Source organism: Oncorhynchus nerka, linkage group LG20, assembly GCF_034236695.1.
Source record: "Oncorhynchus nerka isolate Pitt River linkage group LG20, Oner_Uvic_2.0, whole genome shotgun sequence".
Lineage (NCBI taxonomy): Eukaryota > Metazoa > Chordata > Actinopteri > Salmoniformes > Salmonidae > Oncorhynchus > Oncorhynchus nerka.
In genome coordinates, this window is record NC_088415.1 from 65,713,372 (window position 1) to 65,785,460 (window position 72,089).

Here is a 72,089-nt window from a genome sequence, read left to right on the forward strand (position 1 = left end):
TTCCCTAAGAATGCATGTCCTGAAATAAATGTAGTAAGGTTGGTCAAATTCATGTCAGTACTGCTGGGTCAGTGCTTATATTCAGATATGGAGCAATACAAGCCAGAAAATCTAAGACGTTGATACAAAAAAAAGCCTATACAGTGCATTCGGAAAGTATTCAGATCCCTTCACTTTTCCACAATTTGTTACGTTACAAGCCTTTTTCTAAAATTGTTTTTTTATTTTTATGAATCATCAATCTACACACAATACCCCAAGATGACAAAGTGAAAACAGGTTTTGTAGATAAAAAAATAAAAACAGAAATACCTTACATAAGTATTCAGACCTTTGCTATGAGACTAGAAATTAAATTGAGTGCAGGTGCATCCTGTTTCCATTGATCATCCTTGAGATGTTTCTACAACTTGATTGGAGTCCACCTGTGGTAAATTCAATTGATTGGACATGACTTGGAAAGGCACACAGCTGTCAATATAAGGTCCCACAGTTGACAGAGCATCTCAGAGCAAAAACCAAGCCATGTTTGTCAGGATTTGGCCCGGTTTTGGTCACTAGATGCCCCCATTGTGCTTTTTGACCCTTTTGTTTTCCCTTGTTCCCAGTTATTATTTGCACCTGTGCCTCATTTCCCTTGATTGTATTTAAACCCTTAGTTTTCCTCAGTTCTTTGCTCTGTGTTTCTGTCAGGACCGGGTTACGAACCCGGGTCTCCGGTGTCAGAAACAGTCCCTTAGCAAACTGAGCCACGAATAGTTGGCAGAACCCAGAAGATGAGGCAGACACAGCAGTACTGGAGACGGTGTTTTAATAAAGTAAAAGGAAAGTTGTTCAGGCAAAAATATAAATCCACAACATCAAAAGTAATTCCAAGAGAACAAAGGTAATCCTCCTAGACAAAAATGTAAATCTACAAGGTGGTAGGTACAGCAGAAAAAAGCCTCAAAAGATAATCAAAAATAAATAAACAAGAACAAAGTACCACAAGAGAGTCCAACTGGAGCAACAAATGTTCACAGCATCACTGGGGCTGGGTGCCAACATTCAAACACAGAGCAAAGAACTGAGGAAAACTAAGGGTTTAAATACAATCAAGGGAAACGAGGCACAGGTGCAAATAATAACTGGGAACAAGGGTGCCTTTGCGTGGGCTCAAAACGAAAGAGAAAATCATACCTGCTTGCTCTAATTTTGCAGTACCCAGTAGAGGTACGTGGGTAAATACACAGGGGAAGCCAAGCCAGAAGAAAAGCCATATTCCAACCTGTGTTGTGATACTTGTGTTGTTTGCTCTATAACCTGTTAGTTCATATGTCTTGGCACTGTGATACATGGGCCTAACACCGAGACAATAAGACATAGTGGCAGAATAAGTTCAACCACACTTTGTTTCATCACAAAACCGGAGAGCAACATCTGTCCGGTGAAGTTCACAAAGCATATTGCATGTAACAAACCATGTGGCTGCATGGTCAAGCAAGTTAATGTTTCCAACATTTTCGGACTACTAAATAACTATTGATTTAGAACCACGGAGAGTTACCGCAAGTTGCAAAGATAACAGGAGCTGCCTCCACTATTCCAGCACCATTTCAAATTGAACATTTTATCACCTATAATTAGTGTAATACAACGACAACTAAAAGATACCAAAAACTATTGAGTCCAATCAGAGTAAGCTAAATATGATGTGAACGTCCATGGTTCTGATGTGTGTGTGTGTGTGTGTGTGTGTGTGTGTGTGTGTGTGTGTGTGTGTGTGTGTGTGTGTGTGTGTGTGTGTGTGTGTGTGTGTGTGTGTGTGTGTGTGTGTGTGTGTGCTGCTGACTCACCCTACTTGTAGAGAAACGCCGATGCCATTGTCCTTTCTTTCATGTTGACGAAACAGTCTATGACTCTGCCATACAGTACTCGCTTTTAGTTTGTTGTCCTAGGCTACCTGGTTAAAATGCTTGCTAACTAGCCTAACTTCCTTTCATGGGCAACATTACCCTTCTGCATCTATCTACATATTGAACATCCATCCTCTCAGGCTAGGGGCAAAATGTGTGAATTTACAATTGAAGTCGAAGTTTACATACACTTAGGTTGGAGTCATTAATGTAGCTGTATCTAGGTGTTGATTGCAACTGGCTGACTCATGTACTGCTAACTTAATGTTAGCAGGGTGGTAGGGTTAACGTTAGCAGGCTAGTAGGGCTAACGTTAGCAGGCTAGTAGGGCTAACGTTAGCAGGGTGGTAGGGTTAACGTTAGCAGGCTAGTAGGGTTAACGTTAGCAAGCTAGTAGGGCTAACGTTAGCAGGCTAGTTGGCTATCAACCTTGCAAGTTGATATGTAGCAATAAATTCATAATGTATTTGCTTGTACGTTGGCTGACTATGAAATTGAAACCAGTTGTCACGAGTACAAACTATTTGGTTTAATTTGAAGTTATACATTTGAAGGTATTTCTGTTGGAGTTTACATTATAGGGAATAGACTGGCTTGCCGGGTCCTCCATGTTACATCACCCACCCCAGATTTTTTTTTTTTTTTTAACTTTGGCATTCTTCGAATTCTGATCGGTTATATGTAATGACTTGAACAAAAGGAAAGTGAGTTGTAACTTTGCATTAGGACTTTTGCTGTGTATACTAATGCAAATTCATATGTTACATTTATGCTACCCTTTCAGAGGTTCAGCTTGTCTCTAACCTTGAGTGGAGCCTTTCCCATGAACCAGAGGGCAAGGGAGGGAGGGAGGGGGAAGAAAATATGTTGATTGAACTGCATTAGTTTGTTTCTTGTTACGTTACCTGGCAACAGGCAGACAAACAGTCACGGCAGAGCGTCAGTCAGTGTCATCAAGGCCAATAGTCAATAGTCTTTGTCAAACTGCGACCATGTTGTTGATTCTAGTTTAACTTACCTGACTCAGAAATATATGGTTCTCCTTTCTCCTGGCCTTTAGGTCATTTCAGGTGAAGCTGGTTGAGAGAATGCCAAGAGTGTGCAAAGCTGTCATCAAGGCAAAGGGTGGCTATTTATTTCACAGTTTTGATGTCTTCACTATTATTCTACAATGTAGAAAATAGTAAAAATAAAGAAAAAACGTTGAATGAGTAGGTCTTCTAAAACTTTTGACCGGCAGTCTATTACGTGCACTTTGCTAAATATTTGTATAATTGAATTATGTCACCCTTTTACTTTTATTCCAGGCTTCATAAAAAAATTCTGCTCACTGAAATACACAATGGCCCCACCAAAAATACAGTTTCTCCTCATCGTTAAGCCACATAATGTCACGACTTCCGCCGAGGTCGGTCCCTTTCCTTGTTCGGGCGGCAATCGGTGGTCGACGTCACCAGTCTTCTTAGCCATTGCCGATCCACCTTTCATTTTCCATTTGTTTTGTCTTGTTTTCCCGCACACCTGGTTTGCATTCCCTCATCACTCGTCTTGCATATAACCCTCTGTCCCCCCCCCCCCCCCATGTCTGTGTGTGGAATTGTTATGTGTAAATGTATGTGTAATCCAGGCTGGTTTGCGCCGGGTTTATTGTAACCCGTGTGTGTTTAGTTTTCTGCGTGTTTAGTTTTCTGAGTGGCGTGTTTTGTTCGCCTCAATAAAGGGCTCCGTTTGCTACGCATTTCTGCTCTCCTGTGCCTGACTTCCCTGCAGCCAGTTACTCACTCCTTTATACATAATGCCAGGGTCTACTTGATCTGGTGGGCTTTCTGGAATAAGGACAAGCCTATATCGTGAATCCAATGAAACCTTATGGAACCAAAGGGTTTACTTTAACATCTATTGTTTTCCCCTTATGGAATTCTTACCTAACACAATGTGGATGTTTATTTTTCATTTAAAATAAATATCTGGTACCATGATAATGCCCACTGTGTCATGCACAGAACAGACAGAAAAACATTTAGAATGTTGCACCGTGATGCATTGATGTATCACTGCTTTTGTGCAGGATATTGGTCAAGTCATATTTCCGTGGCAACTACCTGCCATGAGAAAAAAAAATGAGGGAAGAAAAAACTGGAGGCAGGGAACAGCAGGGGAGGTGTAGATACGTGCTATTTTCTTTAAGAGGAGAGTCAGTGTGAACTCCAGTAATCTGTTTATCTTGTGTTAGAAAAGAGGGAAGAAAAACACCCCGCAAAACAGTTAGCACTTGCTCTATTATACCCACTGTACAAACATTCCTCAACTTTCCCCAACTTATATCTCCTTATAACCAAGCAAACTTCTATACTGTGCTTTGAAAAAACTGTTGACAGCCCCTCACTTTGTGTATATAAATGTTATTAGTGCATTTGTGGGAACCTTTTCCATAATACAGTCACCTTCATTTTACAGAATCAGACGTGGCTTTTAATGTTACATTATTTTCCCCACAAAGCTTTTTTCTAAGTGTTCTTTTTGTTAGTCAGTGTCTCCTACAGGGCTGAAATGTATTGATTCAAGGCTGTGCGTGGTATTAACATTGCAATATGTATTGAAAAACAGGCCTGAATAGCCCTTTATGATGTTCATTCTCATCTTAAAATGAAAAGTTGTTCTTTGAGTGCATCATTCCAAGCTGTAGCCTACTTTCAATAGGTAGTCGGGGTTCTTCATCCATATAAGAGGGAGCTGTGTTATTGTGGCCGCGATGGTGTAAAGGTAGACTGTCCGTGTTTCAGTGCTCTCAGAGCAATACGCTTTATCGTTCCAGTAGCTGTCATAGGCTACCAACCACAATATGACCAGATGTAAGATCTAGCACTAAAACCACGGCTGCTTGCTCATCCTTATCCGTCTAGTACACAGTGGTCCTGTAGCAGATAATCTGTCTGGGGCAGGGGAAATTACAGCACATATGTTTAGTATAATACTGTACACTCATTATATAATACAATATCGCATAGAGTTACAATGACTTATCTTCATGATGACTCTCATCATCTAATAGCAGAAAACAAACATGTTTGAAACATTTTTGGCTTCCTATTTATTTAATTGAAGTGTCCAAATCGAATCAAATCAAATGCATTTATAAAGCCCTTCGTACATCAGCTGATATCTCAAAGTGCTGTACAGAAACCGAGCCTAAAACCCCAAACAGCAAGCAATGCAGGTGTAGAAGCACAGTGGCTAGGAAAAACTCCCTAGAAAGGCAAGAACCTAGGAAGAAACCTAGAGAGGAACCAGGCTATGAGGGGTGGCCAGTCCTCTTCTGGCTGTGCCATATCCAATATTTCTAGGTTGTAACTATTTTGCACAAGTGAATAAAATACATTATTTTGTATTTGTATGTGATATATGACTATTTGTGATCTATTAGTGTCGATCTATGTACACCTAAAAAAATACACATATGAAAAAGAGAGAATTGAGTAGCAGGATTGTCCTTGACCCCACTTGATGCTCAAAGAGCATTCCATGTTTTCCCGGGTGACTTTTAGGGTTTACTGGAGTTTATTGTGCCATTTAAGAATGGCAGCTGGTAAAGTGAACAGGAACATGTTTAACAACCTCAAAAGAGCCCCTTAAGCTGGGTCTGTCTCTGAGTCTCTGACCACCTCATGCAAACACATAAACACACACACACACACTTCTTCTTAACCCCCTACCCAGTGCTTGCCGTAGACTATTCGATTATTGATCATTTGTCGTACATTGCGTCTCGTTAATTATTGATCGAGGCAACGTTTAAAAAAACGTAAATGATATCATAATAGAAGGGCTTGAGTCAGGGGATTACTCAGTGAAAAGTTGAGGACAGCAATGGGTAAGATGTGGCCCCTTTCTACAGTATTGTAGCATCAATGATGACAATACAGTACATCAATTGTCCTACATGTTTTGGACATAGGCCTATATATTTTGCACAGGAAGAACAAATCTTAAAGGAGTAGTCATAATGTATTCCGAGAAGATTCATTTTGTCGTAAAGAGGACATACAGCTCTCCTCTACGAGTCTGCTCTCCGCAGATGTGTGCATGTCTGTAAAATGTGTCTGTTGAGAAGGTTGTCCTAGTTGTCCTTGAGATACACACAGAAATATTCACGTGCACACACACACATAGGCTTCTGCACACTCACATACTGTACATACTATACACTATAGATCCTCTCGCCTAGACACACTCAGTAAACAGCACACTCAGACACACACAGACACACGCAATGACCCACACACACACAAACAAACATAGACAAACACACACACCCAAACACAAACACTTTTGGGACTCTGTGTTTGTGTGTGTTTGTGTGTGTGTGTGTGTGTGTGTGTGTCTGTGTTTTCGCGTGCGTGCGTCTGTGTTATTGCGTCTGTGTTCATATGTGTGTGAGTCATCAAAGCTGACAGCTGGGTAAGTGACACAACCTGGGGCCCTACCATCCAGATTAGACTGCGGCCCAAGGGGCCCGCATATTGTCTAATAAGTTTAGCATTAATTGCTTCCCTTGGGGATGTTTAATCTTGAATTAATGAGTTAGCAGGGAACCTGAACACTGAATTAGCTGGGAGGAGCAGAGGAACATTTTCTGTGACACATAACTCCTGCTCATAGCATGATAGGACTTGTCTCTGACTGTCAGCACTGCAGATGTAAACTTAAAGTGTCAATGTGTCAAAGTGTCAAACTTGCCATGAATGTGACAGTAACTTACAGGCAGCAAATTGGCAAGTAAGTTACTGTATTTCCTATTGCAGTACACCTATTGTAATCGTATTACAGAATCAAAGCAAGTACTGTGTAATGACACAGTACAATACTATCAAATTTCCAGAAATAACGTTGCATGGAATTTTTTAAGCTCTATCAACTTTTCATTTCAAGCTATCGTAACTTACACCAAATTCACTTTGACTAATCAAAGAAAGTCAACTTTGCAGTTTGTCAGTCAAATATACTATTTATAGTTTAATCAATTTAGGTTTCAGTAGAGATAACTAGCCTCCATTTACAAATTACTCCTTATTTTCAATTAATATAATTTACTATCAAGTTAAGTAGACTATATACCCAACAAGTGTACAAAACATTAGGAACACCTGCTCTTTCCATGACATAGACTGACCAGGTGAATCCAGGTGAAAGATATGATCCCTTATTGATGTCACTTGTTAAATCCACTAAATCAGTTTAGGATTAAGTGAGGAGACAAGTTAAAGAAGGATTTTTAAGCCTTGAGACAATTGAGACATGGATTGTGTATGTGTGTCATTCAGAGGGTGAATAGGCAAGACAAAAGATTTTAGTGCCTTTGATCGGGGTATTGTAGTAGGTGCCAGGCTCATCGGCTTGAGTGTGTCAAGAACTGCAACGCTGCTGGGTTTTTCCACATTCAACAGTTTCCCATGTGTATCAAGAATGTTCCACCACCCAGTTGACACAACTGTGGAAGGCATTGAAGTCGACATGGGCCAGCATCCCTGTGGAACGCTTTTGACACCTTGTAGAGTCCATGCCCCAACGAATTGAGGCTGTTCTGAGGGCAAAAGGGAATGCAACTAAATATTAGGAAGAAGTTGCTGATGTTTTGTACACTAAACAAACAGTAACTTACTGGCAGCTAGTTACCTGTAAATTACTGTAAAACATTTTTTTTTAAATGATAGTGTAACAATGATATAATGAAGATTTCAGTAGGGACCTTTATGCTCCCATCTGTCTCTTGCTCGTGTAAACTTTTTCACCAGTTTCAAAACTGGCAGTGCACTCAACCAACCAACCAACATAACACTTGAACTATAATGACATTCTCAGTGCTGTTACAGAAACGTTTTACTTGTAACTTTTTATGCACTGACTAATTGAAGTCGCTCTGGATAAAAGCGTCAGCTAAATTACCAATATGTGAATGTAACAATTAACGATTGCAAACCATTCTGGGTATTATTCAAATAAGCTCTGCCCCCCCCCCCAAAAAAAAATAAGTCATCTGAACTTGACATTTTTAGTCAATACAGCTGTTATGTTGTTTCAGTTGATTTGCCTTGTTGGTTGTGAATTTCTAAATTGTAAACACATTGATCTTTGTTGATTCAACTTAATTATAAAAATAGACAATTAGACAAGTTGAAGTCATCTTAACTTGACATGTTAACTCAACACAGCTGTTATGTTGCTTCAGTAGATTGTTGTTGTGAATGTATAAGTTGAGTAAACACGTAGTTCTTAGGTGATTCAACTTGATTTCATAAGTTAAGCCAATTTGATAAGTTCTGGTTATAAAAACTTGATGTTTTTTTGTCAACGTAAAACTTTATGGTTGTGAATTTCTAATTTGATAAACACATTGATTTCTGGTGACTTGATTTAATACATTTGGACATTTTGAGTGAGTTGAAGGCAACTCAACTTAAAAATCATTGTCAACTCAACAAATTTTGCAAATGTAGTTTACTTCGCTACATAAAATGAGTAATTTTGACTGAATGTCAATACATATATTTGTTACAGTGCAGTATGATTCTTTCACAGTATGTTACTGTTGATAATACCCCAAATTACCATATACATTCATTTTCCATTGCAGTGTAGTATTCAGCCACCAGGTTAACAATGTTTGGTCACTAAATCATCAGAGTTACATAGGCTAATGGCATCTTGAATGTCTTGTATGGACATTTGTGGTAAAAATCCAACAGAATCAATAACTCAAGTGTTCCTCCTCTTTAACGTGTATTGTTCTGCTTGTCCGTTTGCCATTACACGCACACACACACACACACACACACACACACACACACACACACACACACACACACACACACACACACACACACACACACACACACACACACACACACACACACACACACACACACACACACACTAGACAAAACGCCCTGCTGACTTTGAAGCCCTGCGACCGTCTTGTCCATCCTTTCAAAGAACTGTCCAGAGCGGCGAAAAAGCCCGGCCATCAGCTCTCCTCTCAGAACCTGTCCATCACTGTCAACGTGGATCAGTGATGCAGAACTCTGCCTGTCTCTCCTACAGTGCTAGTCCCTGCCTGCCCGACTGGACTTGTGCAGTCCAGCCCTCATATCGCCGTCAGGAGGCAATGCCTGACACCCCGCTGCTGCAGCTGATTCCAGTTTGTATCCATGGATCGATGCCAATGATCTGCCGTTGTCTGTGGTAGTGTGCTGGGAGTGCAGTACTAGGAAGAAAAAGTGGAAGACAGTGGAGAATGGAGTGGTGCAGCACTCGAGGTATGTGTCATAATGTGTGTACGATGGCAAGCTATCATAATTGTGATATCAAATGCAGGCTATCATGGCTTTTCATAACCGACAATGACAGATGACGTGTCAGTATACACGAATACCATTCCCCCTGAGAGAGACGGGGGGACGTGAGTCACACACACAACAAGCAGTGAGGCTCTTGACTTCTCCCAGTTGAATGGGCAGGACAGAGAACCATACATGATTCTATTCTATGATTCCATGATTCCGCCTGTACTGACTGAGCATAGAGGGGCCCACCGCTGTTGCACCACATGTGTGAATTCCATCGTTATAGCAGGGGTTTCCAGAGAACTCTTCCAGAGAGCTTTCAAACAAACCACAACAGGCGGCAATCCCAACTTCTCAACCTCCCACTGAGAGAGCCGGGGACGGCCAGTGGAGAACTGAGAGCTGGGATTGGAATTTAATTATAGCCTGAAAGCCCTCTCTCTACTTCGCTCCGAGTCCAATATGGGAGAGAAGGATGAGGGATAGACTAGACCTGGGGGCTGCCTCTGTTTGTGTGACGGATACGAAGGCCAGGGGAAACCACTCAAAACAGACCACTGAGACGCTCAGCCTGCTAAATGGTGTTTGAAAATCTTGACAGACTGATAACCTGCTTGACAGGCAGACAGACTGACTCATTCAATTCAGTCCAGATTTATTTCATTAACTCGTTCAATCATATTCCAAACGAGTGCAAAATCCACTCTCTGGATTTCTTAGTTATAACAGTCTGTTCAGTAGCTTGAGTAGTAACATGAGTTTGATTCTGGAATATGTTTGGCACTATAGAAATAGCCTGCCTACATGTATGGCATTATTCCGATCATTATGTTAGATTCATTGCTTTTTTACTGATAAGAAAATGCACATGGACTCTCTTGATTCCCTAGATCTGTCTGGGAAGTAGCGTGAGTAGTAGCATGAGTTTGACGGTGCATTCTGGAAGATGTACAGAAGACACTTGACTGTATTGTATAGCAAAAAAATATTCAATCACCATTTTAGATTTAGTGCATTTTAACTAGAAAATGCACAAAATGGACCCTCTTCTTTCCTATGAGTTTTTACCATGAGTTTGAGTGTTTGACTGAAATATATATACTCGGCAGGAACTGTGTGGGAATAGATGATGGTGGCTTCATTCCATCACCATATTAGATTCAGTGCTTTTTATCTGATAAGAACAATTCACAAAGATCATGATAAACGACTGTCAGCCATAGTGTGCGAGCCGAAGGAGTAAATTGTTATCTCCTCAGATTAACTACCGTATAGATTTACCAGACTATTTATCAGTTTTTCTCTGCTGAAATACATCACTGAGGGACCTGAGATTTGTGGCGAAAAATCAATCTGTCTTTTTCCACATTGCTGACCATAAACGCAATTCCCTAGTGTCCCCTCTCCAGGAACAGGGATGGACTATTACAGGGGGAACCTATGGCCTTATGATTGGATTCAAAGCTGCTCTGGCTGACACATCAAGGGAGGTTCTGCGCAGCATATTGGGCCAGACTGGCGGCAGAGCATGGAATCTGCAAAGTGAGTTAAAAGTCAAAGTCATGGGCCTGCTCCCAATCCATTGTGTACAGAGCTAGGGCAGGGCAGCTGACTGACTTGACTGAGGATGAAAACCAGACTGGGCTCTCTGTGGTCCCATATGGCTGCTGAAGAGAGAACCCAATCTGTTGGACTGCTGGCTGTTCGCCGTTGCATCACTCTTCTCTTCGGGGATACAGGAAGCGTCTGCAGAGTTCCCCCTCCAAAGATAGGCACGATAGAAACATATCGAAGGGCATACATTTAGAATGTTGAGGTTTGGGGGGTGTTGGTGTTACTGACAGAGGAAGAGAGCTGCTTCTGAATGAGTTTCAGGCTTTGGTTCTGTATGGGGCTCCTTTCAAGGAGGATGGTGGGCTTTCAAGGAGGGGGGGGGGGGGGGGCACCCGCTAGCACACAAATCTAGATGGAGGTCACTGCCAAAAAATTCCCAAATCCCGATCTGCTGGCCGACAGGAAGGCTGCAAAACTTTCCCCATGTAAATAATGTCAGCAAATCACCCCCTGTACAACGCTTTTATAAAAATCTGGATGTGTTTAGACTAAGACAGGCATGAGAATATGGTCTGCATGTCTTTTTCTGTTATGGTTCCTTAAATCACCTCAGCACCGTTAAAACAAAATACCAGAGTCTGTTCTGTCAGGTACAAGGCAAACAATGGGCATGGAGGATGACGTCCACTGGAGGGTGGGGACTAACCTGTCAAGCCTTGATTGGATCGGCATCAAGCGTCATGCTAATATAACTTTCCAAGCCGTTTTCCTAACAAATTGTTAACATAATTTCTAAATTCTCAGACCTCCATCTATGGATTTGGACAGTGCTGTGGTGTTGAACTTTCCACCTCGATTCTTCACTGTCAAACATACTGGAGCCTAGCCAGTAGACTTGATGAATAGGTTTTAATGCTTCGCAGCATGGGTTCTATGGTCGGACTTGCATGGGCCAGTGGCCCATTGCCACGGACCACAACTAGCTGGGAACCCAGTATAGAAGGCTGTTGGCTGAGAAGGTCAATGTAAATTCCAACTAAGGTGGATTCTCTTCTTTGCCAATCCCAAAATGAAACTCTCTTCGCTGTACTGAAAGATGGCTGCGAAAAATACCTGTAAGGGACTAATGTTGCTGACATGTATAGTCTCCCAGTGTTAAAGACGACTTCACCTGTTTTCTATTCATTTGTGTAATCACACTCCTCCAAGTGTCACATTCCACCCCGTTTTCAGTTCCGGCTCAATTCCACCATTCCTCATATCCGATTTTATGACACATGCAATCTCTTTCTTTTGAGCATGATTACTCCCCCCCCCCCAGGAAAAGTGTTATCCACCAGATGTTTAATCTTCACTCCTTTCACATCGCCGTTTTGGTTTGGAGATTTTGAGATGTAGCTTCTAAAGATGTTGTCAGAGTGTAGCAATGTAAAGTGATGTTGGGGGAAATGCGGAGGTGTTCAGAACCCGGAGAACGTTCCACATAAGACTGGCTACCAGTGCGGCCACTGTCTTTGCTTTTTAGTCCTACTACAAAATGGCTGCTCCTACATCTGCAACTATATAGAACTGGAACTGTTTTGTACTATAGCCAGATTACAAGCCAATGTAATAGACCAACATGGGTGGCCCTTTTTCCACCTCCTGGGTCTTGATTTAGTGTTCAAAAGAAGCATGAGTTATTGTGTGTATTGTGTATCCAAACTCCTCCTCTTCCCCCACTTCTGCCTTCTCCGTCTCTACAAATCTCTGTGTCCAAACAACTGAACTGATACCCCCTATAAATAACTTACAGCATAAAAGACAACACTAGTAAAACCTTGGAATATAAAACAATGAGATTAGTGTTTAAGAGTGAATACATGGCACTACATTGTAGCTCTTTCAAATAGATTAAATCATTTCATGTCACCAAGACATTTTTGGCATATCATGAACATCCTGCTCAAATATGGTTGAGGAATCTTGAGTCATACAATACAGTCTTGTTTGGCCTAATTATACAAATGGCTTTTAGTATGTTTGCAAAACATTATGGCAACTCACCAAGTTCACGTACATAGTTCTCTTTTTTTTTTTCTTGATGAAAATACCCTGTGAGTTCAGCTCTAAACAAAGTGTAAACAAAGGGGGCCAGTACACAGATGACATGTAGGGGCTGTGACATGTCATCATGAATGCTAGTATTTATCCCGGCACTCATTGCGACTGACTGGGCCGGCCTGGACTGCCATGGCAGTCGCTAAGTTTAATTAACTATCTGGAAACTATTTCAACCCTGCCAAGTTTCTGTCACTTCAGGTATGTCTCCATTTAACTCTGTCTTCCATTCTATGTATAGTGGGCTGGCATGGAGTCAGAATGCATTTCCGCGGTGAGTAATTATAATGACAGACAGTGCCAGGGGATGTAATAACAAGGCAAGGTGAAAAAATAAGGATATTTCTCTGAGCTAGTTCTTGGAAACATTGTATGTTTTTGGCTCATAAACGGTGCCATGACAAGCACTGTCAACAAGGGCATCCATGTGCTGAAGGCTACAACTGGGTCACGCCTTCTTATCCTGTAGCCTGTGAGGATAGGCTATACAATTCTCCCACTTCTTCAACCTACATAAGTTCCAGTTAAAATGTTATCAGTATTTGTCAGACCTATTGGTTCAAATATTATAATTTTCCCAAACACTTTGGGCATTAGATTGAGCCTGCATTCAGTGCCAGATGGGCTCGGGTTTGAACATTTGGGACTATTCCATTGGTTCAATTGCACACATCAAGTATTCCAAAAGAGAAAAAATACTATTTGAACCCAGGTTTTATATTTGTTGTCATTATCACCAGGCTTTGTAAGCACAGCTTTCCAATTTCATCACCTTCTTCAAGAGTGTAAATTATATTTCTGTTGCCATGTTTTCATTGTTACCAATCCTTTGTCTCCAGAAAAACCGTGCCACATCACAAAGACATTGACTGTGCTTTACTGTGGCTTCCTGCCTTCCTTTACAGACCTTCTTCTTCGTTTGTCTTATTAGCATAATCAAACATTTATGTTTGAAATACAACTGTCATATCGCTGTTATGTATTGTTCATGCGCTCCATGTGTAGATGTTACCACATCTGTTGAGGCACTGTCATTTTGCCGCATAATTCATTGGGGACATCAAAAGCTTTTGTTCTCTATGTTAAACAGGGCAATGTTCCTCTCCACAGCCATTTCATATCCAACTCTGTTAATTGGCACTTCAGGATGGATACAAGGAAATATGCCACCAGCCGACACAATGCATGGAGATGTCATATTGTCCAATTCATCAACAAATATACATGTATGTAAATATTACATTTTTTTTCTTTTCTAACTTCATCTTGATAAAGTGCAATGCAAAAACATGTTTCATAGTGGGATTAAATAGTGATGTCATGTTTATTTCATTCTATTTACATATTGTGTATAAGTTAGGTGTCAATTATTATTTCATCTTTAATTTGTGGTTAATAACATTTGAGTAGATGAGAGATACAAAGTATATTGAAAGCAGGTGCTTCCACACAGGTGTGGTTCCTGAGCTAATTAAGCAATTAACATCCCATCGTGCTTAGGGTCATCTATAAAAATGTTGGGCAGGCCTAGTTGCCTATTATATTGGCTACCATGACTATGCTCCCAACCACAGGGCATGAGTGGTCACTGAATGGTTTGAAAAGCATGAAAATGATATAAACCATATGCTTTCTCAGTCACCAGATCTCAACCCAAATGAAAACTTATGGGAGATTCTGGAGCGGAGCCTGAGACTGCGTTTTCCACCACCATCAACGAAACACCAAACTATTGAATTACTTGTGGAAGAATGGTGTCGCATCCCTCCAATAGATTTCTGAAAACTTATCAACAGCGACCCTAGAGGAATTCTGAGGTTGGCAACGTTACATAAACCTATTTGTCTGTTGTGCAGCAAGTCTTGGCATGGATGGTTTTTATTAGACAATAATATTATTATCACTACATTCGAAATTAAAATAATTAGCACAATGCATATTTTAATACACATCGCTGGCCTCCCAGATACAAAACATGAGTTCAACAAGATGGGGCCTAGGGCCATAAGTCTGTACATGCAGAACGTGGGGTGGGGGCTTGTGGTACGGTGTTAGTTTGGTATATGGGGTGGAATTGATTACTGCCATTAAATTCCAAAATCAAAAATAATTTTTCAAAGTGAGTGAGTACAGTACTGCGTGTGAAGCATTAGTCATGTTGACTGCGGAGTCATAAATAATATTTTATAGCTGTGAGGAGACGTGTGTCCGTTAGCATGACATCTGGGTTTTAATTCTGAGAGGAAAAAGCCTCAAATCTGCATGATCCTACTAACACAAACCATCTGAGGAGAATACAGATGTGTGTCTTTCTCGTTAAACCTCCTCGAACAGCAAAGCAAGGCAACACTCTGTAACCCATCCATTTCAATGCCCTAACCTTTGTTGATTACACATGTGTTTTCTTAGCTCTGTTTATACGTAGTTCTAACATGCATCCTTAGTCCTGAACTAGTCCACATTCTGATTGTGCCCACATTTTTTGACAGGTGTAGACGATTAAAGGACGCATTCTGAACAGATTTTTACTTAGATCAGTGTAAACGGCAAGATCAGGAAGAAGCACGCATGTCTGTATTTCTGGTCAAAGCCATGCCGTGAGTGCATGTGGTCTACATTGTGTATCTACTGAGCACCTACAAGGGTGCTGGACTGTAAAAACAAGGGACTGGATTCAAGTCATTTCAAAACCTTGGCCTGGATTCAATCTGTATCGCAGAAGATTCACATTAAAATTCAAAGGTAATTTCCGATTGAGCCGACATATGCAGAGTTAACCGTGAATACAGTCTCCGTGAACGCGGGAACATTGACATTTAAAGACAATCGAGCTATAACGCAGAATTTGAGCGATACTTCTGCGATACGGACTGAATCCAGCCCAAGGTTTAGAAATGACTGTAAACAATTTCAAATGATTTGAAATCAGTAATAAATAAACACATTTCACACACCTATGAAGAAATGAAATGGAAATGAGAGGTATAAAAAGAACAGTAAAATGTGGCTTCTTAGAAAAGATTGATATGTTAGTTCTGATGAATGTGGTGTGCGTCTGTGTGTGTGTGTGTGTGTGTTTGCACATGTGACTGTACGTCTGTGTGTGTGCGTGTGCGTGTGTTCGTGCGTGTGTGTGTGCGTGCGTGTGTGCGTGCGTGTGTGTGTGGGGAATAAGTAACTATGTGGAGTGCAGTCAATTCAGAGGAGAGATAAGGGCTAGGATTGATAGGATGTATATTCAGCCGATGCGTGTGTATCTGTGACTCGAGACGACTTCCCTGCACGATCATGGGATCTTTGGGACTTATTATCATCACTCATTTTAATGAGGTAGCAAGCGATAGGGCATCTAGAGCGCAAAGGGTAACGTGTCACAGCGAGAGTGTACAGAGCGCCACAACATGGTTTGTTCCGGAATTACAGCTACTTCTAACAAGACTGCTAAAAAGACCCACTCAACACAGCCTGAGTGAGAGAAGAAAGGTGCAACATACTCTTTCATACAACTGTCATTGCCTGGGTTACCAATCCAACTCCAGGGCCCTAGCAAAAAGGAAGGATGGAAAAATACCAATGGCTCAATATCCTGTATATGCAGTATTCCCATTCAAATGAGCTTCCATTATTATCAGTACCTACAGTAGATTTGAAGGTTTTGCACAAATGGCATGAACATTATTCTTTAATACGTTACAGTATAATATCCACGGGTGGTTCTGTGGGCCAAGCTAATGGGGAGGATATATAGCGAGCAGTGGGATGCTGTTCTCTTCTGTCCTTCATAACCCAAGGCACTACTGACACCAAGCGTTACTTGTTCAAGGCACAATCGGAACATGAGGAGATATAATATACCCTCTATAGTATGACATCGGTTTCATTTCACATAAAACCCTGGGTTGGGGTCTTTGAATCAGTTGGTAACAATGGAAATAGCTAAAAAATATATATATACCTGTTCGGTTATCATTAGGCCCATCACTCCTCGGGGCTGCTTAAAACCCCTCTATGTGCCTGAAAGGGAACAAAAGGAATATAAATTAAGGGTGTAACTGAGCTCTGCATTGGCTGGTCTCAGCGGTGCCTTCGTTCGGGGTCTTTCATCTGATTCCTGTCTCTGAATACTTTCTTTTAATTACAATGGGTAAAGGCAGAGCGGTGTGGACTTGGAAAAAAAAGAAAGACATTAGGCACAGGAGGCAGAGCTGCAATAAAACGAAAAGCCAGAGACAGTAGACACCTACTGTCATGGTCTGTCTGGTGTACATTGGAGACAGACTGTAAGACTTTTCAGAGAGAAAGAGAGGGGTTGAAAACACTCCTGCAATGTGCTGAGACTAAAATAATGAGAGACAGCCAGTCAGCCATATTGTAGCCTTTTGCCTGCACTCTATAATGTTACCAGTGTTTTCTCTGTCAAACACAGCAGCACTAATACACGTTTGGCCTCTCATCTCAAATGACAAAAAAGAGAAAGGTAAAAAAAAAACACACAAAAAAACACCTACAACATTCTTACCATTTAAAACTCGGATAATCTGAGTGGTGTTTGTGAAAGGTCAGTCCATAGTCACATCTTGTTTAGTGAAACGTTATGCAGGTTATGCAGGGGAATGCCAGATCACTATGGCCAGATATTGAGAGCAGAAGCTGAGGCAGTGGTCGTTTTATTTGCTTGGAGTCCGCCACCACACTCTGCCACACTGACACCACTGAGGGATTCTCCTAGAGTATGCTGAGATCTGGATGGGCTGAGAACTAGGAGACACAAACAGTGGAAAAGCATTATATTCAAACAGTAATTACAGCTGTCAAAGACTACAATCTTACAAATAAAGGTGCAAGTTGGAACCAAATAAGGTTCTTGAGAACAACGCCATAGGGGAACCATTTTATGGCCTCTGAAGAACCATAAATGGGATGGTTCTTTGAAGAACCATACAAAAATCCCAAACCAGAAACCTAGTCGGCCCTCCAGGACCGGAATTGAATAGCCCTGCTGTAGGATTTTAAGCCTTATTTGCATATTTCCCAGGATGACTTTAGAGTGAATTTTAGAGTTACAGTACACCCCATGACTGTGCTTGCTAGTGACAGAGACATGGCTGTTGCATTCATTCATTTTTAGCCCTGTGGTCGTCACCATTAGATCCTAAGTGAATATGTTGTCATTAAAATTACATTATTTAAAACCATTCAATTCATGTTGCTTATTTTGAGGGCCTAGTTTTACACTAATACATTGGCCTGAAACATGCCACATCAGGCATGCAAGTCACATTATGTTGGCTTGCAAAGGAATGTGTAATTCCAATTGGAATCCAGCCAGTGGGGATATCCACAACCTGATTCAGAATGACTACTAGGGTTGAGAAGACTAAGATACACTACATGACCAAAAGTATGTAGACACCTGCTTGTCGAATGTCTCATTCCAAAATCATAGGCATTAAAATGGAGTTGGTCCCCATTTTGCTACTCTAACAGCCTCCACTCTTCTGGGAAGGCTTTTCACTAGATGTTGGAACATTGCTACAGGGACTTGCTTCCATTCAGACATATGAGCTTTAGTGAGGTCGGGCACGGATGTTATGCCATTAGGCCTGGCTTGCAGTCGGCATTCCAATTCTTCCCAAAGGTGTTCGATGGGGTTGAGGTCAGGGCTCTGTGCAGACAAATCAAGTTTTTGCACACCGATTTCGACAAACAATTTCAGTGTGGACCTCGCTTTGTGCGCTGCGGCATTGTCATGATGAAACAGGAAAGGGCCTTCCCCAAACTGTTGCCATAAAGTTGGAAGCACAGGATCATCTAGATTGTCATTGTATGCTGTAGCGTTAAGATGTCCCTTCACTGGAACTAAGGGGCATAGCCGGAACCATGAAAACCAGCCCAAGACCATTATTCCTACTCCACCAAACTTTAAGGTTGGCACTATGCATTGGGGCAGGTATCCGCTAAACCCTGATTCGTCCGTCGGTCTGCCAGAAGCGTGATTCATCACTCCAGAGAACACGTTTCCACTGCTCCAGAGTCCAAGCTTTACACCACTCCAGCCGACGCTTGGCATTGCGCATGCTAAACTTAGGCTTGTGTGCAGCAGCCTGGCCATTGAAACCCATATTCTTGAAGATTCTGACGAACAGTTCTTGTGCTGAGTTGCTTCCAGAGGCAGTTTGGTAGTGAGTGTTGCAACCGAGGACAGACAATTTTTATGCACTTACGTGCTTCAGCACTTCGCGGCTGAAACGTTGTTGCGCCTAGATGCTTCACAATAACAGCACTTGCATTTTACCTGGACAACTCATGCAGGGCTGAAATTTGACAAACTGACTTGTTGAAAAGGTGGCATCCTATGAAGGTGCAACACTGAAAGTCAATGCAATCTTCAGTATGACTTTACTGCCAATGCTTGTCTATGGACATTGCATGGCCCTAGAGTTCTGTGGAGATGGAAAGATCTTCCAGAAGGAAAACCATCTCTGCAGCACTCCACCAATCAGGCCTTTATGGTAGAGTGGCCGGACAGAAGCCACTCCTCAGTAAAAGGCACATAACAGCCCGCTTGGAGTTTGCCAAAAGGCAACTAAAAACTCTCAGACCGTGAGAAACAAGATTCTCTGGTCTGATGAAACCAAGATTCAACTCTTTGGCCTGAATGCCAAGCGTCACATCTGGAGGAAACCTGGAAACATTTTCTACGGTAAAGCATGGTGGTGGCAGCATCATGCTGTGAGGATGTTTTTCAGCGGCAGGGACTGGGACACTAGTCAGGATTGAGGGAAAAATGAACGGAGCAGAGTAGAGAGAACCTTCATGAAAACCTGCTCCAGAGCACTCAGGACCTCAGACTGGGGCGACGGTTCACCTTCCAACAGGACAACAACCTTAAGCACACAGCCAAGACAATGCAAGAGTGGCTTCGGGACAAGTCTCTGAATGTCCTTGAGTGACCCCGTCAGAGCCCGGACTTGAACCCAATTAAACATCTCTGGAGAGACCTGAAAATAGTTGTGTAGCAACGCTCACCATCCAACCTGACAGAGCTTGAGAGGATCTGCAGAGAAGAATGGGAGAAACTCCAAATACATGTGTGCCAAGCTTGTAGCGTCATACCCAAGAAGATTCAATGCTGTAATTGCTGCCAAAGCTGCTTCGACAATGTGCTGTGTAAAAGGTCTGAATACTTATGTTAATGGGACATTTTTGTTTTGTATTTTTAGATTAGCAAACATTTCTATAAACCTGTTTTTGCTTTGTCATTTTAGGGTACTGTGTGTAGATTCATGAGGGAAAAAACGATTTAATACAATTTAGAATAAGGCTGTAAACTAACAAATTGTGGAAAAAGTCAAGGGGTCTGAATCCTTTCTGAAGGCACCGTATAGTGTAGGAGACTAAAACAGCTAAACTGGAACAACCATTTCATTAATAGGTGCAATAATTTCAAATAACAGATTGGAATAGTTAATACAATTTTTATTTATATTTGAGCAGCATAAGATGAATTAATCAATTCATGTTTTAAGCAAAAACATTGAAAATAACAATTTTTTAAAATTCTACCTGCAATAGAGCATACTTGAAAATATGATAATGATGGGCTTGGTTTTGGTTCAACTCTGGATATTAACATCAACACGTTTTTTATACAACAATTAGTGCCCATTTAACTCCTGAATCACCACTAGAAATGTTACACTGAAATTAAACACGAGTTAACACTGGCCATTTTGCCATTTGCTATGAAAGAGACACGTCTGCAGGATTCCATACATTTCAAGAACCATTAAGAATTCTAAAAGAACCGTAGATGCTACGTCAAGAACTCTTAACTTAACTCAAAGGTTTTTTTATTGGGCAAAAGTTCTCCAATGAACCTTAAGAGCTAAGGATAACTTGTTTTTCCGTGTATGAAATAGCTAACTACAGGTGACATTAGGTTACCATGATTGGACAAATGACATTGACAGAAAGAAGGAAGCAATAACTCAGAGAGAGAGAGAGAGAGAGAGAGAGAGAGAGAGAGAGAGAGAGAGAGAGAGAGAGAGAGAGAGAGAGAGAAAAAAAGAGAAAGAGAAAGAGAGAAAGACAGAACTGAATGAATCTATTAACTCAAGTGTGGTGGGGGGTTTTTTTCAATAGAAAACCCTGTACCTTTGTGTGCATATGAAACAGTTCTAAAAAGTCATCAGAAGTATTCCAACCAATTAACATCAACAGTGGTTAAAGAAAGGTAAGCCTACGTTGCTCAAGGACAGCGTATCCTATCTGCCATTTCCACTTGCCTTAGTACAGTAGTATAAGTATGACTTGTACTTTGTGAAGCGTTTACTGTATGTGGCGTTTATGAATACCACCGTATCCATACCAGCTTCACACATTCTTGCACTATTCTAAAACCAGCAGCAAACCAAACATCTTCTAATCCAACAGCATAGATAGAGAGGACAATACAGATTTTTCATAACGAGTTGCTGTTCTATATTCATGTGTATAATTGTCCAAAGGGACTACTGAGGACATAATGTAACTGCTATGACTCATACAAACCAAGCACTAGCCCACTGCGAAAGAGAAAGGGGGAGAAAAGCTTCAAAAGGCTTGATGAAATGTAGCATCATCAAAGTGAGGATTCGTCCCCTGAGGAGGTTCATCCTCACTATCTCCACAGACATCATAAGTGCTCGGAGAGCTGCTGTCTGTAGGAAGTGACAAGCGTTGTCGGGTCACAGGGGGGTTGATCTCAATCATTATCACACAGGTTTGTTCTGCCGCAGTATGACCGTCCAGAAGTCCAGGCAGTGAAGGCAGCGCTGTGTCTGTGTCTGTTTTTATCTGCTCCTCTCAGGAAGGAGGAGGAAGTGGTGACCACACCTAGAGACTAGTTACACCACTGTACCTGCCCTTCTCACTATGGTCAATGAGGTGAAATCAAAGGCTTGAGACAGGGGTGTCGAACATGTGGCCTGTTAGTCATAATGGCCTCAGGCCCACAATCTGATCCAATCTCCCCCACACAAGACATCCCAACACTAGACTCAGATTAGTAGGAAAGAAAATGATTGGAGGGAAATGATTCACATAACAGATCATGTAAAGTTAATGCTGTTTAGGGAAATCAATTGCTACACTATGAGCATGTATCTACACAGGTGTCTAAGAGATTTGCCTTCACTTGGATTCAGATGGCCCCTTCAGCAAAATGACATTGACACCCCTTCACCTAATAACAGAGACAATATGGAACTCAAGAATAGAATTATGGATGACTCAATGGACAACAGGAGGAGAGTCATTTGACAGCTCCCGATAGGCTATTGAAGTTCTGTTGAGATTCCACGTGGAGTTCTCAGGCAGGGTAACACTCCTCCAGCTGAACTTCCTGTCAGAGCCGCCCTGTGAGACAACATCTTGCTTAGTTTCTATCTCAACCCCCTGCATGAGTAACGACAAGCCATTTGTCATCATATATATCCCATCATAAATGGTTAGGACCTGTGTCATGTCATATCTATATTAGCATTACATAGGCTTCACGACATTGCCGTTCAGCGGAGCATTTACCGGGGTGTTTGCATTCCTTTTGAAGGATTTATGTCTGAGCCACTTACTGTGCAATGTCCAGTCTTCATGCAAAAGGGGCCTCCAAGAGTATGTGAGCCTCTCTCCGAGAAGTTGATCATTTGGGTATGGAAACAGTTGAAGAGAGTAATGTAACAGTCAGTGTGGGTGGGGTATTGGAGGCAGACATTTAAAAAGGAGCTTACTGGGGCTGGAGCACTCACTCTGGCTTTCATTGTCTCTGCTTTGATCTGGCTCAGACGGCCATGTTGTATGCAGTGCTATCCTCCCATAATCTTTGCTCCGTCTCCAAAATGTGGCAGTAGACTGCGTAGCTGAGACTGGGTCTCTCTGCATCTTTGCACTGCCTCTAATGTCAAGCTTGAATGTCCTCCTGTAAACTGTAACTATTTGGAGTTGGTTGTTCAGAGGAGAATACGATTTCATTTCTTACCAATGTCAAGATATATTTTCCTCTCTGGGTAAAATGAACAAAACGCACTAGAGAAAGCAAGCATTTCGCTACACCCGCAATAACATCTGCGAAACATGTGTATATGACCAATAAAATGTGGATTTGATTTGAAACAACATCACAAGTATCATCATCTTTTCCTTCTTTCATTCATTAGGCTACTTAACAACACTGCACATACCAACACAAATGTAATGCTTGGGTGACTTGAGGACAGTCAGTGGTGTCACAAAAAAAGGACTGTAGTATCCTTTTCATGTTCTGTAAGTACCAGGGAAGATTCTGAGCTGTATAACTCTGAAGCAGCACTTCAAAGGCAGATTGGCCATCTATCTCAAATTAGTTGCTTGTTCAACTGTCTGAGCACTCTGGAGCCATCCTCTGTTCTGAAAAGTAAATTAGCTCTATCTCTCTCATAATAGTCTGTGTAGGGGAAATTACAACCATTTATGTTGCAGACACTAGACAGTCCAGCCATGCAGGGTTCATTGTATAGAAGCATAAAACAGCAGCACAAGCTTTCTCTCTGCAGCCAGACAGCCATAACCCACAACGGGACAAAGAGATCTGGTACAGTGAGTGAAACAAAATAGACACGAACCCTACTACACCTTATGGTTTTCAAATCAACATTCCCAGACAAATACAGACTAAGGGCACCCCGTTGTTCTGGGACAGAGTGCCCAGACCCGACCAGTCGAGAGGTGGCAGAGGGGGCACTAAACGGTAAATCTCCTGGATCAAATCCTTGACACTCAGGAGAGGAGTGAGTTACAAAGGTACAACTGTGTGGCCCTGGAAAAAAAACTGGTAGAGCTGGGGAAAACCTGGTAGAGCTGGGGAAAACCTGGTAGAGCTGGAAAAAACCTGGTAGAGCTGGAAAAAACCTGGTAGAGCTGGAAAAAAACTGGTAGAGCTGGAAAAAACCTGGTAGAGCTGGAAAAAAACTGGTAGAGCTGGGGAAAACCTGGTAGAGCTGGAGAAAACATGGTAGAGCTGCAAAGAAAACTGGTAGAGCTGGAAAAAACCTGCTAGAAATGTTTAAAAACCTGGTAGAAATGTAAAAAACCTGGTAGAGCTGGGGAAAACCTGGTAGAGCTGGAAAAAACCTGGTAGAGCAGGAAAAAACCTGGTAGAGCTGGGGAAAACCTGGTAGAGCTGGGGAAAACCTGGTAGAGCTGGGGAAAACCTGGTAGAGCTGGAAAAAACCTGGTAGAGCTGGGGAAAACCTGGTAGAGCTGGGGAAAACCTGGTAGGGCTGGGGAAAACCTGGTAGAGCTGGAAAAAACCTGGTAGAGCTGGGGAAAACCTGGTAGAGCTGGAAAAAACCTGGTAGAGCTGGAGAAAACCTGGAAGAGCTGGGGAAAACCTGGTAGATCTGAGGAAAACCTGGTAGAGCTGGGGAAAACCTGGTAGAGCTGGGGAAAACCTGGTAGAGCTGGAAAAAACCTGGTAGAGCTGGGGAAAACCTGGTAGAGCTGGGGAAAACCTGGTAGAGCTGGGGAAAACCTGGTAGAGCTGGGGAAAACCTGGTAGAGCTGGAAAAAACCTGGTAGAGCTGGGGGAAACCTGGTAGAGCTGGAAAAAACCTGGTAGAGCTGGAGAAAACCTGGAAGAGCTGGGGAAAACCTGGTAGATCTGGGGAAAAACCTGGTAGAGGTGGAAAAAACCTGGTGTAACTAAGACATGAAGGCTGCTTGTCAGTTGCCTCTACTGTATAGCCAATCTATGTTGTGTTGAGCTCAGAACTCGATGACTCAAGGAGTCAGGAAGTATTTGCTTTGGTGTATAATACATTTTCTAACAAAATAATTAATGCTCTGCTCTTGGAAGAGAGATGGCTGCATCAAAGGTCTGCAAGAAGGCTGCATCTTTGCAATAGACTGTATCAAAAACATACACTGCCTTCGGAAAGAATCCAGACCCCCACATTTTGCCTTACTCTAAAATGGATGAAATAAATGCAAATCATCAGCAAAGCACTGTACATAATACACTCGCTCCACGTATACAACACGTTGTTTGAGCTTGTCAGTGCCAAAAGTACATCGCCAGTGGAACGAAGGGGTCAGTGCTCAAGACTACACTGTTGACATGCTATTGGAATGTCTTCTGACGGCAGCACATGGCTTATATCACCTGCACATCATTAGACCATGAACTGTACTTTTCAGCACTCACTACATGAGTGGCAAACAAAGCCAAGAACTATATCCCAATGAAATACCAGATCAGTCCTCAGCTGATGAGAACAGAAAGAGAAAAGATCTTTCTTTGGCTCAGATTTTCTCTGTTTTAATTACATAAACAAATGTGTGATTGGGGCTTGCCTGCTGTTGTATTTCGGGCCCAGCACCAGCTGTTTGAGACAGGCAGACACAGCTGTATACATGTGTCTTTGCACACTAAATCAAATGTCCCCTTGTGCTCATCTGGAGTGAATTAGGATGGGGGGGGTGCAGGCTCTGATATACAGGGGAGGAAATGGGTAATGTCCTGGAACCACATGCAACATCCTAATAGGAGCTAGTGATTGATAATAAAGAGATTGCCAGATCATCTCTCTCGGTCTCTCTCTCCCTCTCTGTGTGTCCTCAGTCCTCCCTCTCTCTTCTCCTATCCCTATAACCGTCTCATAACTTCTAAATTAATCTCACTCTATAACCACCTCACAGAACAGTGATAACTTTCCCATGATAAAAAACACAGGAGGATGTTATGTTCAACATGTGGTGACCCCACTCACAACACATTGGCAAAGCACAAACACAGGTGTTTGGCCATAGACTACAGTACATGACCTGCCGGCGTACCACCACCACAATGAAATGAAAGGCAGGTAGGGAATGGACATCCCATGCAAGGGGAGTCTCTCCAATTCAATTCCTTTTTGGAGGTCAGTGAACATGTACAAGATAAATAATGCAAAACTAAAACTATGTGACAGGGTTACTGTACATTAGTCATAACAGTGATGGGAAAATATGTGGCCTCTCATTCAATCATTTGAGAACATCAATCTGCATTCCCTTTGACCCTGCTTTGCAAAGAACATAAAACGGAAAGCAAGAAAGGCAATATGGAGAGCAGCTGGTTCTTTGGGATGAACATGACATGCTGTTTGTTGGTGAGAGGAATATCCATGTGTCTTCACCTTATTGCACACAGTCTTACTTTAAAATGCATTCCCTTTGGATTAGAATGATCTAGCTGTACATGCATTTGGTGCAAAAATGACAATCTACTTCCTGCTAGAACAAGCTAGTCAAACTCACTTAAATCGTTTCCTGCAAATTTGAGGCTGCTAAAAGTGGTCCTCAAGCAAAGGCTCAATGCTTACAAGTTAGTATACTATTTAAGGCTTCATTTTCCAAAGTTGAATCAACAATTTACTTCACAGGGTAATGCTTCCCCCTGCTGGATGTTGTATGTACTGTTAGGTCCATTTGAAACCATATATGGTATGTGCTTGAGAAAATCTAGGGGAAAAAGTCCATGTTATCTCAATAGGAAAAGATCAGGGTGTCTGTGCTTTGAAGACCCTTTAACCAACCTCAAATACTTTGGACTTATAAACAGTGAGATATAGTCAATGTTTACATTATCACAGAATGGGAAATTAATTAATTAATTATTAATTTCATCACATGAAGTTTGACTGTTAGAATTAATAAAAAATATGTGTAAGGAATCAGATATGAACATTATATACAAAATAAATATCAATGCAATTGTTGAAAGAGCTATATGGCTGTTGTATTTGAAACTATTGTGGTGAATTAAATCTACAGTATGTCACACATTTCCACTAGATGGAGTCCTAGTCTTACTTAAATATATATAAATATATTTTAAGAGCAGGAAGCTGTTCCTCCTCAAGCACATTACACGTTTCTCTGTAGCTACAGCAGGCCTACTGTTCATCTACGTGGGCTACATAAGACCAGTTCTGGAGTGTGCTGTCCCTGCCTGGCCTCAAACCCTGACTGCTCAGCTGGAACGTGTCCAGAAGAGAGCCTGCAGAATAATTCTGGACAGGTTATACACCTGCTACCAGGAAACCCTCGTAATCGTGTCCTTGGAGAGCAGGATGGGCATCCTGCAACAGCCAAAAACGTAACAGTCCCATGACACGCACAGGCTGTTATCAGAACTCTCCCATCCCATTCCACACTAAACTGATCAATGCTCGCTCCATATAGCCCAGAAGCCTTAGAAATGCCTCCCCAAGGACTCTAAAGCTGCCACCCAAACCTTGTCGTTGTAATAATGTTGTTTTCTATATATTGCATATTTTAACATTATATTAAGTGTTTTGTTGGTTTAGGATTTTACTATTTGATAATTATATGTGATTTATGTCATAACTGTAAATTGGTGTACAATTCAGTCTATAACTGCGAGAAACCAATAAAACCTACTACAGCTACTACTACTATTGCTACTACTACATTTATGACCCAAGGGAAAGAATCACTCAATGACAGTCAGAGATGGGCTGATGAATTGCTCATAACTTCAGCTTTTTCAATGTTTATGTTCAAATCAAATTGTGGAAGGAGCTTGGAATATTGAAATATGAGGTGACAGCTGATCACAAAAAGTGATATATGAGTGACAAATAACAACTTGAATTCAAGGACTTCCTCACTTGAAAACATGGCCCATTATGACATTACACATTTGACTGCTCTAGAATGTTCAAATGGATCACTGTGTTCTGTGTTCTGTCTGTTATTCTGTCCGAATTTATTTGCAAATTGTGGTGGAAAATAAGTATTTTGTCACCTACAAACAAGCAAGATTTCTGGCTCTCACAGACCTGTAACTTCTTCTTTAAGAGGCTCCTCTGTCCTCCACTCGTTACCTGTATTAATGGCACCTGTTTTAACTTGTTATCAGTATAAAAGACGCCTGTCCACAACCTCAAACAGTCACACTCCAAACTCCACTATGGCCAAGACCAAAGAGCTCTCAAAGGACACCACAAACAAAATTGTAGACCTGCACCAGGCTGGGAAGACTGAATCTGCAATAGGTAAGCAGCTTGGTTTGAAGAAATCAACTGTGGGAGCAATTATTAGGAAATGGAAGACATACAAGACCACTGATAATCTCCCTCGATCTGGGGCTCCACGCAAGATCTCACCCCGTGGGGTCAAAATGATCACAAGAACGGTGAGCAAAAATCCCAGAACCACACGGGGGGGGGGGGGGGGGACTAGTGAATGACCTGCAGAGAGCTGGGACCAAAGTAACAAAGCCTACCATCAGTAACACACTACGCCGCCAGGGACTCAAATCCTGCAGTGCCAGACGTGTCCCCCTGCTTAAGCCAGTACATGTCCAGGCCCGTCTGAAGTTTGCTAGAGAGCATTTGGATGATCCAGAAGAAGATTGGGAGAATGTCATATGGTCAGATGAAACCAAAATATAACTTTTTGGTAAAAACTCAACTCGTCGTGTTTGGAGGACAAAGAATGCTGAGTTGCATCCAAAGAACACCATACCTACTGTGAAGCATGGGGGTGGAAACATCATGCTTTGGGGCTGTTTTTCTGCAAAGGGACCAGGACGACTGATCCGTGTAAAGGAAAGAATGAATGGGGCCATGTATCGTGAGATTTTGAGTGAAAACCTCCTTCCATCAGCAAGGGCATTGAAGATGAAACGTGGCTGGGTCTTTCAGCATGACAATGATCCCAAACACACCGCCCGGGCAACGAAGGAGTGGCTTCGTAAGAAGCATTTCAAGGTCCTGGAGTGGCCTAGCCCGTCTCCAGATCTCAACCCCATAGAAAATCTTTGGAGGGAGTTGAAAGTCCGTGTTGCCCAGCAACAGCCCCAAAAAATCACTGCTCTAGAGGAGATCTGCATGGACGAATGGGCCAAAATACTAGCAACAGTGTGTGAAAACCTTGTGAAGACTTACAGAAAACGTTTGACCTCTGTCATTGCCAACAAAGGGTATATAATAAAGTATTGAGATAAACTTTTGTTATTGACCAAATACTTATTTTCCACCATAATTTGCAAATAAATTCATAAAAAATCCTACAATGTGATTTCCTGGATTTTTTTTCTCATTTTGTCTGTCATAGTTGAAGTGTACCTATGATGAAAATTACAGGCCTCTCTCATCTTTTTAAGTAAGAGAACTTGCACAATTGGTGGCTGACTAAATACTTTTTTGCCCCACTGTATGTATAGTACAATATCAAAATGCGCCACAGCACAAATTCTGTTTTGTGTAAATGCATAAAATTTGGTGTCAACATCGTTCAAGTGTCTAAACAGGCCAAATTGAAATATTAAGATTGCAATGATCTATCATACTTACAGTGTCAATCAAAGTTGGGATTTTGAGAACATTTGAAAGAATCATTAAAATTACTTCACCATCCAGTACCAGTCAAAAGTTTGGACAGACCTATTCATTCAAGGGATTTTCTTAATTTTTTACTATTTTCTACATTGTAGAATAATAGTGAAGACATCAAAACTATGATATAACACATATGGAATCATATCTAGTAACCCAAAAAGTGTTAAACAAATCAAAATATAGCCACCCTTTGCCTTGATGACACACTCTTGGCATTCTCTCAACCAGCTTCACCTGGAATGCTTCACATATGCTGAGCACTTGTTGGCTGAATTTCCTTCACTCTGCGGTCCAACTCATCCCAAAACATGTCAATTGAGTTGAGGTCGGGTGATTGTGGAGGCTAGTTCATCTGATGCAGCACTCCATCACTCTCCTTCTTGGTCAAATAAGCCTTACAAAGCCTGGAACTGTGTTGGGTCATTGTCCTGTTGAAAAACAAATGATAGTCCCACTAAGCGCAAACGAGATGGTATGGCGTATCTCTGCAGAATGCTGTGGTAGCCATGCTGGTTAAGTGTGCCTTGAATTCTAAATAAATTACCAACAGTGTCACCAGCAAAGCACCCCCACGCCATTACACCTCCTCCTTCATGCTTCACGGTGGGAACTACACATGCAGAGATTATCCGTTCACCTACTCTGTGTCTCGCAAAGACCAAAAATCTCAAATTTGGACTCATCAGACCAAAGGACAGATTTCCACTGGTCTAATATCTTCACTATTATTCTAAAATGTAGAAAATAGTTCAAATAAAGAAAAACCCGTGAATGAGTATGTGTGTACAAACCTTTGACTGGTACCATATCTATTTTGAAATAAAGCTTATTAAAGAGCAGTGATACTATCAAGAGCGGTGTGCAGGTTTCTTCTTTTTTTTCCAGAATTAAACTGTTTAAAATGTATAGTATTGTTACCTATATGATCAACTCAATGTTGTTTGTGAAATACATCCCTTTCTGTATGGTACTATATTTAGTCTTTGGATGCATTTACACATTTGAATACATGTTCAAATGATCAGATCTTTAATATTTGTTGGTATGCAGACCAATTTATATATAGACAATATCTAAAGAAATCCACACACTCTCTCTCACACACTCCCATAGAGTATATGCATTATAATCAAATCCATTGCAAGTCAATGGAGACTGAAGAGTGAGTTATTTTGCAACATTTTTACTCTTTCTCAGATCTTTCTCATTGTCAGATCTGAATACTTTTTGTTATATAGAATGTCTTGCCAATACAGTGAATATTTTCTGTATATGCAAAAATGACCTTACTGAAGAGCTCAGTGACTTTCAAAGTGGCACCGTCATCGGATGCCACCTTTCCAACTGGTCAGTTCGTCAAATTTCTGCCCTGCTAGAGCTGCCCCGTCAACTGTAAGTGCTGTTATTTTGAAGTGACAATAATTAGGAGCCACAACGGCTCACCCGCAAAATGGCAGGCCACACAAGCACACAGAACAGGACCACCAAGTGAAAATCGTCTGTCCTCAGTTGCAACACTCACTACCGAGTTCTAAGCTGCCTCTGGAAGCAACGTCAGCACAAGAACTGTTCATTGGGAGCTTCATGAAATGGATTTCCATGGCCCGAGCAGCCGCACACAAGCCTAAAATCACAATGTGCAATGTCAAGCATTGGCTGAAGTGATGTAAAGCTTGTCTCCATTGGAATCCGTAGCAGTGAAAATCCATTCTCTGGAGTGATGAATCACGCTTCACCATCTGGCAATCCGACAGACGGATCTGGGTTTGGTAGATGCCAGGAGATCGCTACCTGCCCCAATGCATAGTGCCAACTGTTTGGTGGTGGAGGAATAATGGTCTGGGGCTGTTTTTCATGGTTCGGGCTAGGCCCTTTAGTTCCAGTGAAGGGATATCTTAACGCTATAGCATACAATGACATTTTAGACAATGCTGTGCTTCCAACTTTGTGGCAACAGTTTGGGGAAGGCCCTTTCCTGTTTTAGCATGACAATGCCCCTGTGCACCAAGCAAGGTCCATACAGAAATGGTTTGTTGAGATTGGTGTGGAAGAATTTGGCTGGCCTGCACAGAGCCCTGACCTCAACCCCATCGAACACCTTTGGGATGAATTGGAATGCTGACTGTGAGCCAGGCCTAATTGCCCAACATCAGTGGGCGACCTCACGAAGGCATTTTAAAAAAAACTTTATTTAACTAGACAAGTCAGATAAAAACAAATTCTTATTTACAATGACAGCCTATCCTTGCCAAACCTGGACAACGCTGGGCCAATTGTGCGCTGCCCTATTGGACTCCCAATCACGGCCGGATTTGATACGGCCTGGATTCGAACCCGGGACTGTAGTGAATGAATGGAAGCAAGTCCCTGCAGCAATGTTCCAACATCTAGGTGCAAGCCTTCCCAGAAGAGTGGAGGCTGTTATAGCAACAAAGGGGGGACCAATTCCATAATATTGACCATGATTTTGGAATGAGATGTTCGACGAGTAGGTGTCCACATACTTTTGCCCATGTATTGTAGTTACCACAACTATTTAGCTAAAGGGTTAGCTGTATTTGATCATACTGTGGCGGTCCTTGCTATATGAGCCACGTAACCAAAGATAATTTAATCATTTAGAAAAGTTACAATTCCCACCAAGTGGGTGGTTGAACCCTTATTAATTAGAGCAATGTTGAAGGTGATGTTGAAGTCAGACCAGACCATTAGCAACTTAATTATCGTTATAACGTCTTCTGTGTGAGATTTCTTGTATAATCAGTTCACGGACATACATCTGGTGTATTTTTGTATTTACACGAAGATTGACCAAGAAGATTGAGAATGCCATTTTTACATTCACTATAATGGGGGATCCTGTTTCCTGCAAACGATGCCTGTAAGTACCGCGTCGGCCTTGAATTTCTGTGGCTTCAGTAAGGGGGCAGTCGTTCTCCCCTGGACCAACTCACAAGCCTCTAATTTAAGCCTTTAGTAAAGGCGGAAACAGATTGAGTGCGATATCTCATCTCTTCACGTATAGAAAGTCTTTGACCAAGCAATCAACAGTGAACGCTTGGGGGAGTGTGAGAGCAGTGACCGCTAGCTGCATGTCAGCGAGATATAGAAGAGCCAGGAAGGGGAGTATCTAAAGAAGGGGGGTGGTGAACAGGGATTTGGGCTCCTTCTTTCATATTTGCCTGTAACGTTATCAATTGAATTTCTCTATATTGTTCCAAATTAACGATTTTGCCTACAAGGGGAACGCCACTCAACAACAGCTGTAGCTAGCTACCGCCATCTCCCGCAGTCTGAGCGATCGCCGTGTCTTCCATAAGATGGGAAACGCTGCTACCGCCAAGAAAGGCAACGAGCTGGAGAGCGGTGAGTTGGGGCGGTCGTGTAGCATTATCTATACTAGCTAAAGTTAGCTAACTACCCAGTTAGTATGCGAACATTGTCACGTTTTACTTTTTTTTTTTTAAATGGACTACATCGGGAGGGCGCACACGCAAATGTATACCTGATGTTGTAAACATTTACACGAATTACACCCTCGCCCCTATATTTTGCTATCGACGATCATTTATAGTAATTGGTTTGTGCATTAATCCCAGCTAGATCACCAGTACAAGGGATGCGTAACTAAATAGTTACAACCTGGTCCAGAGGCCTAGCTAGCCATTAACATTAGCTAGCTAGCGGGTTGTTTTAGCACTTTCGCTATGATGTTGTCTACCTAGCTAACGTCAGTGAGAGCTAGCTGTATATCACCGTTAGTGAGCCACCGCCAGGCCCATGAGACATCACCAAGCCAGAGTAATGTTCAATGCCAGCTACGGTACTGTAGCATAGCAAAGTCTAGACTATCTGACGTGTGTTGGTCTCATAGCCTATGAGGCCTGTTGTTTTGACATTGCGTTTGTAGATTCGAGTTGTTTTAGCTAGCTAATTTGTAATCTTACAAGTGTGATAGATCGTTAGCAACCAGAAGTTCACTTCACTCCTAAACTATTTACAATTGTCATGTTAGATTAATCACACCTAAGGATAAGTCGTTTAATAAGTATGGGGTTTCAATTATCAGACTGCCTCCACATCAGTCTTGAGGCGCTGTGTATATATATATATATATATATATTACACACACAGCTTTCCCTCTACAGTACTCTCTAGCGCTCCTCTAAACAGTGACCAAATATGGTGAAGAAATGACAAATGCCCACTTGCCATTCATAAAACCAGGCCCGTAATGCAACCTTCCCAAGTGATTTATCTCACAAGTCATTTTGGTTTAGAGTCTGTTTAATCTTAGTGATGTGCAGTTCTACATGCACACACATACAGCACAGTTTGTCATTGACTGGGACAGCTTGTCACCAGACCTTCGTAAGAGGATAAGTGGAATTACAAGCTTTGACGCAACTAGCCCTGGGACTGTATTAATTTGCAGTGGTACACTTTGACATATGTATACTGATAATCAATGCACTGCATGACTTGATACATTTTGAAATGTTTCCCCATGAAGTCCTATACAGTCAGGAATATTGACGCATTGGTTTGTGTCCAGATCTGAATGTGTGTGAACTGCTTGCAAACTAATCTTACGCAAGTTAGTCTGGGAAATGCCACTGGCTTGTGAGTGTGCGTATATGCTGTTCCATCTACTTCACTTTTGATAAAATGTACGGACAAATTTGAACATTTATGGAAGGTAGTAATGTATCTAGGTCATTTAAAAGCTTTGTCACTTTACAATGCTGTTAATCTGTTCATATGACATTTACTGAAGTGTTGGAAGAGACCAGGCAGAGGCACAGGAACCTGGTCAGCCACAGGTATCTTTCCAGTTTCAGGAAGCAAGCAGTGTTCTTTGATCTGATCGGAGCAACCAAAAGCCTGTGCTGTGCTGTCTGTTTTCCTGTCTGTTTTGACATAACATGAGCCCCAGTCTCTCAACCTTCTGGTCTTAAACCTGTCTAAGCCACAGTGCCCTCAACTGCTGCTGCTACAGATTTGTCTGCCCTGTTGCTGTTTACAGGTCTGGCAACCTGGTTCCTGATAATAGCTCTTTGTTTGGCTCTCAGTTTGACAGGGAGGGAAGGAGGTAGGGAGGTAGGCTAATTCTGACACAGAATTCTGAGCCTTGTTTCACTGTTCCATATCAACCTTCCATGTTGTTAAACATGTTAGGCACATTTAAAAATAAAGGAAAATCTTGCATTAGCCAACCATGTTCTAAAAATATGAACTTAGTGGTGCTCATCTCTAAAAACTGTACTGAGGTGTATATTATTCTACTGTACAATGGACAGCTTATGTCTTTAAAAGTGATCACATTCAGTACAGTTAACCATTAACCAGCTCTGATTATGTAAACATTTACATTAGCTAGGTGCATTCAGTGCATTCGGAAAGTATTGAGACCCCTTGACTTTTTCCACATTTTGTTACGTTACAGCCTTATTCTAAAATGTATTAAACAAATAAAAAATCCTCAATTCAAACACACTACCTCATAATGACAAAGTGAAAACAGGTTTTGTAGAATTTTTCAAATATATTAAAAATAAAAAAAATACCTTATTTACATAAGTATTCAGACCCATTGCTATGAGACTTGAAATTGAGCTCCGGTGCATCCAGTTTCCATTGGTCATCCTTGAGATGTTTCTACAACTTGATTGGAGTCCACCTGTGGAAAATTCAATTGATTGGACATTATTTGGAAAAGTGCACACCTGTCTATATAGGGTCCCACAGTTGACAGTGCATGTCAGAGCAAAAACCAAGCCATGAGGTCGAAGGAATTGTCCGTAGAGCTCAGAGACAGGATTATGTCGAGCCACAGATCTGGGGAAGGGTACCAAAAGTTTTTCAGCTGAAGTGACTGGGAGACAAGTCAGGATTGAGGGAATGATGTACAGAGAGGTCCTTGATGAAAACCTGCTCCAGAGCGCTCAGGACCTCCGACTGGGGTGGCAAAGGTTCACCTTCCAACAGGACAAAGACCCTAAGCACACAGCCAAGACAACTCAGGAGTGGCTTTGGGACAAGTCTCTGGAGAGACCTGAAAATAGCTGTGCAGCAACACTCCCCATCCAATCTGACAGAGCTTGAGAGGAACTGCAGAGAAGAATGGGGGGAAACTCCCCGGGTACAGGTGTGCCAAGAAGACTTGAGGCTGTAACCGTTGCCAAAGGTGCTTCAACAATGTACTCAGTAAAGGGTCTGAATACTTATGTAAATGTGTTAATTTTTTAAATATATATTTTATCATATAGAGCATAGTCTACTTGTCAGGCCAGGGTAATGTGGGATTTTTAGTGGTTCAACACACTGTAGCCTATATAAAAAGAACTGCACGATTATTGAAGCCTTTTTCTGTTTGCTACATCTTTGTATTTGTACATAATTTGCCATCCTAGTCATGTCTGTTTAAACTTTCTTACCCACAGGAGTCATTAACAAACATTGTAATTAGTCATCTTGTGTTTCTTTGCCAAACTGAATTCCAGAAGAATGACAACTCTTTCTCTCTGTTTTTCTTTCCTTCGTTGTCATCTTCTATTGTTCTTCACTGCATGTGGTCCATGTTTGTTGATCTGATATACTTGTTAGATTTATGCACTCTCTCTCTCTCTTTCTTCCACATCATCCCTTCCACATTGTTCCTGCAAATCCTTGGGTGATCTATAGAGACATTTGGTATGCCCATTCTTCCACTAGATTCCCAAAATGACAGAAGTCCGAAACCTTGCACGCATTGATTCGATTGTAAATGAACCCAAGCTTGGCTTGTAGTAGTGGTTCAGTATATGCTTACATCTAGGTTCTGCCAAAACCATTACCTAAACCTCTGTGTTTTTGTCATCTGCATTCTGTCATTCTGGATATCTCCTGTCTGCTGTGTTCTTCCATGTGTTTTGGTTTGTCCTTGTTCGTCAAAAACAATTCTGTATATAATACTCTTGAGTGTTAAAGCCTTCCCGTGAACAGTATTGGGCCCTAATGCACAGTCGGTGCAGAAAGAAAGTGATACACAAGAGTTCTGCATGCTTCGAGAGAGCCCAGCCTCTTCACCTGTCTTAGTGAATTCGTACATCCCCCTATCTATTTATAAAAATACAAATGGAGCTCTTGGCATCACTTCTTACTTAGACTGCCTGTCTTGGTTGATGTGTTTTTTTTTATGTAGCACTAGAAAAAACGTTTTGATGTTGTCGTCCCCCCCCTTTCTCCGTACATGCATTTTGTGGATGTAAAATGCAGATAGGAGTTTGGTTAGTTAGACCTTACCAGTCTTTGTCTCAATTGAATTCCATTTCATACCGATTTTGTTACAATTGATACCAGGTCACTGTTCAAGAATTTCCACATCAGATTCCATTAAGATTTCCTTTGTACTTTGTTGCCCACTCCATGCAAATCAAATCCCAGGTCAATAAATAGGAATGCATCATGTGTTGACAGACAATTCCTTCCTGTTAGCTAATTGTGCCTGTGTATATCTTTCTTCCATACAGTGAAAGAGTTCCTAGCCAAAGCCAAAGAAGACTTCTTACGGAAATGGGAATGTCCACCACAGGTGAGATGTTTTCAATGCTCTTAAGGTTGGCGCTACAAATCCAGGGTTTGGGGACTCTCATTTATTCTTTCTGTGATTCCTCACATCCTATCTCTTTGCCTTCTTCCCAACTGAATTGGGGAGAAGGTCCAAAGTCCTTCACCAATGTTTATAGAAAAGGAGACGTGGATGTGGGGAATATCTAAGTTGAACTGAGTAAAACCTGGGACTGCTGCTGTGGTATATCCATTAGGTAATCCACACCCTGTGTTTTGTGTGACCCCCATTCTAGAGCACGACGGGCCTAGATGACTTTGACAGGCTAAAGACCCTGGGTACAGGCTCGTTTGGAAGAGTCATGCTGGTCAAACATAAAGGAACAGAGCAGTTCTTCGCCATGAAAATACTGGACAAGCAAAAGGTTGGTGCCCAGTGGAAAACAGCTGGCCTTTTCAAGGACGGGTAACCCATGTATGAGCTGACAGGGCAATGTATCACCTTGCTATGGGAAGAGGATGAAGAGATGCTATTTTAGGGCATCAAACGGGGCAACAAGTGCAAAGCCTTGGTCGAGTGGGTATCACTCCAAGCAGCAAGCACATGCATGCCTCCCCACCAAAGACCTGGGTTCAACCCCGTCTACGTCCTTACTCTCATCCCAGCTGTTTGTACCCGTCTAAATAAAGCATCAAAAATACAGTAAGGATAATGTGCAATTCCACTCTCTAATAAAATAATATCTAACAAAAAATGGGGCAAGAATTAAATAACACTGTAGATCAGTCGTATTCAAACTTTTCCAGCGGGACCCATTTTTTTCCCCCCAGAAGTTCTCGCGACCCCAACCCAAATCTAATGACACGACCTTAAAAATCGGTACATTTCGATTTTTACATCAACAAGTACCTTTTTAATTCATTACATTTCATCTCTTATCAAAACTAAAAGAAAACAAATACAATTTTTGAGTAAATGTATTTATTTTAATTATCTTTCTCAAATGTATGTTGTGACTTGTTCCATACAATAACATGTACTCAAATATTTGTAATTTTTTACTGTGCAACGCCACTGCAAGGTTGCGACCCCCAACTTTGAATACCACTGCTGTAGATGTTATCTGGTGGCATAACATAAGTATGATTGTGTAATGTTAGTACCGGCCGGTTCCTCCCATCACATGCACGGATATGATCGGACCTGTTAGTGTCTGGATTATAATACCATAGTCTCTTTCCAACCTCTCCCTCAATGTGAGCAAGACAAAGGAGCTTATCGTGGACTTCAGGTAAATGAGGGCTGAACATTGACGGGGCTGTAGTGGAGCGGGTCGAGAGTTTCAAGCTCCTTGGTGTCCACATCATCCACAAACTATCCTGGTCCAAACATACCAAGACAGTCGTGAAGAGGGCATGACAACACCTTTTCCCCCTCAGGAGACTGAAAAGATTTGGCATGGGTCCCCAGATCATCAAAGTTCTACGGCTGCACCATCGAAAGCATCCTGACCAGTTGCATCACCGCCTGGTATGGCAACTGGTTGGCAAGGCGTTACAGAGGGTATTGCATATGGCCCAGTACATCACTAGGGCAAAGCTTCCTGCCACCCAGGACCTATATACTAGGTGGTGTCAGAGGAAGGGACAAAAAATTGTCAGGCCCCCCTCCCCTTTGTTTTTACACTGCTGCTGCTCGCTGTTATGCATAGTCACTTTACCCCTATGTACAAATTACCTCGACTAACCTGTACCCCCACACATTGACTCGCTACCAGTACCCCCTGTATATAGCCTCGTTATTGTAACATATTTTTTTATTTAGCAAATGTTCTTATTACTCTTTTTTTTTTTTTACTGCATTGTTGGTTAAGGGCTTGTAAAGTAAGCATTTCCACAGCTGTTGTATTTGGCGCGAGTGACAAAAATGTGATTACTGGAATGCAATCTAAAAGCTGTCCTAGCCACACAAGCCTCCTGATCTCGCGAGCTAACATAAATGGTCTGCTACCTCAGTCTGGTAATTACGAGACTAAAGCTGTCCTGCCCCCCCCAAAAAAAAAAAAAAAGAACCTCTACAACTTTGTCATGCCATCATTAAACTGTAATTGAACTGTCGGTCAAGACTGTTGTCTGATGATCACTTCTTTGTCTGGTAGGTGGTGAAACTCAAGCAAATAGAACACACGTTAAATGAGAAGAGAATCTTGCAGGCCGTGTCTTTTCCCTTCCTCGTCAGACTTGATTATGCTTTCAAGGTACAGTTAATTTTTTCCCCCCTTCTGCATACAGTGTTTTTAATCTGGCCATTGAGATCAGAGGCTATGAATCAAGCGTCTCAAACTAGGAGTGTGCTGATTTAGGGCTCGTTTTTCCTTTTGATCATAATGAATTTGATTTAAATGGGGGCGGGGGGGCTGATCCCAGCACTATGAGACGCTTCATACATATGGCCTTTTTATTATTCAGTTTCCTCAGTATCTGACTGGATTTGTTTATGTCGGGTCTGTGTCCCTCCACAGGACAACTCCAATTTGTACATGGTGATGGAGTATGTTCCAGGAGGAGAGATGTTTTCACATCTAAGACGAATCGGAAGGTTCAGGTGAGTGTCTGTCTGAACATTCTGCTCGTCAATACAATATCTGGTTGATTATAAGTTGTTTATAGATTTTCCATTTGTTGATTGAAAATTCTTTTGGGAAACTTTTTTTTATACCTACATTCATCTATGTATTTTTTTTTGGGACAGTGAATTTACAACATTTTAATTTGGCTTTGTTCTCCAGAATTAGATTTCAGATCAAAAGTTCTATCTGAGGTGACAGTACAGAATGTCCCCTTTTATTTGAGGGTATTTTCATACATATGTTTTCCCAATTTAGACTTGAATGCACTGTATCTAGTCTCTCCATTTTGAAGGTTGTTGGAAGTATTTAGAAAATTCAGTTTTAAAATTTTAAAAGTTTAGTATTTGGTCCCATATTCCCAGCACGCAATGACTACATCACGTGAATCAACAATGTTGTTGGATGCGTTTTCAGTTTGTTTTGGTTGTGTTTCAGATTATTTTGTGCCCAACAGAAATGAATTATAAATAACGTGTTATTTTGGAGTTACGTTTATTTAAATAAGGCTGTAACGCAATGATTATCCGTAATCATGGTAGCATCCACAGTATTGTAGAAGTGTTCAGAAACATTCTATTATTTACAATTAAAATGACTCCAGAATGACACAATACGTTATTTCTCATTCATTTCTGTCACAACCTTGACGTAGTCATTGCATGCTGGGAATATGGGACCAAATAGTAAACTTTCGTAACTTTTGTACCAACAGAATACACTACAACAGAAATCCAAATACTTATGACGCCTTCAAATGGGGGGGGACTAGATAAAGTGCATTAAATGTTTTCGCTTCATTGTCCAAATAATGTGTGTGTTTATTTTAAATTCAGTGCTCATATAGCTTGTAGTTATTTACAACTCCAATTACATTTTTGCTCTTACTACGTGATCAGTTAAACAGATTCTCCTACCTTTCCTTCACAGTGAACCCCACGCACGGTTTTACGCGGCCCAGATAGTACTGACATTTGAGTACCTCCATTCACTAGACCTTATCTACAGAGATCTGAAGCCTGAGAACCTTCTAATCGATCAGCATGGCTACATCCAGGTATGCGTGACCAGATCATTTTCATTGTACAGCACCAGGGTTCTTATTTTAGAGGCAATGTTGGTTGCATAAGAGATGCCGGTAGGCCTACTGACAGGGATGCAAACCTGTCGCTTTTCGGCGATTATCACCGTTTTGATCTCAAAATAGCCCATCCAAGTGAATCGTGTAGATCCGAAGAGAAAAAGGGGAAGGGGTCTGTGTCTCATATTGAAATCATTGTCTGAGCACAGGAAGTTAAAGGTATTGAACTCATAATTCCTGAAAATAATGCATCAGTGATATGTATTTCCTGCAACGTCCTGAAGTAGTAAAACTTCTGTGTGTGTTGTGTAGCCAGTTAGTATGCTGAAACATTTCTAAGGGTTTTCCCCCAAAAAAACTTCCCAATTAAATGTTGTCTGCAAAGTAGGCTAACCTGGCTGGCAGAATGATATGATAACTTTGTACCAATCAGGTTCACATGAAACACCGCTACAGAAACACTGCTACTAGCCAAACACAATAGGCTCTTGCTGGTGCACAATTTAATTAAAGGGCAACTACACTCTCCCACATAGATTAATACATTTGACCTCAAATGTGGTCTCCTGCTAGAACATAACATTTTGTTGGTTTTCTATCAATAAAAGGGTGATTTTGAGAGAGAATTCTGAAACCTGGAAAAGCTAAACCAAGAGCAGAATTTGGCAAGTAAAACAGATTTTAGATAGCTATCTGGGGAGGCAGATTATCATTACCTGTCATGATCAACCTTAAACCAGACCAAAGAGCCCAACTCCCCCCTACCCCAGGACACAATTTTCTCTGTCTATTGTGGTTTGTAAAGTTAGGAGTGTTGCAATTATTCAAATGTGTATTTATTACTTGTTATTATCTGAAAATAAGCCAATTTTCTTGCTCCTCACACAGATGTTTCATGTATCCAAGTGAATTTTTGTGTTACCATTTTGGGCCCTCGCCAGTTTGCATCCTTGTTCTCAAGCAGTAGAACATTTGAGGTGCCAGTACTGTGTACCGGTGAGCACCGGCCCAAATGGGGCACTGTGCGTGACACATCACTGCCTATGACGTATACTGCAATGTCAAATCAAATGTATTTCTAAAGCCCTTCTTACATCAGCTGATATCTCAAAGTGCTGTGCAGAAATGATGGGTTATGTTTTCTCTGCTATGTTGCTTTACCGACTGTACGTGTTCTTGGTGGTCAGGTGACAGACTTTGGATTTGCCAAGAGGGTAAAAGGCAGAACCTGGACGTTGTGTGGAACTCCAGAGTACCTGGCGCCCGAGATCATCCTCAGCAAGGTGAGAGTCCTGTTTGTCTCTCTGTAACGGATGTGAAACGGCTAGCTTAGTTAAATCAAATCAAATCAAATTTTATTTGTCACATACACATGGTTAGCGGATGTTAATGCGAGTGTAGCGAAATGCTTGTGCTTCTAGTTCCGACAATGCAGTGATAACCAACAAGTAATCTAACTAACAATTCCAAAACTACTGTCTTATACACAGTGTAAGGGGATAAAGAATATGTACATAAGGATATATGAATGAGTGATGGTACAGAGCAGCATACAGTAGATGGTATCGAGTACAGTATATACATATGAGATGAGTATGTAGACAAAGTAAACAAAGTGGCATAGTTAAAGTGGCTAGTGATACATGTATTACATAAGGATGCAGTCGATAATGTAGAGTACAGTATATACGTACGCATATGAGATGAATAATGTAGGGTAAGTAACATTATATAAGGTAGCATTGTTTAAAGTGGCTAGTGATATATTTACATTTCCCATCAATTCCCATTATTAAAGTGGCTGGAGTTGGGTCAGTGTCAATGACAGTGTGTTGGCAGCAGCCACTCAATGTTAGTGGTGGCTGTTTAACAGTCTGATGGCCTTGAGATAGAAGCTGTTTTTCAGTCTCTCGGTCCCAGCTTTGATGCACCTGTACTGACCTCGCCTTCTGGATGATAGCGGGGTGAACAGGCAGTGGTTCGGGTGGTTGATGTCCTTGATGATCTTTATGGCCTTCCTGTAACATCGGGTGGTGTAGGTGTCCTGGAGGGCAGGTAGTTTGCCCCCCGGTGATGCGTTGTGCAGACCTCACTACCCTCTGGAGAGCCTTACGGTTGAGGGCGGAGCAGTTGCCGTACCAGGCGGTGATACAGCCCGCCAGGATGCTCTCGATTGTGCATCTGTAGAAGTTTGTGAGTGCTTTTGGTGACAAGCAGAATTTCTTCAGCCTCCTGAGGTTGAAGAGGCGCTGCTGCGCCTTCTTCACGACGCTGTCAGTGTGAGTGGACCAATTCAGTTTGTCTGTGATGTGTATGCCGAGGAACTTAAAACTTGCTACCCTCTCCACTACTGTTCCATCGATGTGGATAGGGGGGTGTTCCCTCTGCTGTTTCCTGAAGTCCACAATCATCTCCTTAGTTTTGTTGGCGTTGAGTGTGAGGTTATTTTCCTGACACCACACTCCGAGGGCCCTCACCTCCTCCCTGTAGGCCGTCTCGTCGTTGTTGGTAATCAAGCCTACCACTGTTGTGTCGTCCTCAAACTTGATGATTGAGTTGGAGGCGTGCGTGGCCACGCAGTCGTGGGTGAACAGGGAGTACAGGAGAGGGCTCAGAACGCACCCTTGTGGGGCCCCCGTGTTGAGGATCAGCGGGGAGGAGATGTTGTTGCCTACCCTCACCACCTGGGGGCGGCCCGTCAGGAAGTCCAGTACCCAGTTGCACAGGGCGGGGTCGAGACCCAGGGTCTCGAGCTTGATGACGAGCTTGGAGGGCACTATGGTGTTAAATGCCGAGCTGTAGTCGATGAACAGCATTCTCACATAGGTATTCCTCTTGTCCAGGTGGGTTAGGGCAGTGTGCAGTGTGGTTGAGATTGCATCGTCTGTGGACCTATTTGGGCGGTAAGCAAATTGGAGTGGGTCTAGGGTGTCAGGTAGGGTGGAGGTGATATGGTCCTTGACTAGTCTCTCAAAGCACTTCATGATGACGGAAGTGAGTGCTACGGGCGGTAGTCGTTTAGCTCCGTTACCTTAGCTTTCTTGGGAACAGGAACAATGGTGGCCCTCTTGAAGCATGTGGGAACAGCAGACTGGTATAGGGATTGATTGAATATGTCCGTAAACACACCGGCCAGCTGGTCTGCGCATGCTCTGAGGGCGCGGCTGGGGATGCCGTCTGGGCCTGCAGCCTTGCGAGGGTTAACACGTTTAAATGTCTTACTCACCTCGGCTGCAGTGAAGGAGAGACCGCATGTTTTCGTTGCAGGCCGTGTCAGTGGCACTGTATTGTCCTCAAAGCGGGCAAAAAAGTTATTTAGTCTGCCTGGGAACAAGACATCCTGGTCCGTGACTGGGCTGGGTTTCTTCTTGTAGTCCGTGATTGACTGTAGACCCTGCCACATGCCTCTTGTGTCTGAGCCATTGAATTGAGATTCCACTTTGTCTCTGTACTGACGCTTAGCTTGTTTAATAGCCTTGCGGAGGGAATAGCTGCATTGTTTATATTCTGTCATGTTTCCGGTCACCTTGCCCTGATTAAAAGCAGTGGTTCGCGCTTTCAGTTTCACGCGAATGCTGCCATCAATCCACGGTTTCTGGTTAGGGAATGTTTTTATCGTTGCTATGGGAACGACATCTTCGACGCATGTTCTAATGAACTCGCACACCGAATCAGCGTATTCGTCAATATTTTTATCTGACGCAATACGAAACATGTCCCAGTCCACGTGATGGAAGCAGTCTTGGAGTGTGGAGTCAGCTTGGTCTGACCAGCGTTGGACAGACCTCAGCGTGGGAGCCTCTTGTTTCAGTTTCTGCCTGTAGGCAGGGATCAACAAAATGGAGTCGTGGTCAGCTTTTCCGAAAGGGGGGCGGGGCAGGGCCTTATATGCGTCGCGGAAGTTAGAGTAACAGTGATCCAAGGTTTTACCACCCCTGGTTGCGCAATCGATATGCTGATAAAATTTAGGGAGTCTTGTTTTCAGATTAGCTTTGTTAAAATCCCCAGCTACAATGAATGCAGCCTCCGGATAAATGGTTTCCAGTTTGCAAAGAGTTAAATAAAGTTTGTTCAGAGCCATCGACGTGTCTGCTTGGGGGGGATATATACGGCTGTGATTATAATCGAAGAGAATTCTCTTGGAAGATAATGCGGTCTACATTTGATTGTGAGGAATTCTAAATCAGGTGAACAGAAGGATTTGAGTTCCTGTATGTTTCCTTCATCACACAATGTCTCGTTAGTCATGAGGCATACGCCCCCGCCACTCTTCTTACCAGAAAGATGTTTGTTTCTGTCGGCGCGATGCGTGGAGAAACCCGTTGGCTGCACCGCATCGGATAGCGTCTTCCCAGTAAGCCATGTTTCCGTGAAGCAGAGAACGTTGCAGTCTCTGATGTCCCTCTGGAATGCTACCCTTGCTCGGATTTCATCAACCTTGTTGTCAAGAGACTGGACATTGGCAAGAAGAATGCTGGGGAGTGGTGCGCGATGTGCCCTTTTTCGGAGTCTGACCAGAAGACCGCTACGTTTCCCTCTTTTTCGGAGTCGTTTCCTTGGGTCGCTGCATGCGATCCATTCCGTTGTCCTGTTTGTAAGGCAGAACACAGGATCCGCGTCGCGGAAAACATATTCTTGGTCGTACTGATGGTGAGTTGACGCTGATCTTATATTCAGTAGTTCTTCTCAACTGTATGTAATGAAACCTAAGATGACCTGGGGTACTAATGTAAGAAATAACACGTAAAAAAACAAAAAACTGCATAGTTTCCTAGGAACGCGAAGCGAGGCGGCCATCTCTGTCGGCGCCGGAAGTTTATTTAGCGGTGTGCGCTAAATAGCGTTTCAATTGGTGATGTCACTTGCTCTGAGACCTTGAAGTAGTAGTTCCCCTTGCTCTGCAAGGGCCGCGGCTTTTGTGGAGCGATGGGTAACGATGCTTCGAGGGTGACTGTTATTGATGTGTGCAGAGGGTCCCTGGTTCGCACCCGGGTATGGGCGAGGGGACAGTCTAAAGTTATACTCTTACATCCCTCTCACACACACAGTGCATTAAATTACTACATTTGAAGACATGGAACATTAGTTTGTTGCCATGAATTTAGATTACATATGTGTATGTGAACTACATTTGTCATTGTGCTGTGTGTAGGGCTACAACAAAGCAGTGGACTGGTGGGCCCTGGGGGTCCTTATATATGAGATGGCTGCTGGATACCCTCCCTTCTTCGCTGACCAGCCTATTCAGATCTATGAGAAGATTGTGTCTGGAAAGGTATGGACAAGTCCAGTTTTACATTAAGCATGTCTGAAATGGCCTACCTATTTAACCTCTAGTTTTAACACATTTTGAACACCTGTCATGTTCTCATGGAGTAAGTTTAACTCAGTAGGTTTTAACTGCCCAATGAATGCTTGGCTTGCTTTTGGCTTAGCCTCTGTCTTTAATCACTTACTATACAGTTCCAACTAGGAGCAAATGAATGTTTCTCAATACATTACCATTTAGACAAATCTCTGTGTGTGTCCCCCTGTAGGTCCGCTTCCCATCCCACTTCAGCTCTGACCTGAAGGACCTGCTGAGGAACCTGTTGCAGGTGGACCTAACCAAACGCTATGGCAACCTGAAGAATGGCGTCAACGACATCAAAGGACACAAGTGGTTCGCTACAACGGACTGGATTGCCATCTACGAGAGGAAGGTACATACAAGGCTGTGTCGGAGGATGAGGACAATCAATGCGAAGTTGAATTGCTCTTTATAGCACCTAACCTTTATGAAACACATTGGACCAATTCTTACCTACTAATTACTAACACGACATACTGTGTATTAATCATACTACATACTATTTCAGCAACAAATATCAACATTACTACTCAGCCATACTGAGAAGGCGTAATCTACATGCACAATCTCTCTTGTTCCACACCATTCGTACATTTCTGCAGAGCATGTCCCCTATTCTGATTATTAGCTGTTGTCAAACAGACGTGGGTCTGAAAAGACTTACTCTCTTCCTCAATAGTGTGCAGTGAATTCTAAATGAAATCCCGAAATGAGTATGACATCCTGGGATTTAAAGTATACTACATTTTTAAAATGTCACATTCTATAAAACTTTATATTTTTGCATCGTACAGGTATTCAGACAAGGCCTCTGTATTTTATTAGTGTCCAGTAGTGCTTTTCCTGAGTATTATCATCTTACAACAACAGTCTTTATATGGTGTCATAATGTTTTCTATTTGACTTACTAGAATTATTTCATAATGCATTTTGCTGACAGGACGTATTACCTAGGCATCTGGAAATTCTTGCCGTATTATAATCTCATTGAAGTACTAGCTTGGCACACTCTAACTCCGCTCCTGGTTATCCTGCTCTCTGTGTTGTCAGGTGGAAGCCCCGTTCATACCAAAGTGTCGAGGCGCTGGCGACACGAGCAACTTCGACGACTACGAGGAGGAGGAGATCCGCGTTTCCGTAACGGAAAAATGCGCTAAGGAGTTTTCCGAGTTTTAGGACGTGCACACGTGGATATATCAGGGCTAAAACACACATGAAAAATAAGGGGATCTTTGCACTCTTCTAAAGACTTGGGGTTGGAGCAGAGACCATTGTTCAACTATTACTACGTAGTTCCTTCATTCCACAAGGCTGAATGAGGTCGCCATGATCCTTGGGTGCCAATGATAACACCTTTACTGTCACACATACCTGCGTATTAAAGCAGACACACCACCTCTTTTTTTATCCCCTCTACCCACTCTGTTTTTGAACTTTGAAGCAGTTGTTGTCTTGGATGTTGTGCTCCCCTTTACAGATGTGATATTTTTCGATTTAGGAGGAAAACCAGAGAGGGTAACTATACGAGAGAGGCCAATTTCATATAAGTCCACACAGTGTAACTTCAAACCGACTTGTCTGTGGCAGTATCACACATGGTTGTGTGGTTTTGTAGGGCAGTGCCTCCAGTCGTCAACAGTTTCGATTTTATGGTCTGTTACAAATCTGATGCTTTTCAATAGAAAATGATTCTCACCTTCTACTAGGACAATGTTTTGGCCAGCTTTCAGAAATAGTATTTGTCCTTTTTGTATATTTTGTCACTAAGACGCATTAAACACCATTGAGTGCTAAGATCATGACCAAAATACAACTAATTGGGTGACAGAGGAAGAGTAGTCCCTTTCTTTTCCTTTGTCTGTAGAACCCTTTAGACCAATTCCAACGGCCCCACAAAGCGTCCATTCTCTGGCCCATTGGTATTCTAGCCCAGTAACGGGGAAGTCATTGCAGGGAATGGCGAACCCAACTACAAACAGAAAATAACAAACCAGTGGTCAGAGAAATTCTAGAATATGTTGAATTTGTATTCTCCTTTTTATTTAACATTTTAATACATGGATTAAAACTGAAGGTTTTTTGTTCCCTAAGATTTCAGGTCCGCTAATAAAAAAGGACACTTTTAAATGAATTTGTGGAGCTGCGGAGCTCCTGATGCGTTAAAGTGAAATCAAGTCCTTTTGAGGTGCGCTCTTTAAATTGATCAGTTCAGTGTGTATTGTGTTGTGGCTTTTGCCTCAACATTGTTAGTAAAACCAGTACACACTTCATAACAATATATTGATGCTAAGCAGTCTTGCAAACTCCTCAAAAGGGATTGCAAAACACCATTTTTCCCCCCATGTTTTTCCCTATTGCTGTTCTTGACTTCCCTCCTTTCCTTGTTTGTTTCATTCTTATGACAGAATGTAGTGTTGCAACTTATAGGTATGCATAGTTTGAAATGCTTGATTAAGGTACATTAGTTTTTTTCTCACAGACATACACTGGCAAAAAAACAAAACAAGACTGCTCCTTGACCTTTGTATCACATATAATCCAGTCATTGTTCAGCTCATTACATTATAAGTATATGCATTGTTTCATATGTTTTTATTTATACACATTAGAGATGCTAATACATTTTATTTTTTAAAGTGTCAACGTTTGGAAAGTTTTTTTTTTGTAATCTTGTAAATAACGGCATACTGCTCTAGGAGTGTGGGCCTTATATTTGTCAAACTATATAAAGCAGGATAACATCCGAGAGAGAGACCAGGCTTCATCACACATCATGACTGAAATATTCATGTAATTGTTTTTAAAAAATGGATCATTTTCGCACATGTCATAGGTTTTGTTTGGCATGTCCACTTCTCTCAGTTAAATCATTTCATAATTTCCCAGTCAAATGAGATGGCTTTGGCATTACAACAGCAATCATTTCAATGAGTTTGGCTGTAAATGAAGTCATTCAGGAAATTCCATCAATATTTGACTGTTTACGATTCACAAATGATTACATTTCCTGAAGAAAATGTGTTTTTCTTAGCTGTCTTAAAATATTTGTATGGCAGTGGGAGGTGTGTTAAATGTGGAATCCAAGCTCTTAAGAAGCTGAAGCGGTTCAATATAGTAAGAATAGGTCTGATTTACTAGTAGACTGCTATATATGGAAAAAAAATGGCAGTTTGCCTCAAATGAAATGTGCCTAAAACTCTTCAGGGATGTGATATCCTACTCCTGACACCAATGTAGTTTAATTAGGAGTTACCCTGAACGGACCTTAAACCCTCTTCCCGGTGACTGTCATTCCAAAATCATTATGTCAAAAGTCTTAAATGGGTGGTTCACTTTTATTTTGTACGAAATCTATGTTTTTATGTAAATGTAATGTTAGAAGTGTCCAGACATTTTTTTCCACTAGATTTCACTTGCTTTTGTGAAACTTACCGCACCAGCAATAGATTTAGCCCTCCACCATGACTCAGTTATATTACATTAGTCAATTTATTGAACAATGGCGTCTTCTGTACGGGGGAGTTTAATTAACGCTCAGTCTGAACATTAACACGCATCGCTTGCGGTACATTTTTTGTTAGCATAATACTTATCTTTCATATCAGCGAGGGGGGGGGGGGGGATAATTGATACACACCTTTTAATAGGGTTAGTGTTCCCACACGGCCATATCCATGTTACAGCGCGTGTTTACGGATGACAGAGGGACCACCTGTGCTAATCAGCTATCTAGCATGTTTTCGAACACCTGTACGTAACGGAAGGCCGCCAGAAACGTATTGTCACTGAGGAAAAACACTGCTGCAACTGTGATAAAGCAGGGTAAAACTGTACAGTTAGTGTATATTTAGCGTTTGTAAAATTATTTTGATGTGATATGAAAGTAAAAGGCTTTACGTTTCTAGAACCGCATTGCAATTGAGGATCTACTCACGTTTGTATGGAGTTTTTGGCTGCCATAGCCAGTCTACCTCTGAAAATAAGGTCATTGAACCTTAAGTATTAACGTACGGTAACTTTAGGCTCCTTAAAAGCTTTTACTGCGGCGAGCTAAATCAGGGTCACAGTGTTTATTGGTCTTAAACAAATCTACTTTGAAACAAAACTATTTACGTCACACATGGTTATGGGCTTAAAAAAGGAGACTGGTACCATAGATACCGATTTCAAACGTATTCCAATTTGAGTTTGCATCCAAATATGACACTTTATATACAGCACATACGAATTATAACAAACACAATTTTCTGTAAAACATTTTTTTGTTGTACATTATGTTTATTAATGATGAAAAATAACATTACACCCATGAGGACACTGGGTATTTTGACTGCAGGAAATAGCTACAAGTACATATTCGGCTAGAGGGCCATGGATAAACACAAAGACACACAAAAAATGTAATTTTGTAAATAGCAATTCTCTCTGTACAGTGATGCAGGTCTATAGAGGTTGTACACATGAAATGGTGTATTACTTTATCCACAACCTTATTCCATTTTGTTGGACTCAAGCGATACTTATGAGTACGAGCTTGTGGTGATACACGACAAATGAGAAAGCACGCGCATGCTCGTAAAAGAGTGAATGGAAAATGGTTATATTTCCATGCAATTTACATCAAACAGAGATTTGGTTAATAAAAAGTTAATCACTACTTTAAATGTCTTTGGATAGGTCGCCACACGGTATTTGGTTTAGTTATAGGTTAGTGATGGGAAGTTCGGCTCTTATTACTGACTTGGATCTGTTCGACTCGTTCAGTCAGAAGAACGAATCTTTCGACTTATTTCGTTCATTTGATTCAGTAATACTCAGAGCACGCAGGATCCCCCCCTATCAGCGAAAGATGAACTGAAAACTCGAGTCGATGACCATAGGGGGTTTGTGACAAGACTTGTAAACGTGTGCTTTAAACAATGTATATGTGTTGATTGCTAGGCATACAAATAATATTATTTATTGATACATTTGAAACTAGGTCTAGTTGTGGCGCAACAAAACTATATTGTGAACAACTCTTGGCGGAATGCATTGCTTGTTGTGAGGGTGATAAGCACAGTCCCAAACGAATCGTGTTCGAGTAATTTGAGCAGAGGCTGTGCATGTTTTGGTTGTACAAAGCTGTGTCCATACCATTCAATAATCAATTAATTGCACTCATTCTTGCATCATGTGAATAATTGTCCGTTCTAAACATGTATTGTTCTTCTCTATGCTTATTTCGTGATCTATTTTACTGCGCTCATATGACAGACAGTTAGTGGTTGGAGCATATCTCTTGGGCCGTAGGAGCGTGTATTAATCCTGCTGTTTGTCCCATTACAACCAGCACTAGTAGGTCAAACGAACGACTGAAATGAATGAGTCACTCAGAAAAACGAAAAATCGAGTCAGTGAAAATATTATTTCGCGAACTGTACATCACTATTTCGGTTGCCTAAAGCCACCGTATCTACTCCAGTGGGCGTGTGGGTAATGTAGTGTATAAAACACGTGCGTAGTTTTTTTTTTATTGCCAGTTCAAACGTTGAAATATGGCAGGCCTGGAGTTATTGTCAGATCAAGGATATCGTCTTGATGGAAGAAAAGCTGCTGAACTGCGGAAAGTACAAGCTCGTATGGGTGTATTTGCCCAAGCTGACGGGTCTGCGTACATAGAACAGGGAAATACCAAAGCGCTGGCAGTTGTGTATGGTCCTCATGAAGTAAGTTTCTTGCTAAAATCGCGTGTTAGCAAGATACCTTGTTAGCTAACGTTACATAGATAACACGCTAGTTTACATACAACTGAGATTAATTAGCTATGGAAATTGCTTCACCTCGGCTAGCATTTCAGATCAGTTTGTTTATCCAACTTGTAATTTTTCCAACATAGCTAACGTTAATGTGTTCAGCCCCCTGGTTCTAGTCTAGAGAGCTAAACTAGCAACCCTGCACACTCCCACCTGTGCCTCGGGTCCAGACCTCTTAGTAGATGTGGTAGTATACACAGGGAGACTACACTTTCCCACCTATGGCCCAAGATAACGTGAGGGTGTATTACCGCTGCCACCAATGCAGTGATTGAGAATTAACAGTTGGCTCAATACCTGAAGAATCAGTGAGACTGCAGTTGGGGGGTTCGATAGGAGCGCATTTAAAATCAAATGTACTCTGTTCTCCAGGTGCGAGGCTCCCGCAGCAAGACACTCCATGACCGTGCTGTCATCAACTGCCAATACAGCATGGCTACCTTCAGTACAGCTGAGAGGAAGAGAAGACCCCACGGGGACCGCAAGTCCACAGAGATGAGCCTTCACCTCAAGCAGACTTTCGAGGCAGCAGTGTTGACTAATCTGTACCCACGCTCTCAAATAGACATTTATGTCAAGGTACCACACTATTTCAGATATGAATGAACTATAAAATGGGTTGTGGTGGAGTCTGATGCTATCCATAAAATGGTGAAATTAAAGTGGTTGTATATCCTGTCTTTGGGATTTGGAACCAATTTTAAATTTTGTTTGGTTAGTTTCATTTTCTCGGGTATAGAGATTTCTTCATCAATTTGAACCCTGAAACATGGGGTTTAAAAAAACAACCTAAATTGAATTAAAACATTTCACACTCCCTCTTCCTTCTCAGATCTTGCAGTCAGATGGAGGGAACTACAGCGCGTGTGTGAACGCCGCTACTCTGGCAGTAGTCGATGCGGGCATCCCCATGCGTGACTATGTGTGCGCCTGCACTGCAGGCTTTGTGGATGAGACCCCATTGGCAGACCTGTGCCATGCTGAAGAGAGTGGAGGGGGCACATCACTGGCCCTGGCATTGTTGCCTCGTGGCGGGCACATTGCCCTGCTACAGATGGACGCCCGACTCCACCAGGACCACCTAGAGACACTGATGGAGGCGGCAATGACGGCCTGTAAGGGCGTCAGCAAAGTGTTGGACGAGGTGGTGAGGCAGCATCTACAGGAGGTGTCTGCGCTGACTGGAGAGTGATGTAGCTTGGACTTTGGGGTAGATTGGTCTGCGTGAAAGGCAGGGAAGGTAGAGAAGCAGATGGAGTAAACTTATTTTTATTGTACAATCGTGTTATGCTTTTGTATGAAATGCTTTATTAAAAAATGAAATCTAAACCCATTGATGTGTTCTGTCTGTTTTGAATGATCTATAAACTTGACTGAGATGATTGGTTGACAGAGAGCCATAGATAAGGGTCTACATCAGGTAAATCAATCAGCAAAAATAAAACGAATGATTTGTAGCATCACCTGAACCGTGTGTTTTTGAAATAGATTTCTGTGAAACTTTGTTAAGGTCATCTTCCAAACCATCAGGGAGAGACAGTCATAAATGGCAATACTGTGATTTATATATACTGAACAAAATATAAACGTAACATGTAAAGTGTGTTTTTTGCTAAAGCGAGAGTTGAGTTGGTCCGTCACACAATAGTCCGGTAAGAAACTAGGAAAAACATGTTGCGCAGTATGGCCTAGCTGCACCTGTCATCTTGGGTGTTACCCTTACTGTGCCCGAGAGGTAGGCTCTGGCTTACAACTACACATTTGTAAAGGTATTAAGACGCATTGTTTGGTTGAAAATAAACACCGTTTAGGTATTTGCGCGTTCAACGTAGCTGGTTCTATGACGCTAGCTAACACATCTTCCCAATCGATATTGGGTTAGCAGGTACGTTAGCTAGCTAGGTTAACGATGTTGAGCGCTAAAGCTAACGCAACATTATTGAATATTATTGCGTGAGTCTTAGTTTCCTAGGGTCCAGCTGAGCCAGTGTGAGTGGTACAAGGCAACAATATGGGACTGCTGTCTGACCCAAACCAAAAGTGAGCCCTGACCGACCTTCTCACCTGTTTCACAATACACCAATTTGGTGAGTCCTTGTAGAATCCTGAGGGAGAATCCGTTAGGGAATGGAATGGAACTGGGCATCCTCCTGATGTACCCAATCCACTTTGTAGGGTATCATTTAAATTGTTCCCCTATAAAAGTAGGGTGAGTCAGCCTGATAAAGCCTTCTTCCTATAGCATATCGCTAGTGTCAGGGAAAATGATCTGCCCTTCCTATCACTGACCCCAATTTTGACATTCAGTGCGTAATTTACCTATCACAATTCCAGCTGTAAGAATGATATAATCCCCCTGTCCTCTCCCATAATATTCCTTCTGCATTTCTCTCCTCTCTTCTCTGTAGTGGGATGCCAGTGGATTGGCTGGTGTATACTATGCAGTCTCAAGGGCTGAAAGTGTTTACTCAGAGCTTCACCTGCAAACTTCCCTTCCCCGATGAAAACAAAGAGAGATATGCGAGTGTGTGCTAAGACAAAGATGTCTAAACATGCATTTAATTTGATCCCAGTGCGTGCACACTTTCACACAGACGCATTCTTTCCTCTCAGGCTTTATTTTCTTCTCTTTCTCTCACTCATCCTTTTCTCTGTTTGTTTGTCTGTCAGTCTCGGTCAGATGGTGCATGGCACTAACATTTATGGGATCCTGCGGGCCCTCAGAGCCCCTCATACTGATGCCCTGGTGCTGGGTGCCCCCTGTGGCGAGGGAAACAACGACAACCAGGCTGGGCCTTGCCCAGTACTTCAGGAGTAAGCATACTACTTACACAGACCATTGGAGAAGCACCACACAAGCATACACTCCTACCTCCTTTCTTTAATTAATCAGTCAATGATTCGGTCTCTTCTCAGGTCAGATCCACTGGGCTAAGGATACCTTTCTGGTGAATGAACATGACCTGATCGGCATGCAGGCCTGGCTCGAGGGATACCACCACACCAACACCAATGGTCATTACCTGCATCTCTGTAATGATGTAACCCTGTAATGCACCAGTCGTAGAGACACCATTATGGACTCTGTATGTATTCTAAATGTCTCTGTACCATCAACCCCAAACCTGCCACCACTGTGCCTCACTCTGGGTCCCCCAGGTGGTGACTGGTCTCTGCTGCAGGGGAGAGGTGGCTCCATCCAGGCAGCACTTTCTCTGGAGCAGTGCAGTGACATCATCACCAGTCTGCACCTGGTTCTGGAGGGGCTCAATGGCTAGCTGCCAAACCTGGACAACCTCTTCTAAGCCTTCTGCCAGAAGATAGTGAACCTGTGTACCATCCAGTGCAAGGTAAGGAGGAAATCCAAATGCCAGCAGTTACTTCAGTGAGTAATTTATTTGATATACTTGCAGAGGTACTTTGATTTTTTTTAAAGTCTAATAATAGCACACCACAAACATTTCAGCTTGTCCCTTCCTCTGTATTTGTGTCAGGTAAGGACAAGCCAGTAGTAACACGTTTAATTATCCGACTGCCCAGCTACAGAGGAATGACTGATACAGTACGTTGGGCTACATCCACGCGGCCCAGACCATGATGGTGTTGAAGCAGGCCAGCGGGCGACCCTGGGGGAACCACGGCCCATTCCTTAGATACCATATAGAGTGTTACGAATCCCTTTTGGCCCGACAGTCTAGGGGGGATGGTAATGAGACCCGTAACATAACTCATGCAAATTATTATTGTGACAAAGTAAAAGTGTGAACGAAATAACCACGACAACAGAAATCTACCGTCAAACTCCAGGTTTATTTATAAACACACGGTAATGGGGGGAGGGGGGGGGGGGCAGGAAAAGGGGCTGAGCTGGACCCAAGGAAAGAAACAATAAGTATTCAAAAACACCCCTAAGCTAGACTAGCCTACTTTAACAACAGCTAACTAACTAACCAAAAATACAGTGGGTGGTCCGCCCAGTTCTAACTAGTGTATTTAACAAAGTTCACCTACGGGTAGTGTATGCCCATGGGCGACTTGTCTTGGTTTCCCCTTTTCCCACCAGCAACAAACAAACACCATAACCAAAAACAATACTCACAGGTGATGACAAAGTGCTATGAGGTGCTTAAACAAAAGAGAGGTTACGACACAAAGCGAGAGTGAAACACAGAGACCTACAGACATGGCATTTACAGAGAGATTGCTAGAGATTGCTTGGGAACAAACAAATGATGGGGTTTTTAAACCATGGGGAAGGAACTGTGATAGGGTAGGAAATAGGAGGAGGTGTGTCTTCTGATTGATGATTGATTGTTGACTGATTGGGGAGTGATGATTTTCACCTGTGAGGGGAGAAGGAGAGAAAAGAAACACACACAGGATACACACACACACAGGATAACTGTATCCGTAACATAGAGACTGCTACCGTCAGGGGCATCAACACCTTCAGACAGTACAAGACCGACACCACCACCATCGGCAGGTCAGCTACTGATGTCCAAGCTTCAATTCAGATGATCAGAAAACATTTAACATTTTTGTATTTTCTATGGTGACATTTTCACTCTTAAAATTCCATGCAAATAAACCTGTGTGTCCCCCTCATCCTCAGGCTCCTGGAGGGGATATACCGGAAGCTGAACAACCTCCTGGAGCATCTGCACCAGTCCTACTTCTCATGCCCTCACTCTCTCACTTTGCCTCCAGTGGTTATTACATGCCCACCTTCGGCCAGCTGGCTGTCATGCTGCTGCATGTGTCTATCGACCTCTGGGACCTTGGGGATTCTAGTTTTATTGAACCATTATTTAACCAGGTAGTCCAATTGATGTCAGATTACCTTTTTCCAAAGGGAGACCTGGACAAGAGGGGAGGATGGTTGGAATTGGCTAAGAGGGGAGGATGGGTTGGAATACTTTCTCTGTCCTCCAGCTCAGGGATCCTGTCTATTGTTGGGTAACATAGATAAGACGTTTTATATTCATTATATGCTTGTGAGTTACTTCTCATCAGAGTGTCTATTTTTGGATAATACTGTTGGCCGGTTGCAGTTATCTGTTCTCTGTCATGGGGTCAGTTACTTGGGCCGCAGAGAGGGGAGGGGTCAAGCTCGTCTTCATATGTAAACATATCTTTTAAACCAATTATCTCTTGGCTCCACAATGTCTGTGTGCCAGTCACTGTGTCTCTGTGATCTTGTCCAGGAGGGGTGTATTTGATATATGCCTGTTCATGAGGATTTGTTTTATGGTCCTGAGAGCGAGATGAGAACATAGTTTAGGAGACAAAGCTGAACGATAATTTATAGCCAATGCTGTCTGGCTATGTGTGTCTTTGCTATAAAGGATCTCAGTTGCAATGTGTAAGGACTCCCAGATAATTAATTTATAGACACTGAATTGATCTGAGAGTCACAGGGTTGTGATGGAGCTCATATAATTAAAGATGGACTTTATGATAACTGACTTGTGTGTGGTTTGCTCTCATGATTTGGTAAATACAGGACATTTCCACGACACTATACTGACTCCAGTAGTGATCAGTCATATGACAGGGGTAGCTCTGTACACCCTCCCCATCCTCTCTCAGCAGATGGCTGTGCAACACTTTCCTGTGTCCGAGACTGAAACTGTGGTCCTCACTTGCTATTGTCATCTACACAGCCTATTGTTTTCTGGCACATTCATTTATTTTCCTTTGCAATTCGTATACAGCCACGAAGTGCTGGCGCATAGGCTTACTCTGATTTGATTGAGGAACAGCAAGCTTGACTGGTTTATAAATGGTTTGGAACTGTCTGAATAAAGGCGATCTCATATCCTTTACATTCACAAATCATACAATGTAGTTATGTCTATGATATCACATTGGGACAAGTAAACTAAAGTTCTAATTTGTATTTTTGATATGAAGTTCACCAGGACTTGCCAGACAGTGATGTTAAAGTGATTGACTCATCAGTTGCACACTGGTAGACTTTTTGGCTATTATCTGCAGGAACAATAGGTAGGCTAGTGGAGCGACACTCTCACACTGGTCCAAAATATGATACAAGAAAACAGATTGAAAAAGCTAAATGATACTTCTATGGTATTTTCAAAGATATTGATACAGGTCTACTGATTTAATCAACGTGTTGACAATGGAGTAGTCAACTGCTGATTTCTGGGTATCAAAGCCCATGATTAATACTTCCTTCATTCTTCAATCATACCTGTAGTGCAGATAGCTAAGAAAATGCCTCTTTAAAAGGAAGCTTGAAGCCTGTTGAAGTCAGCAGACTCTTACAAGATTCTTAAATTAATCTGTGGGTCAGATGTTAAAGTATTGTTTTTTTTAAAATAAATGACATACTGCAATTCACAGAGTTGCAAACACGAATTTAACACGAATTTGTCGTTTTCTCTTCTCTTAACATGTATGGACCCATATCTTAATTGTGCATCTATTCTATTTATTTGAGAGACCAATTTTTCCATTTGAAAAGTGCTCATCACACAATTTGTTTGATTTTAAATGTAACCTTTAATAAAATAAAAAACTATTTGGGCTATTTACTTCCATTTCTGTTTTAATTTGAAGAACAAACATTGTGGCAACATATCTTGCAGAAATATACTTTAATCTCAAGTGAAGACAGGTTAAATGTTAAAAAATGTTTAATGTTCTCTTACTTAGAAAATACTCATGATCATATAGGCCTAGACAATATCCCCAAAAAACAAACAATACACTGAATGCATACATTTTCAATTTTTTCCAATCTGGAAGGTAAACTCAAAAGTATTCAATAATTTTCGCTGTGTGGCTGGCTACTCTTCTATGTCTGGCTACTCAATGTGCTTGTTGAAAAAAAACTGCACAACCTGCATAGCTATCTTATCTCACACACTAAAAATATGCATCTATGCCAGGTTTTCCCCAATTATCACACACACCTTGAAGATACTGTGGCTGCTGTAAATGATTTCCTTTCACCATGTCCCTTTTTGTAACTCCAGCCTCAGTGACACCTTGCTCTAACATGAGTATTGTGATATGATCTAATCACTATCTGATCAAGGTTTGTTGCGTCCAGGGGTGAAAGTAGATTTCATTTCTTACTGGTACGGGACTCCCTGTGTGCACGCAATTTTTAATAGCCTAGGTGTAATCATAGAATGAAATATAGAAGGGCTTTCTGAGTGGCGCAGCGGTTACTATGTGTAACCTAATCACATGTAGTCTGAATTTATGCGTCCACTGCTGTCTGGACGCGTCTCGTTATCGGCCACTAATCTCTGCCTAAACCGATCCAGCAAAATAAATAGTGCGGGTACGCCGTACCAGTAAAAGTTGAGCGTATTACTAATTAACACAATGCCAAAAAAACAATACCGTTATTTAACATTACCACGTGTCAGCCACATGAAACATGGGCGGGATATGTTCCAAATTGCGTTGTGGTGCGACGATAACACTTACATTTTCATTTCACCCTTCTACACATTGTATTAAAATGGATCCCTTAACCATCCATTGTGCATTTTCATCAGATTAGCTGGTGCCTCCCTGTATGCACATTTTACATATATTGTTTAGAAATAAAATGAATTTCTTTATCTTAAGACAGTTACTGATGCCATAAGTCAGTATTGTGCTATCTGTCAATGATTTTAGTGGCCGGTATAATGATTATTTCAATGGTTTGACCATCCAGATCAGTTTACACTTTATTGATAATGTTAGCACCAAGTATAAACAGGGCTTTTGTCTACTCTCTCCCTCTAGGCAAGGACAGGTCACAGAGCAGGGCTGGAGGATGCTGAAGCTGGTAGCTCTACTATACCTGGCCATTTTACTGGGCTGCACTGCCCTAATCAATTTCTCCCTGGGCTTCATCGTGGCTCTGTCCCTGGTGCCCATCACTGCCTTCATCACACCACACACACCCAAATAATACTCTCACCCACAAGTTTCTCCCTGTGCTTCTTATAGAAGTAATACTTCTCAGTATGTGTCTTCTCATTGATGTTGCACTCAAGTTTAATGTCTAAGGGCTTGATTCAATCCGTAGCTCTGTAGATCAGCGTTGTAGCGCTATTGAAATTGAAAGGTTATTTTCCGTTTGGGCCGACATATGCAGTGTTTACCGTGAACTCAGTGCAGGTCTTCTGTGCTACGGATTGAATCGAGCCCTAAGGGAACAATGCAGTGTTAGTTCCACTGTTCCTTGAGTGCGAGGATATTGTGTACATGTAATGTTTCACTCCCTCCTTCACTGTCGAAGTGTTGTCGACAGTCACGGTGCTCCACTGTTAAGTTTCCCTACCAGAGTTCTGTAGTATTGTCTTTACCCTCTCTCCATCTGCAGCCATCATGGTGCTGCTGAGCCCGGCTGCACTCTGCTCTACTGCGTCTCCCTGCAAGACGGTTGGATGCTCTTTCTGTCCGTCATCTCATAGGGCATTCTGGACCACGCCCTCTACGACTCATTGGTCTATCCGCTCCTGGCTCTGCCGATCTACCCCTGCTGGCTGCTGCTCTGGAACATCCTCTTCTGGAAGTAACAGGGGGAAGACTGGTCCCAGACCTGTCTTTATGGGAACTCCACCTATCCTGAAGTATGAAATGGGTTCTAGACCTGCATTTATGGAATGAACTGAGGTGTGCTCAGGTCTGACCTTTCACCAAGGATTAAGACTGACTGACATGCCCGGGAGTGGTTAAGTGCATTAGGTTGGGCTTGTGTGGCAGAATTACAACTATAAGGTTGTATTGGGTTCAGGCTTGTGTGCATGGGATTGTTTTGGTTTATCATACCCAAATACATACCTGCAACTATTTTGGATGTTTCTTAGTTATGTTAGTGAATATTCTGCTAGTTGATCAAACTGAACAACAGTACCACTGACATTGGAAGGGACAAAAGAGAATGTTAAGGAGGCAGCACCATCCTACTGCCAACCTCATGGTAAATAAAGCCCCCCAGAAAACATCCATAATTGCATCTACTGTATGAACTAAGAATTGTCTTTACTTTCAAATGTTTAGAAAAAAGTATTTGAACTCATTTATAAATGCTCAAATAAAAACTTAATTCAAACTTGATTAACTTACATTTATTCAGTTAACACCATTTTATACAGTCATGTTTCTGACAAAACAAAACATTCACTATCACAGTCCAGACAGAAACGTATTGGAAAGTAGGTGAAACGCATTACACGTCAACATTAACATTGCCAAACATTCTGTTAAACACTAAAATACAATGTTATAAAAATAAAAGCACTTTAAAACCCTGTCACTTCCACAGCCTCCTAGCAAGCAATTCCTCTCCTATAAAACAATATGGCACCAACCAATGACAGACAAGACCTGGGCCTGTATTCACACTGAGGGTGCCTGATTAAGCTGAACCATGAACAGGCAAAAGCGGTGAGAGAGAAGCGCCAATCTCAAATCAAACAGCAATCTGCGCCGCTCGGTCATGTTGTCAACAAGGCATCCTGATGCATCGTTCAGAAACATCTTTTACATAAAATACCAGTTAGAATTTAACTAGTTTTCATTGTCAGTGTTTTTTATCCACGCAATCATGTTTGCATGTGAAAACACAGAAGCCTCCTCATTACCCCACCTGCTTAACCTACATCATGGTTGCTTTGAGCTGACTTCACCGTCAAAAGAAGGGCACCTGGCTCATGCTCGGTTCCAACACGAACGCAATCAACTCTTACCCGGTTCACCGGGGGCATTAATCAAATCCCCTCATTGTCTCAGAGTAGGAGTGCTGATCTAGGATCAGGTCCCCCATGTTGATTTAATTATGATCTAATCTGATCCTAATAGGGCTCACCCCATTTAGTCAACTGGTCGATTGTTTGGGCGACCAATATTTTAGCCGAGCAGTCAAATGTATTTTTTTATGGCACACAAGACCTGTCTGATTCGCGCCTGTCTCGATGTACAGATCCATTGGAGGCCGCGAGGATGGCACACCCGTATCACCAGTAGTACATTTACCGTTAATTTATTTACGGTAGTTTCTGTGAATGCATTCATTATTATTAGTCTTTTACTGTTCTCATTGTCAAAGTGGACACTGTTTGCAGAGCGCACAACCTATGGTACACTTGTGAGAAACAAGTTTAGGTTTATTTCATTCCATTTTTTAGTTGTCAATTTACTCAGTCTTTTTGTTTGGAGCACTCAATGTTGAGTAAAGACATGCACCTGATTACGCATAGAAGTCAACCAAGGCTACCTGGCAGCGCCATTAAAAGCAGCAGACAAGCTCAGTGAAAATAGTTGATTTTAATAAAACACATAGGGTGTGCCTATATATATATATTTTTTTTTACCAATCGATTGGTCGAAAGAACAGACTACTTTCGGTCGACCAATATTTTTTGGGGGGTTGGGACAGCCAGCACTCCTACTCTGAGACTGTTTGAATACAGGCCCTGGTTTTAAAAACAGCTTTTTTCAGCTTTCAAAGTATCAACTTTCACAGTTGGCCAACTTCAAATATATATAATATTATCTCATCTGAGATATATCAGGTAGAGGGATGAGAGAAGCACCACCCACCCCTCTAAAATAAATATTAGACTAGTCCCCCCCCCATCCCTTATGTAAAATAAATAAATGGTAAAGTCTGCCACAAGGCAAAGGATGCTGACTCATGTCCACAGAGTCAAAAGCCAGCTCATTGACTATACAGGTAGTTCCTTTTGTGAGCCTCAGCAAGTGGAGTTCCATGTCTGTGCTGCAGCGTCCAGAGGTTTGTCATCATAGTATGTCAGTAGTGGTGGTGAGTTTGTAGCTCTAAGTTGGTGTGTGAGTGATCAGTCTTCCAGATTATTGTATAGGTTACGGTTGAGGCAGTTAACTGCTCAATGCACTGATCTGCTCCTCTCTTCTTCCTTTCTCCTTTATCACACAGATGAGAATAAAGAAAATAATGTAGTTTACTAAAGGGAGAATAAACGGTGATGTGTGCCATCTGTCTGTAGGCATCCCATAGATACAGTACCTGTTGTATGCGGCTGTGCTTGCGTGAGTCAGGTCTGGCTGTACTGCAGATCTCACAGCCTGGTCGGGTAGGCTTGTTGATGAAGGTGCAGGAGGGACACGCCCATTCGGTCTGCAGATCAGAAGGACAGAGAGGATGTGTGTGAGAGTAGGAACTTTCTATTAGTGTATCACAACCAGTGAAATCCGAGCGGGAAACCAGCTACATGGAACTATCAAGTAAAGGAAGAGTAGGCGCTTAACTCGATCATCTTGCGTAAAAACTGTCAATCACAAATTTAAACATCGGGGTTGACCTGTGTTTTACTGGCTTTGCTGGGCTTATCAGGTTTATCTTTAAGATGCAGCGTCTCCAGGTTGAGGGCGTCTCGGATCTCGCTCGTACCCAACCTCTCGGCCCCACTTCCGGTGCTCCCTACAGCCAAGCACAACAATGAAAAAGGAGTTCAGTCATGCATGAGCATGTGCGCAAGTGCATGCCAAGAGGTAAACTTACCCTGGGTGTTGTGGCTAAGCCTGGAGGGCAGGGTGCTGTAGCCCCTCCAGTCCTGGGAAAGAGGCCCGTTGCTGGTAGGCGGAGATGGGGTGAGGTGGGCACCCTCCTGGTCCTGCTGGAATAGCTGGCGGGTGAGGCGGGCATGGCGGGCTGAGACCAAGTAAAGGTAGGCCGTATCCCCATCCCTCTGGACCCCATACGAGGCCAGGGACCTAGGCTCTGTGCACAGGCATTGTCCAATCACCCAGCGCTGCACGCGAGGGTGAAAGCCATACTCCAAAAACACCTGAGAGAGAGCAATGACAGAGGAGAGAATGATTTGTGGACAGTTTCATTTGCCGAATGTAGCCCAAGTATTCTAGCAAACAGAGACAGAAATGTATCTGACCTGCTGCTTGAGTGCTGCGACAGTCATGTGGGGAAAGACTTTCACTGTGACGCAACAGGAAGAGGAGATGTCTTCCACTGCCACAGACAAACTGCAAGAGACATGAAACTTCATTAGCACAAATTATCCATGTTCTTTCGGACTACTCCCAAGCTACTGCCTGTTATTTCTCACCTTATCTCTCCTTCGGCATAACACTTCTCAGACAGTTGGATAGTGAGCACTGCCTTCTGACGAGCTAGAGCAGACGCGTGCTGAGCAGCGCCCTGGCTGTCACCTGCCTCGATCGCCCGGGCAAGCTCCAAGCACAGCTCCTCTTCAGAGAGAGAACATGTTCACTCGCACACAGAAAAATTTACCCTGTGTAGTCTTGCAAATGTGGTAGAAAGAGAGAGTGGGGGAATCGTGTGGTGAGGGTACTCACCAGTGAGTGGTAAGGAGGCTGTGCTGCGCTGTTCTAGAGCTGCTGCTTCGTGCTGCTGTCGGTCATCCATAGGATGTGGGGAACTATTTACAGCAACTACAGTGAGGGAGAGAGTGGTCAATTGTGCTAGCCATAGTATGGTATACTAGGAAGACACTCTTCTAATACACAATAACATGAATGCATCTAAGCAAGCAGACAAGAGGAAAAAGACTGCCATGCCCTCTGACCTCTGTGTGCCTCTCTTAGTGATGACATCACCACAGTGGCCCACTGCTCAGCCTCCAGGTCACAGCGGAAGTTGAAGCGGATACAGTCATGAGGGGGCGTGGCCAAGCGCATCTCGTGAAGGCATGGGGACTTGACCTCATACTGCACAGAGCGCAGGTCAAACTCCGCAATGAACTGGGAGAAAGAAATAAAGAGAATAATTTGCTTAGATCTCTAATCTTTGTGGACTTCGTGGATATGGACCTACTTCACCTTAGAGGGACAAACTGTAACCCCAGTGGCAATGTGCTAACTTTGATGTTTAGTTGTTTACATGCTGGAATAATCTTCCATAAAGAAAATGTTGTCTTCCCTTGTACAGACAAACACAAGGACAGATAAGTAAACTGTAATCACCACAAGACATCGGTTCCCACCAATGGGATTACTGTAGTATTTGATTAAACAAGATTCCAATTCAGTGACTACTGTATTTTCTGTAAACAAATGTTGCTCCAACAAACAAACAAACAAACGCGTGCAATTTCTCATGTCAACGCATGAAATGTATTGCATGGCATTATATCAGGGGTCGAGATACAGTAGATCTAGACGTTACAGAGCAGTGTATCTTACCACACTACGGCCGCTTCCGCTAATGTCCCTCAGTGCTAGCCGAAACTCTCCAGCTTTGCTGGGGTCCATGCTAAGTTGAAGACGGAGAGCCTCATCGCCAGCTCCAGGGAGGCAAAGCGGTCGAATACCCGAATGGCAAACCGACACCCGTACCGACATCAAGACGGTATTGCAGTTAGCCAGCGCGGGCCCGCCATGTACAGACTGGGACGGGGCTGGCACAGGCGGTTTACCCCAACCGCCAGAACTCAGTGCCATATCCCACAAGCACAAAAACAGTTGGAACCTCCAAAGCACAACGGTAGTTATGTCGGTATCGCTAGTTGTATCAGTCTTGTTTTTTAACAGCCTACATGTTAGTAAAGTGATAGAGTTTCATTGCAGATATCTGGCTTGTATCTCTCCTAGCTACGATAGCGAAACGAAACAGCCCCTCCAAAAAAAATATCAAAACAGGAAGTAGCTTGGTTCGTTCTTTATTTACCTCCGATGGAAACCGGTCTTAATAAACATGGTCCGAGATCGAGATGGAAAAAAACAACAGCTTTTGCACACCGTGTTAATTAATGCAACGTTAATGAATGCTGTATTCGGTATTATAATAATATATCCAATGACAAATAAGTATATTATTGATAATGAGGAGGAAAACAATCAATTATACTTAAAGTGAGTATAATACAATAATAACGCGTTCACTAGCGATATTGAGTCGTTTCATCTTACCGTCCAAATGGAATCTATGCAACTGGCTATACACAAGATGGACCACAGCCTGCCGTTTCCAACGGGAACAAATTAGTCATAGTGGGCATTGGCATTTAAAAAAAGTTTTGCAAAGGGTAAAGTCTACAAAACTTAGTCCACTCTGTTCATAACATATTCTAGTTTTGAGAACAGAAAACTGTATTGAGATCAAATGTTTCATCGATGACAAAATTTGGGGAATGTCGGCCAAAATCCATCTCGTTCCATCTTCTCCCACTGCTGGCCAGTGGGCTTCCTCTCACAACCATATTTGGTAGTGAGGGGAAACGCCAAGTGGATGCTTCACATTTATACATCCGGGTGAAATAGCTGTCTCATTGTTCTATCTGTGCTCATATCCCCCATGGACTGGTTTGTACATAAAATAATCTCCATTCATGCTGCAAAGTAGAGTTCTGCTACCCGACATTAAACTTCATGTTAGGGGTGGGTAAGGCCTGTTTTTAATCCATAACTAAGGTACGGGCAGGGCTCGGGTATCACTAAATTGATCAATAACATTTTGAAGCCGAGCCATTTGCTCATGCTCTGCTGCGCAATACAGTCATATCTGACTACGATCTGAACCAGAATATGGCTTTACAGGACACATGGAATATGGCGATTCTCCTTAAGCCCAGGAAGCAACCGTTCAACTTGCCATTCACCAGCTTTTCAAGCTTAAAGGGAAATTTCACCCTTGCTCTGCCACGGCATATAGTCATTACTATATTAAAAACATGACATTTTTTATCTTAAACATTATCCAAACCGCAAGCTAGAACTAGCACATTTTCATTTCACTGGTAGAATTATGAAGTTTTGACTTCCTGTATATTTGTCTGCTCATAATGAACCACAAAGTCCGGCATTAATAGCAAATGCAGATACTGCCCACTAAGGTAGATGGGGCATGCTCACAAACTTGGACGATGGCATTGTGTACTTCAAATGAACAACATCCCAGCAATCTCAGAACTTCTGTGGGACCACAGAGCACCTTTCAGACCATGTAATCAATTTAATACTCAGGTTATCTGGAGTCATTCCACACAACCTGCTGAAAAACACCCCAAAGTGGCGGCATTTTGGGTACAAAAGCATGAGGGAGCGGGCACACATTGCGATTATGGAGCACAAGATTGTGGGACAGAAACCAGCAGGGGACACCGAAAGGTATAAAATCAAGACTCCAACAGTAATGACAGCACCACCTCATTCTTCTCTCTGAAAATTCTCAAAACACAATAAAAAGACATGTCTACAAAAAGCCCCTGCAAAGGGCTACTATTGACAAGAATGATCTGTCTAAGTCAATGGGCTGGGGGAGGTTTAAAGACAGTACTTTTAACTGAGGCAAGTTTTTTGGGGTTGTGCTTAGACCAGCATTTCCCAAACTTGGGTACCCCAAGGGGTGCACATTTTGGTTTTTGCCCTAGCACTACACAGCTCATTCAAATAATGAACTCTTCATCAAGCTTTGATTATTTGAATCAGCTAGGGCATAAAACCAAAATGTGGACCCCAGCCCATTCACTTTGTTGACTGATCTTTCCTCTCAAAAGCCCCTCCCAATGTCCTTGTCCCTAAACAATACGCTAGCTAGTCCCATTTGGTTGACAGCTTTACCAACAAAGATGTGTTGCCCTACATCCCTTCCACAAAATGTGTAAAATACTAACACCACAACCATTTCTTTCCAGGAGACATGCAGTACCAGCAAATCTTCTGCAAGAGGTCCAAAAAGTTGGTGGTTAAGAAGACCTACACCGCATTCGGTAGAGTCTTATCCAGCTGGCCGTTCACCGCAGACAGGACAAGACCATTCGCCATAAGCACAAAGAGTCTCAGCTTCCCCAGCCCACCATGCCAAACATCATTGCCAGTGTACCGAAGCCGGATAAAGGACTATCGCTGCGTTTACACAAGCAGCCAAATTCTGATTTTTTTTTTTGACTAATTGGTATTTTGACCAATTAGATCGGTTCTGAAAAATATCTGATGTGATTAAGACCAATTAGTGGGAAAAAGATCAGAATTGGGCGGCCTGTGTAAACAAAGCCAGTATTGCTCAGCATAAGACCGTGTAGAACCACCATCAAATAAATATGGATATTTTCTATCAATCTTCGAAATTTGTCTGTCTTTATGGATTCACAGAATATATTTCTTTAACCTGTACAGGGCTCTGGAGTATCAAACAAATGTTAGGCATTATGATATCTGAAGAATGTTTATTTGTCCAAATCTAAAATACAGGGGAGTGTACACTATTTAATGCTAACTCTTGAGAACTGGGTATTTAACAAGAATGTTATATGGTAAATGAAACATACATTTGTTGTATGAACAGTGTAATACACTTCACTGTGTCTCATGTGTAGAGACACACAAGTGCAGAGAACTGTAGCTACAGATTGTTACAACAGATAATGTCATTTACCCAAAGATTTTTACCAATATCTTGTCTATTTCAAGTCTTCTCTCATTGATCGAGACCGGTGGGTGTCCACCCCAAAGTGCTGTGTCCTGATTTAAATTTTATTTCTAGGCAAGTCCGTTAAGAACAAATTCTTATTTACAATGACGGCCTACCCCAGACGACACTGGGACAATTTTGTGCCGCCCCATGGGACTCCCACTCACAGCTGGTTGTGATACAGCCTGGAATCGAACTAGGGTCTGTATGCAGTGCCTCAGACTGCTGCGCCACTCGGTGCCCCCATGATGACAGATACCTGTCTCGATCAATGAGAGAAGACTTGAAAGAACAAGATGACATTGTACACATTGTTGGATTACTTAAATGGAGCAGTTAAATAAAACCTTTTTTTTATTAAATGGAGCAAAAAGAGTAATGGAGCATTTTCCAAATTCAAACTGACCCCCTGCAACTGGACACGGACATTTTATGTTTCCCCGAATCGAGGACGAAGACGGCATCGCTAAGGTTGGTAGAAAATTCTCTGTGCTACAGCAAACAGTATTTATCCTGTAATTTCGAGGAATGGATACCAACATTTTTGGTTAAATCACATTCTCTGGTGTAACAATCTGTAGCTAAGAGAGCTGGTGGTCATGAACGAAATTACTATTCACAAAGAAACATACAGTATGATCAGGGAATACGTGTAAAGCTGTGGGAGGAGTGTTGTTATGATCAAACTGCCATTCAGCTCCTCATGAGTCATCTGCTTGAAGTCCAGCATAAAGTCTCATCCCTCGAGTGGGATTCAGTTCACGGTATACGGTTCTGCTGCAATGAGACACAGGCAAAGTCATTCTGTTTGTGTCTAGAATCCACCCCAGGAAGAAGCCAGGCACCACGGTATTGTCGAAGACAAACAAATTAAATAAATGACTCTATTGTAGTTTGAACAACAGTTGAACTGTGCCAACATAACATCAAAAGTCATAGAGATTACATTTACAACAATATTTCGCCCTAATAGAAATAAATATGGCATAACCTTCAACTTTTGCACAGTGACCAGAACATGTCTGCCTAGGTGCATAGGTAGGCAGACAGTATTCTACCTACAGACATGTCTATCAGGCACGCTAAGGCAAATATTTTTTATAGTAAAACCAACTTCAGTTTTAGAGATATAAAATTGTAAATTGTTGTATTATTGTTAATCCTCACTGTTTGCTAGTAAATCTAGCTTGCTAGATATACAATATGTGTTATTTAATCTGTTTGGCAGTGGTGGAAAAAGTACCCAATTGTCATACTTGAGTAAAAGTAAAGATACCTTGATAGAAAATGACTCAAGTAAAAGTGAAAGTCAACCAGGTAACTACTACTTGAGTAAAAGTCTGAAAGTATTTGATTTTAAATATACTTAAGTATAAAAGTATAAATAATTTAACATTTCTTATATTAAGCAAACCAGATGGCACAGTTCTTATTTTGTATTTATTTATAGATAGCCATGGGCACACTCCAACACACAGACATAACTTACAAATGAAGCATTTGTGTTTAGTGTGTCCATCAGATCAGAGGCAATAGGGTAGACCTGGGATGTTTTCTTGATAGGTGTGTAAATTGGACCATTTCCTGTCCTCCTAAGCATTCAAAATGTAACGAGTACTTCTGGGTGTCAAGGAAAATGTGTGGAGTAAGAAGTACATGTTTTTTTTAGGAATGTAGTGAAATAAATAATAAAACAAATGTATTTGTTTTACTATTTATTTATTTTATTTTTTACTTCACTACATTCCTAAATATATATATATATATATATATATATATATATATATATATATATATATATATATATATATATATATATATATAGTTGAAGTCAGAAGTTAACATACACCATAGCCAAATACATATAAACTCAGTTTTTCACAATTACCAACATTTAATCATAATAAAAATACCCATTCTTAGGTCAGTTAGGATCACCACTTTATTTTAAGAATGTGAAATGTCAGAATAATAGTAGAGAGAATTATTTCTTTCATCTTTTATTTCTTTCATCACAATCCCAGTGGGTCATAAGTTTACATACACTCAATTAGTATTTGGTAGCATTGCCTTTCAATTGTTTAACTTGGGTCAAATGTTTCAGGTAGCCTTCCACAAGCTTCCCACAATAAGTTGGGTGAATTTTGGCCAATTCCTCCTGACAGAGCTGATGTGATTGGGTCAGGTTTGTAGGCCACCTTGCTCGCACATGCTTTATCAGTTCTGCCCACAACTTTTCTATAGGATTGAGGTCAGGGCTTTGTGATGGCCACTCCAATACATTGACTTTGTTGTCCTTATTAAGCCATTTTTCCACAACTTTGGAAGTATGCTTGGGGTCATTGTCCATTTGGAAGACCTAATTGCGACCAAGCTTTAACTTCCTGACTGATGTCTTGAGATGTTGCTTCAATATATCCACATACTTTTCCTTGCTCATGATGTCATTTATTTTGTGAAGTGCACCAGTCCCTCCTGCAGCAAAGCACCCCCACAACCTCCGTTAAAAAGCTGCCGCCGTACCACTCCCACCTCTTATTTTTCTTGGCTCATTCCAGAGAGGATTCGCAAGGTAAGAGCTCTATGTTAGAGTTTATAAGCACAGCTATTCAATAGCCTGGAGCAGCTAGCGAGCCTCTCCATCTGGCTGCTCTGCTGTCGCCCCACTTGGTTTGGCTTGTGCCATCTCGTATTCCAACCTGGGCGATACTTGGTTTGGTAGACCAGTATTGCGGCACTGAGGGTTTGTCCTAGTTGTCTATGTCTTGTTTATCTACCAGAACCCTCCCAATTAGCCTTCGGGTTCAGGGACCGCGCCTACCTTCGCAAGATCGGGAGTCTGTGTATGTTTTGCTCTGGTGGGCTTGCAGCTCTCCCCGGAGAGTGATTCACATGTCGTTAGGCGTGCCACTCTTATCTCACACAGGACGCAGCCATCTTACTTAGACTCTTGCTGTTCCACGGTGAACGAGCTATGCAGCAGCTAGTTTAACGAGAGTAGACCACTGCAGGACTAAGCACACTCCTTACATCCTGCCAACACCCCCACGTATAGTAGAATAAGCTACAAACGTGGTGTGAGTTACAGCCGACCCACACGTATAAGCTAGGATTGTGGTAAACGTGTGTGAGTTTGTGTCCTCTCCCCCATGGTCAGGCAGTTCACACCCCATTCATGTCTCCTTTCCTTCAGATATTGTATGAGACTAAGGCTGGTACTGTCGGTCGGTAGTATTTGAACTATTACAGTATTGCACAGTGTATACTATAGACGCATAGTAATATTACATAGTGGAGCCCCAAGGTATCTGCATCCATTAGGTGAATAGTGGAGCAAGATTGAAGTGTGCTTCTGTTGCGACAACCAGACCAGGCCATGGACTCTCCTAATGGATGCAGATACCTTGGGGCTAGATCACTATCCAGTAATGGATGAAATGGTGGCTGCCATTATCCTCCCTGACAAGAAGATCGTTTGCAAGGTGCCTTGACTCAAACCAGGACCTGAAAGAGTAAGCGATAAATGGCTGCAAAGTACTTTCGGGACAACAGAGGTCTCAAGGCTGCTCACTATGCTCCAGACGGACATGGCACGTGTCAACGGAAAGGCTTTGGCTTCAGTGGGGACTTCACGCCACCATCTCTGGCTGACACAGTCTAAACTGCCACCGCCGGTTCAGAAAATATTCTTGGTGCTCCCCTTCACACCAGATTCCACCTTTTGGCCAGGGGTTGACAACATCATACAGCAGACTACAAAACTGGAGTTCTCAGCAACTTTGCGCCTTACCGCCGCTCCTCAGAGGAACTGGAAAACAGGGCAGAATGTCTCGAGGGCGCTCCAGCAACATATTGGTGCCCCTCCTCCCCTGCTAAGACAGCAGGGGAAGGGAAATGGGAACCAGCATTTTACACCTGACAGCCCAAGTACAGGCATCGTGACCACCCTTACAAGCAGCAGCACGTGGCTTAG

The 72,089-nt window shown here is 42.2% G+C and overlaps 3 protein-coding genes, 1 long non-coding RNA gene and 1 pseudogene across 4 annotated transcripts; 4 read left to right on the forward strand and 1 right to left on the reverse strand.

Annotated features, from left to right (window-relative positions):
• The first annotated feature begins 32,379 nt into the window (after nt 1-32,379).
• LOC115102979 (cAMP-dependent protein kinase catalytic subunit beta-like) lies at nt 32,380-48,562 on the forward strand. Its single transcript, XM_029623490.2, has 10 exons — nt 32,380-32,679; nt 36,825-36,886; nt 37,158-37,286; nt 39,021-39,119; nt 39,384-39,466; nt 40,419-40,545; nt 41,757-41,852; nt 45,722-45,844; nt 46,107-46,271; nt 46,970-48,562. Exons 1-10 carry the CDS (start codon nt 32,634-32,636, stop codon nt 47,093-47,095), a joined length of 1,056 nt encoding a protein of 351 aa, XP_029479350.1. The 5' UTR covers nt 32,380-32,633; the 3' UTR covers nt 47,096-48,562.
• A 2,860-nt stretch (nt 48,563-51,422) lies between these two features.
• On the forward strand, nt 51,423-53,047 carry exosc4 (exosome component 4). Its single transcript, XM_029623491.2, has 3 exons — nt 51,423-51,627; nt 52,087-52,293; nt 52,547-53,047. Exons 1-3 carry the CDS (start codon nt 51,457-51,459, stop codon nt 52,904-52,906), a joined length of 738 nt encoding a protein of 245 aa, XP_029479351.1. The 5' UTR covers nt 51,423-51,456; the 3' UTR covers nt 52,907-53,047.
• Nucleotides 53,048-53,387: 340 nt separating this feature from the next.
• On the forward strand, nt 53,388-60,266 carry LOC115101766 (glycosylphosphatidylinositol anchor attachment 1 protein-like; annotated as a pseudogene).
• Nucleotides 60,267-60,803: 537 nt separating this feature from the next.
• LOC115102982 (ranBP-type and C3HC4-type zinc finger-containing protein 1-like) lies at nt 60,804-65,329 on the reverse strand. Its single transcript, XM_029623492.2, has 9 exons — nt 64,891-65,329; nt 64,275-64,449; nt 64,045-64,140; nt 63,795-63,936; nt 63,621-63,711; nt 63,233-63,518; nt 63,033-63,151; nt 62,738-62,848; nt 60,804-62,634 (listed from the first exon to the last, which is right to left on the reverse strand). Exons 1-9 carry the CDS (start codon nt 65,146-65,148, stop codon nt 62,590-62,592), a joined length of 1,323 nt encoding a protein of 440 aa, XP_029479352.1. The 5' UTR covers nt 65,149-65,329; the 3' UTR covers nt 60,804-62,589.
• A 170-nt stretch (nt 65,330-65,499) lies between these two features.
• Nucleotides 65,500-67,763, forward strand: LOC115102983 (uncharacterized). The gene is made up of 2 exons (XR_003859522.2): nt 65,500-66,813; nt 67,341-67,763. It is a non-coding gene; the product is annotated as an uncharacterized LOC115102983 (long non-coding RNA).
• Nucleotides 67,764-72,089: the final 4,326 nt, after the last annotated feature.

Bases quoted from the DNA above. Each gene is read 5' to 3' on its own strand.
- LOC115102982 (XM_029623492.2), bottom strand. From the start codon at position 65,148: ATGGCACTGAGTTCTGGCGGTTGGGGTAAACCGCCTGTGCCAGCCCCG. The intron at 63,152-63,232 runs GTAAGTTTACCT...GCTTGGCTGTAG, and splicing joins GCTTAGCCACAACACCCAGG to GGAGCACCGGAAGTGGGGCC. The intron at 62,849-63,032 runs GTCAACCCCGAT...TCTGATCTGCAG, and splicing joins GCAAAGCCAGTAAAACACAG to ACCGAATGGGCGTGTCCCTC.
- exosc4 (XM_029623491.2), top strand. From the start codon at position 51,457: ATGGCAGGCCTGGAGTTATTGTCAGATCAAGGATATCGTCTTGATGGA. The intron at 51,628-52,086 runs GTAAGTTTCTTG...TCTGTTCTCCAG, and splicing joins TTGTGTATGGTCCTCATGAA to GTGCGAGGCTCCCGCAGCAA. The intron at 52,294-52,546 runs GTACCACACTAT...CTTCCTTCTCAG, and splicing joins AAATAGACATTTATGTCAAG to ATCTTGCAGTCAGATGGAGG.
- LOC115102979 (XM_029623490.2), top strand. From the start codon at position 32,634: ATGGGAAACGCTGCTACCGCCAAGAAAGGCAACGAGCTGGAGAGCG. The intron at 37,287-39,020 runs GTTGGTGCCCAG...TTTGTCTGGTAG, and splicing joins AAATACTGGACAAGCAAAAG to GTGGTGAAACTCAAGCAAAT. The intron at 40,546-41,756 runs GTATGCGTGACC...CTTGGTGGTCAG, and splicing joins ATCAGCATGGCTACATCCAG to GTGACAGACTTTGGATTTGC.